At 38.9% G+C, this 63,332-nt stretch overlaps 1 protein-coding gene across 1 annotated transcript; it reads right to left on the minus strand.

Moving 5' to 3' along the window:
- Nucleotides 1-19,255: 19,255 nt before the first annotated feature.
- On the minus strand, nucleotides 19,256-53,245 carry scara3 (scavenger receptor class A, member 3). Its single transcript, XM_034698838.1, has 12 exons — nucleotides 52,794-53,245; nucleotides 37,689-37,724; nucleotides 36,167-36,208; nucleotides 34,983-35,102; nucleotides 32,182-32,262; nucleotides 30,219-30,337; nucleotides 28,161-28,405; nucleotides 26,032-26,251; nucleotides 24,830-24,918; nucleotides 23,064-23,256; nucleotides 22,633-22,810; nucleotides 19,256-22,408 (listed from the first exon to the last, which is right to left on the minus strand). The coding sequence occupies exons 1-12, from the start codon at nucleotides 52,798-52,800 to the stop codon at nucleotides 21,918-21,920; spliced, it is 1,821 nt and encodes a 606-aa protein (XP_034554729.1). The 5' UTR covers nucleotides 52,801-53,245; the 3' UTR covers nucleotides 19,256-21,917.
- Between the last annotated feature and the right edge of the window lie 10,087 nt (nucleotides 53,246-63,332).

Below are 63,332 nucleotides of genomic sequence, written 5' to 3' on the forward strand. Positions count from 1 at the left end.
CATATTTATTTTTTGTCATTTTTCCTTTGATGATGACTCCTTGGTGGGATATCCTCCATATTTCATATTTTATACTCTACTTTGTCCAACAGCTGCAAACATCAAATGATTTTAAACTTTGTTTTTGGTGTCATTAGTTCGAGTTATACTTGTAGAGTGTCAGTGTTGTGTGTGTGTGTGTAGGAAATACGTTGTCATCCTTTCCACAGTCCATCCTCAACCTCCAAGGACTCAGAGAGGACTTCTTTAAAAGAAAAGGGAACCAGTTTTTTTTCTGAAACAGTTAAATTACCCATGGTGCCACAGGGTCTGCACACAAAGCTTTTGTGTGCGCATGTATGTGTGTGTTTGAGTGTTTTTATGTGCTTGTGTCTATGTAAGTGTGGGTGTGTGCAGGAAGAGTCACTGAGTGACGTCTGTGGTGGTCTCAGTTAGCCATGTTGTTATATCTACAAGGCCTCCAGTCGCAATAACCTCTGCCACCCTTGTAGTGGTCATACACACACACACACACACATACACACACACACACACACACACACACACACACACACACACACACACACACACGCACACACACACTCATACACACACACAGATGGAAATCACGTATACCACCTCCGAGGTGGTCAACCAGACATCTGCTGGTGGTTGAAAATGATGGGAGAAGACCACACACACACACACACACACACACACCATGCCATCCATGCCATGTGAACAGGAAAGTGTAGTGAACCCTTTCAGTGTTTCACAGTGTCATGAAAAACACACACACACACACAAACACGCACGCACACGCACACACCGTAGACACTCACACACACAGGAATTCCATGGATACCACAAGCAATCCTGCATATATTGTCCCCACACTTCAAGAACATAATGTATTTCATTCCGACCCCATGTGTCGGCCATATTGACCGACCTCACACCAGAAAGTGTCATGTTAGCATATGGACACACACACACACACACACACACACACACACACACACACACACACACACACACACGAACACAAACACACACACATAGACCTATTACCAGACTTTTTTCAACAGCAGTGTTTGCTTTTTTGGATAATGAAACTGACGTGATTGCTTAAAGTGAGAGCATTTGTGTGTGTGTGTGCGTGTGTGTGTGTGTGTGTGTGTGTGTGTGTGTGTGTGCATACAGAAATGCTTCACAGTGCATTCAAACCAGTCACCCACGAGGAGACCAAAAGGTCAACTTTCATTTGTTGTAAACAGTTTGCAGGGCAGCTTGTAGAGTTTGTGTGCAGCTGCTGAAGACATCGTCCAAAAAATCAAGACAGAATTTTGTTTTGTAACTCCACAATATCAGATACATCACCTTGCAAAAAAGCCCACTGGATGGCACAAAGTATCATAACTGTATAGAAAATCGGGGCGCTGTTGTCCTAGCTGTGGTCCTCATTGCAGCAGTGGTGGGTTCGACTCCTGTCCTTGGCCATTTGATGCTCTCTGTTCCCCACATTTCCTGTCTCTCTTCAGCTTTCCTATTATATAAAAGCAAAAATGCCCAAATATATAACTTAAAAAATAACAATTTGTATAGAAAATTGCACCCAAGGGACAGTTTTCAAGAAAATACTAAGGAAATCAGCTACTGTATGTTCTTCAATCTGGGGATAAAGTCAGCCTATGCAGGGTACACACTGCAAGATAATGAAGCTGATTTTGGGTCTGATTCCCCTCTTCATAACATGCTCTCAAAAGTGAGCATTTTTTAACGGTATCCACCATATGCTCAGAGGAACATCATGTCTGCACAATTTATTTCGTACCAAACATGTTTGATATTTACAATCAGATCTTTTTGCGTTGCAGGAACCTGAAGGACAGCTAAGCATGCACTTTCTGGATTGTCACCCACTCTTTCTGCCAATTGTCAGCCATGATTGTTTACTCTAGAGTTGCATTTGACCGTGAGAGATTTTACTAGATTTAATTGTCAGGACTCTGGTTGTCTGTGAATGGAATCACCGTGTGTGTGGTTAGCTGTTTTGGCCGTATCCTTGCACTCCACACACTTTGGGAACAAAACGGTTAAATCTATCATGATTCTGAAATTTCCCTCAAATTTTCAACATCTGTTAATATTTAAAAAATCTTTCAGTGTGGGTCAACCTTTATCAGACCATCAACCATGGACAAAGGATTAAGTCCTGGATAAGGGATCCAAAGAATACGCTTTATCAGTCCAATAAGAGTAACTCAACTAGTACTTACTCCAAGAAAGTTTTAGCTTCTGTGTTTCCTCCCACAGTTTTCAGTCCACTTAGTATGCACAGGAGTGTTTTTCCTGCTGAGCCAGGTCACACTCCCTCCCTGCACACAGAGCTTAAAATGTGATGATGTCACTGATTTTTAAATTGTTTTCCTGGCACTGGAAGAGTCCAACAATAAAAAAGCCACTGTGAGTCAGAACTTTATGATATGAGGAGTCATGGTTTACCCTAGTTTACAGTTTTACAGTTCATGGTTTTACAGTCATCTCTGCTATAATGACTGTCAGACCACATGGGGATTTTAAACTGCATTACCTTGAATGACCACTGGGGGAAATTGGAAGGAAGAGTGGCGAGAGGCAGCAAAGTATTTATGGAGGTAACTTCCGGGTTAACTCTGGATTTTCCGTACTACGAATATGGTTCCCGTTTTACCTGGGTGGATCACCATGGTTACTCATGCTGAACTCCTAACCTGCCCTGCAGCAGGTTATGTTCAGGATCAGAGATCAGTTTGGAGAAAACTCCGCCCACTTACCAATCAGCCCACTGGATCACAGAGCTCTGTGAGCTGATCGCGAGGGGAGAGATTGTCAGGACACTTTGTCTACCTGTATGATTTTGTATATAAAATACTGATGACAGTTATTGATTATATTTCCTGACGTCACTCTTAACCAGAGTCTGAAGTCAGATTATTCAGATGAAATTGTTGTACTGCATTAAAACTGCACCTGCTTCTCTTTAAATCATGTTCTCATTTTTATTAGTCCTATAACCACAGCGCTCAGTTTGATACTGTCAGAGCTGCAGCTGAAATTCTACGTCTAAAACTGTCACACACGACACAAGATTAAATCAGAGAGAGAGAGATCACTGTCAGGGAATAAACAGAGTTATTATAGTAAAATCTATCAAGTATTAATGAAGGGAAATGAGACGTCATTTGTGCATTCAAACTGTGCTGTTATCTTATCTCTCAGTTCTTCCGTCATGTTTCAAACACAGCTGTGTTGAAGGTAATCTGGATTATGTGTTTAACTTCTTCATATTTTTCTAATATCAGTACAGTGTTTGAAAAACATGTCGATGTGCTGACGGCAGACTCTCCATGTCTGAGATTGGGCACATGTTGCCTTCTCCACCTCGTTCATGTGAATGTGCTCAGGGTAACTCCAGTTTGACTCATCATGTTGATGACCAGCTGCGTGTGACAGTTTAGCACGATCTCCTGAGATTTTGGCATACTATAGTTGAGTTAAGGATACATTTTTATTATCAAAGCAAGTATTTCAACTTTATTCGACACCAGTTGTTTGTCTGGGTCAGTGGTGTTCTTCTTTAATAGTTCAAGAGAAAATTTCCCTCCAGTTCATGACAGACTTCTTGTGAACTTGCAGCTAACACAAACCAGGTGATGTTTTGCAGTGACATCCTGTGAGATCTTTGCTTTTCTTTTCTCCTCACCATGTGCACTCCTGCTGTTCGATCTGGCAGTGGTTTGTGTTTGCATGTGTTTGTCTTCAGCATGCGTGACAATGCATAAAATGTTTGTGATTTTGTGGTTATTTAAAGTAAGCCTGCTGGAATACATAGGAGTGCTTTCATTCCCTATATACTTCATTCATAGTCGTATTAAGAAGGAATGTTTTCAGACTCCTTCTAGATTGTCACGGGGAACACTGAGAGTAAAATAACATGTTTTCCAACATGATTGATAAAACAAGGAAAAGCAGCAGGAATTCTTCATGTATAATGATTAATACAACGTGACGAACAGAAGTAAACAACTATAATCATACAACTGAAATGCATCAGGGTCTCTGAGGCCAAAATAATAAACAAAAGACCCACAATCTCAAATCTTTACTTCAACTAAAGACAATGCTAGGATCAATGGCTTACTTGAAAACATGAGGAAAAGTTTACACAAATGAAGATGAAGATAGCTTCCAATATTCTTTCAAATAATCAAAGAGTATTATTTAACAACTAAATATGTTCCAAAGCGAGTCATTTCCTGGTCTTTCAAACAGGAATTTTACAACATGGTTCCAACGAACTGACATGTCTGAATGTCAAAAAACACTCGGGAAAGAATTCAAAAATTGGGTACATCTTATTTATAACAGCTAAACACGGGATCACACCACAACACTGCATCTGCATGTTAACAGTGCCACATCAGTTAGCAGAGCAAGTCCATATTTCTGTGCTGGTTACACATTGCTCTGGTTGAGTGGTTATATGCAAATGTAAACATACATCATTCATTCATTCATTCATTCATTCATTCAATAAATCAATAAACCAATCAATAAATCAATCAATCAATCAATCAATCAATCAATCAATCAATCAATCAATCAATCAATCAATCAATCAATCAAGTAATGTAGTAATTCTGATGCTGACTAGCATATGTGCCAACGTTTATTTATTTAGTCAACTTAGTGAGCACATTCCTACCTTCTTTGCTAACTATTATGTTGCTTAGCTACTTTAGTATTTATTTAGTTATCAGTGTTAGGATTGATTTAGAATTTATTTAATTATTTATGGATGTTTTAAATTATGGAATTCAATTTAGAGCAGGGGTTTCCAAAGTGTGGGTCGGGACCCCCTGGGGTGTCACGAGAAACAAATAGGGGGTCGTGAGATGCCTGCCAGATTGCTTTTTAAAAAACAGTTATTCAAAAACAGTACATTTTACCCATTAAAGTAAAAAATATAGACAAAAATATTAGCTAAACTTGAAATAAAACCTTGAAAAGAGAAAATGTAATGAGTTTTCTGCCTTTCTTTGTTTCCATATGACTCCTAAGTTTAATGTTAGTGAACAGTTAATTATCAAAAGCATCAGTAGCAGTAGGTTAATCCATAAAAGCACAGGAAACAGCCACATGCTCATATACTGTAGGTAGGCTAATTTTCTGCAGACCAGCTAAATGAAGCCACATGAAATCACTTTGAGGGACAGTGGGGGTCGCGACTCTTTGGTACCTATATTTTGGGGATCACGGGCTGAAAAGTTTGGGAACCCGTGATTTAGAGGTTAGTACACAGACTCAGTGTTTTCCTCTTGCTGTTTCATATCCGTGGATACATGTTTTTTCTTTGTATATGCTAGTTAGTATTTCTCTGACATGATATGTAGGACATTCGATAACACAGTCAGTCTATCTTCTTGACAGCATGATAAAGCCTTTTAGGGTCAAGCAAGGGCTCCACACTCAACCAATCTCCTTTAAATCCCCTCGAACGATCAGTAGGAGTATGAGGAAGTGTCAGCACTTCATCGTGGCTCCTCAACACACTCCAGGGTAAACAACAGGCCTTCTCGATCAATCACAGATACAAGTATCTGAACTGTTTCCAAATGCTAATGGAAGCCAGGTCTGCTGAGGCCTGGCCTGACAGCGGAGAGGTTCCTGTGAGTCTGTAAGAGGAATGTTTGGACTGCTGGAAGTGGTTGTTTGAATATAAAGGAGGAGAATGTTGTTTGTGATGCAGTAGAGAGGAAGCATGAGCAGAAAACAACTCAGACAAAGTAGGGTTAGCATTAGCCTCCTGGTACAATAGATTTTAATCATCATTCTGAGGAATAAAAGGGTTATCTTCAGACAAATACTTTGAGCTCTTAAGACTCGAAGACTTAGGTCCAAATACCCTAAAAATCACATCAAAACAAGAGGGATTTACTGACATTCAGAGGACAGTCTTCTGTCTTTTCTTCCTGTTTTCATGAGGGAGTGCATCAGATTGTATTGTGTAGGTGGCCGTGTGCATAAATGTTTGTGTATTTTAGGTAATGACATAACAAACATCCCATAATTACCTCTGATTGCCTGATAGCCCCCCGACTTCTACAAACCCACAGTCCTACAGCTGCAGTAAGGACATTTGAGGCCTTGTCGCATTCACAGCTTCACCATAATCTGCTCCCCATGGACATAATTATGTGCTGTTTACATAACATGACTCTTGTTTGTCACATTTTAATACTGCTGTTTCCATTGGAAGTGTTTCTATGTACATTCTGAAGAAGGAAAGCTGTATGGAAAACAACAAAATTCAATAAAAGTACTAATTACACAAAAAGGGTTTCATGGTTACTTGAGGTTTGTTGTTGGAATTGTTTCTAAGGAGTTTAAGGGCTAAATGGGAATCGGAAAATATGTGTTCCGGCTTTAACATTTAACTGATCTACTCTTCAAACCAGAAGGTGACGGTAAAGGACCCAAGACCTGCCAACTGCCAGGATACAGCAAGTGAAGAAGAACAACGAAGCTGCAACCTGGAACAAACTGCAGTTCCCAAAGTGTCCACTTGAGGCTGGTTCTAAGTCAATGGAAACCACATTAGAGCCCATGTTAAGACAACCATTTTTACAGTAACATGTTATCAATCTCTTAATCTCTTTCTTTAATGTGTGACAACTGTACTTAGTACATTTTTATCTTATTCATCCATTATGAATATATTAGAGTTAAGAGTTATGCATAGTTAGTCATAACTAGGGGCGTGGCTAATGCGACTGGCACATAGTTGTTTGCGAGGTGGCGCTGCAATAGCCTTCAATGCTTGACTCCAGTTAGTTTGTTGCATTTCCAATATGGCGGCCTTTGGCCATCTTTGGGCTCCACCACAGCAACCAAGGAAACCAATGGGTGACATCACTGACACCATGTCCACATCATAGACTGCATAAAAGGAGAAAGTATCTGTGATGTCACCCATCTGTTCCTGAGCACTGTTTTAAAGCCAATCGACGGCGGCAGCCATATTGGAAATGCGGAACTCAATCAGGCATAGTGTGACGTAAATGGGTGGAGTTTGAGCCTCCTAGCCAACAGCTATGTGTTCCCGTCCGGGAGACAAGTCAGTCATGTCCTTATTTGGGCAAAAACTCAGAATCTTAATATCTTCTGAACCGTCGCCTTAGAAAAAAATTCACCCCCTGTACAGTGTATGCCGATAGAGAAATGAGCTTGAATTGGTGTGTATGTGGTTTCCGGTGTTTCTGCAGCCAGCCTCAAGTGGATTCTCGATGAACTGCAGTTTATAACACTTCCGCATGGGCTTCTTAGTTTGAGACCGGAGGTTGCCGCTTGGTCCATATTCTATAAGGTCTAGGACAACAACAAGAGTAAGAACAGAAGAACAAGATAAAGACAACAAGCACATAGAAGAAGCTTTTTAGAAAGCAGTTACGTTGCATGTGTGTATCTCTGTCAATATTTATGTTCTGTGTGTGTAGAAAAGGAAGTTGGAGAAACACAGATGTTGCATAACAGAGAGGAGGGGTCATTTAAATTTGTAATGACCAACATCCTTCCTCTGGCAGAGCTGCTGTTCACTATGGCACTGCTTTGCTTGAAATGAAACAGAGTAGAGAGAGAGAGAGTGAAAGAGCAGAGTGAAGGGTCTGAAAGGTGCAGTTTGCAGTGGAGCAGCTGCGCTCTGTTATTCTAAACACAGGGAGGGAAATGAGGAGAGGATTTTTTTTTACTGCAGCTCCTCCCAAAAAACATTGAAGAAGGTTAACCAAGGGTCTGACTGTGCGTCTGTACAGGGTCATGTGTTGGATGTACCTTTTAAAGAAGCACAGAACATAATGTTTGGAACATACAGCACAGCAGATAGTAATCTTACCTGTAAAGTTGTGTGCTGGTAAGAATACATAACACACAAATTAAAGGCTATGACACAAAACTGACAATTTTCATCAATCATTTCAAACAAGTTGCTTTAATATGTTCTGATTCAGCTAGGTACGCACACTGGACATGTTATGTAGGTTTTGGTTACTTATGTCATGGCAAATATCTTTGAGTTATGTTGAACAAGAGGCCATCCAAGGCTAAGTAGCCAGCTATCTACCTGTCGCAGAACGCTGCCAAATGGCTAAAATGATTTTGGTTAGGGTTAGGATTGTGATTAGGGTTAGGGGAAGGGTTAGGGTTATGATTAGGATTAGGGTAAAGATTAGGGTTAGGGTTATGATTAGGGTTATGATAAGGGTTAGGGTTATGATTAGGGTTAGGGTTATGGTTAGGTTTGGGTTTTGATTAGGGTTAGGGTTATGATTAGGGTTAGGGTTATGAAAAGGGTCAGGGTTATGATTAGGGTTAGGGTTATGGTTAGGTTTGGGTTATGATTAGGGTTAGGGTTATGATTAGGGTTAGGGTTATGGTTAGGTTTGGGTTATGATTAGGGTTTAGGTTAGGGTTATGATTAGGGTTAGGGTTATGGTTAGGTTTGGGTTTTGATTAGGGTTTAGGTTAGGGTTATGATTAGGGTTAGGGTTAGGGTTAGGGTTATGATTAGGGTTAGTGTTATGAGGGTTAGGGTTAGGGTTGGGGTTATTAATAGGGTTAGGGTTATGATTAGGGCCATTGTTGATCTAATTTATGGTCATACTTTTGAACTTTAAAAAGAGCCATATGCCTCTGTAGGGTCCACAGGCATTTTTGTCTTTACCTGTCAGCTCTGTTTTTGCAATGAATTGCCTATTAATCCATCCAGTATCCAGAGAGCAACATTAGCATCGATTTAGCCTCACATCTACTCCCTCTGAGGAATGTTGGAAGAAAACTCTACATTCTTTTAGATCTGTTTTTATAAAAAAAAACTTTGTGAACATCCATTCCTCGGGCAGCTGTGGGTTCTATAGCATCATCCAAGCAAGCAAGAGTGACTGAAAATGAGATAAGCTGAAAAACAGAACAATAACAGTAGATTTGCTGGTCCTAAAACTAAAACAATGCACTGACAGATACTAAATTGGTAAACAGAGCTCAGTGATTCTGTAGAAGTTGTAATATTTCTTTCTGGGATTTCAGACAACGAGCGACACCTTCACATTTTGCATAATCATTTCACCAACTCTTAGTGTAGAAATTCAAAGACACAAACATTAGTTGCATTACCTAAAAGATCACACTGATTTTCAAGCTCTTGCTGTGATTAATTTATAATCTGCTGTTCAATTAAATCAGTCAACAAAATATGGACCAGCATTAACAGTCTCATTGCTCAACATGGACTAACATGGTGATATACAGTTGTATCGTTTCTATAATAGTGAAACCTCTGATGTGTGGTAAATCTTTGCAAAATTGCTTTTGACTGTTCATTGATGAGTGCCAGAGTTTTCAAACTGTCAGAAGTATTTTATGAGTGGGATGATGAAGGTTTATAGAGGATGGCAAAGGAGAAGAGAAATATGTTCTTTCGTCAGTGAACAAATAGCTGGTTTTCAATGTTGAGAGACTGTCACGGCTCATCCTCTGGGTTACCACAGCTGTCTGCCATGTGGGCCCAACACGATTATGCCTGTTCTACCAAGCAAGGCAAGCAATGAGAGAAAAGCCACTAGCCCACAACAAGACCACCATCATGCTGCTGCTAAAGAGCACTGTTGATGTACAAGAACCAGAGCTTTAGCTTCTATATTTACATTGGTGGTCTGGCAAAGACAATGAACAAAGACGGATGTTGAATTGAGCTTACAAACGAAAAACCTGAGGAACAGAAGAGGGGATCAGGCAAACATCTTGAATCTTACCCTTCAACGAAATACCAGGATTTTCTTAACCTTACTAACAAAGACATATTTGACATTTAATTAAGTGGCAACTTCCTGTCTAAAAATATGAGTCCAATGGAAGTGTTAAAAACTGCAGTTCATCAAGGATCCGCTTGAGGCTGGATCCGGAGGTACCGGAAACCACATACACACCAATTCAAGGAAGACGATCTTTACAGCAGAAGTAAACATGTTTACAGCCTGGTACAAAAGATGAGTGTAGTCTGGATAGCTCATTTCTCGATCGGCACACACTGTAGGGGGGTGAATTTTTTTCTAACGCAGCAATTTCAAAGATATTAAGATTACAAGTCTTCGAATGAGAGGCACAGCTGACTTGATTGACAGGCGGGAACACTGTAGCTGTTGGCTAGGAGGCGCAAAGCCCTGCCTCTGTACGTCCCAATCGCTTGACGGCAGCAATATGGCCTCAAAACAGAGCTTAAGAAACAGATGGGTGGCGTCCATATTTTATACAGTCTATGCATTTAATCCATTAATGTATTTGCATAAATATCACATTGGCTTTGATATCCCACCCCCACCTCAAAAAAACATGCTTGTCCTTCAACATTTTGTCCTTTTTATGCCAGTACATGGCTAATATATAACTGTAATCTTGTAATCTTCAACACACTTGCTAGTCAGCACCAGAATTTGGACAAAATCTTTACACTTTTTTTATTTCAGCCCTGAAAACATGGTCATATATTATGTCTAACCTGCCACCCAGCACCTGCGGGGGCTATAGTTTCAGGATATGCTAATGCCACAATGCTGTACTGCTCTACTACCCAGATTAAACCAGCACAGAAGACAGATAGCATGTTGTGGCTCGGTGCTATTTAGCAGTATTTCGATCTAAAATGAAGTACAAGGTTTTGGTGAATTAATAACATTTGTATTACTGTAGGCCTGAAATGCCAGTCATACAGTATGATGTGTCTAAATTGTAACACAGCCAACCACCACTTGCAGGGCCTTTAGTTCAAGTTAATGGCTAATGCGATAATGCTTTATTGCTCTACTACCTGGATTAAACAAGCGCAGATGACTGATGGCATCTCGTAGCATTGCATGGTTTGTCTGTAGTCTGATCTAGAAAATGTATGTAGGCTGTGTCTGGTTAAACTGGCGTAAACCATCTGACTGGAGCAATGCATAACCAGCAAAGAAGATGTGGAAGTTAACCTGCAAGAAGGACAGAAGGCTACTGATGCTAGCTCTGCTATTGCTAGCCACATCTAGCAAACCAATGTGACATTAGTTGCTTTGGAGCATGCCAAGTACTTGCCTCTGCAGACCGGGAACACCCCACAAGAGCTGCAGGTTTTGAGACGCGCTGACCCAGTCATCTTGTCATCAACATTTGGCCCTCAGCAAAGTTTCCTCACACCCTTATGCTGGCCCATTTTGCCGGCAATCAATATGTCAATCTCATGGACATGTACCACCCATTGATGGTGCGATTGTATAGAGATGTCAAAGATACTCACTTTACCTGTCAGAGGTTGCAATGTTATGGCTGATCACTGTATGATACAACCTTGAACAATGAAGCATGACTTTCTAGGAGCCTCTTATACTCAGCACTGAACTTAACATTAGAGAAAAATGCCGCTGTGGGAGTATATTGAAATGTAGTTATTTTTTAGTTGTTCATAAAGAATTTTAATGGGATTTACAAGTTTCCTGCACATGTGTTACAATTTCTCGCCAGGATTCTATGTCCGGGAAAAGGTATTTTATTGGAATTAAATGACATTTTGAAAATAAAACCAGTTAATACACTTTGTTGGATAAATGTGCCAAAAATATAATGAAGGTAATTAATGAGCCAACGTTCTCCAGTCAGGAATGAAGACTAACCTTTTTCTTTTGGCTGCAGCGTCACTCCAAACTCCAAACACATGGTAATAATGATACACAAACTCAATTTCTCCCCTGCTGCCATACAAAGCAAACAAACATATAATACTTTAATTTAGTGTCTGTATTAAATGTTGGGTTACTTATTGAAATGTCTTGACTTCAGAGCAAAGAGAAAGCTTTTTTAGAGGGAAATTATTTTTCCTCTGGTGGAGGAAAACAGTCTTAGAGAGAGGATCACAGACCGGGCTGTTGCTCAAGGTAAACAGGTGTGTGACGTTAGAATAGAAACTCTGTATTTTCATGAGTATTTTAAGGTTTTCATTTAACAAGCTCTCAAACATAAGGCAATATCCTCTTGCCCAAATTGAGTCAGAGTTTCAGTCTGAGTCATCAGAGAAGAATCCAAATCAAGGCCTTGTTACCTAAACCTGAGTTCAGTCCTCATCATTAACACTATCAAGCCTTTATTACATTGTCCACAGCAGAGATTTACAGGAAGTGATATGATTGGCTGATAAAAGAAAGTAGGATGAATGTTTTCATAGAAAAACACGTCTCACTTTAGTAAAGGACAAATAAATAAAAAGTACCTCTACGTCCAAAGGAGACTCCAAAATCAAGGCCGACCAAAAGTGGATTACTGGAGCTTTAAGTAGAGTCTAAACATAAAGGTGACATATTATGCTCTTTTTCATCAAAATATATTGGTCTAAGAGGTCCCCAAAACATGTCTTTAAAGTTTATTGCTCAAAAAAACACTTTGAAATCAGATGTTGGCATGCCTGTAAACCCCTCTTTTTCAGCCCTGCTCAGAACAGGCTGTTTTCTGTGTCTGTGCCTTTAAATGAGAATGAGCTATCTGACCACGTCCCCTCAGGAAGTGGATGTGGCCTTTGCTGTCCAGCACGTTGATCTAATGTTTACATGTTGGCTGAATATAAATGGCTGCTCACAGACCCGCGTTACTTAAACCCCATGAATTTGATCCAGAATCTGATCCTGACAGAGAGGCGCCTGCAGCAGGACCTTTCTGAACCATTGGTCACAGATTTTGTGTTTCTTGTTGTGTGGGGGGGGGGGGGGGGGGGGGGGGGAGTTGAGTTGTGTTTTATACAGTCTATGGGATGAACAAGCTCCTAGCTCTGACTTCCGTTACAAACCGGATGTCGTTGTGACGTATGATAAACACAGAAAACGGCTCGTTTCAGCACACATTTACAGAAAGTTGTAGAAATCAGAGCAGGGGCAGAATGGATTTTTTTCATTTTCAGGGGGTTTGTAGACATGCCAGGGACACATATTTCAGGTAGAGAACCATTAAAAAGTTGATTTTGCATAATATGCCACCTTTAAGTTTGGCAGTTCTAATATACTTACCAAGAAAGAAAGATTGATTTGCCCCTCAAAAGGTTTTCTTAAGTGCTCATTTTAAAAGGATATAGAGCAAATGAACACAGATTAGCTCCCATCAAGCTCTAAAGCCAACTTGATGTCTTGCAAAGAAAGTGAAAAAGCATGTGTATTTAAAAAATGTTCAAGTATTTATTTTGTAACAAACAAATTGATGCATCCTCCTGTGAGATCATGTCGACTTTATACATCTGTTATCATTTAAAGAGGGGAAAGTTGTAAAAATACTTCAGCCAGAAGGACCAAGGTCAGGATTTAGAGCCTTTCATTGTCTGTCGTGACTCTGCAGACGCTCTTGTGCACTGACTGAACCCTCAGTCCTCCCACTCGCCTGACTCCAGCATTTGCCAACAAAAAAAAAAAAAGCGTCTCAAGCTGGATGATTTGAGTTCAGAAGGTCATGCAGACACTTTATTTTCTCTTCAGCGTCAGGGGATAGTCATACATGTGTGCAGCTCAACTCCTGCAGGGTGAACTATGCTGGTTGGTGCCTCCATCAATCTTTTTTTTGGGCACACTGCATCACATTCTGTTTCTTTCTTTTTCAATCATGGCACCAAAACGTTGTTTGTTTTCAGAGGTACCTGCTGACTCACTGCACACTTTGCAGCAGGTGTGAGCCTATCCTCTCGCTCTCTCTAACACACACACATATACAGAATAATTGTTACCTGAGCCACAGTGAAAGGCCAAGTGTGTTTTTACAGCTGTCTACGTAATGAGCTCTTTGGGGGCCTGTCAACTCGATGGTTAGCTAACGTCTAACTGTACATGGACATGTGTAAGTGTGTGTGTGTGTGTGTGTGTGTGTGTGTGTTTGTCCATGTTAGGTAATGTCTCTGTGTGCCACCTCACACTCTTGGCAGATTTAATGTTATAATGAGTGAAATTACACAGTCTGAGCTGGGAGTCAAGATGACAGGAGGGGTGAGAGAAAACGTGGCTTCTAAAAGGCAAATATAAGAGATTCAGTTATTCTGATCACACTTTCGTTCCCTACATGGAGACCAAGAGAAAAGCTGGAAATGTAATTTATTTGACATTGATCTGTATGGACACGGCAGAGGTGAAGGGCTCAGTTACACGTGCTTTCCATTTTAATGAATGTAAACGGTGAAAGACTTTTTTAAAAACACTTCCTTCTGAATGCATTACTGAGTCATGTAGCTTTGCAGCATGCTACATAAATTGAATTATCTATGAACAAGGAAGGAAATAACCTCAAAGTGACTCAAATGTTTGCTTTCTGTTGAACATGTGACTCAGCAGAATGTTGTATCTTAAATAATTCTGGACCATGTTTATGAGAAGGACAGATCTATGAAGTTTTGCTGCTACCACTATTACCAAATTTAATGTGCAGCTCTAAAAAACTTAACCAGCCCCTTGGTAATCTCAAGCTCCGCCTTCTTGTCCAAAAATGGTCTTTTCTGACCAGGGGGCGTGACCAGATCTTATTGATGCTGGTGGCTCAGCTGACTTATGCAGGAGAGGCCCACTGTCTCAAATGCACAAATATTAATCCTGTTGCAGCAACAGGGTTTAGCTGAGGGCAAGACTTAGCAAAGTATCAGTCACTGCCAAGCGGCAACCTCCAGTCTAAAAATATGAGTCCAATGCGGAAGTGCTAAAAACTGCAGTTCATCGAGGATCCGCTTGAGGCTGGCTCCAGAAGTACCGGAAACCACATACACACCAATTCAAAAAAGTCGATCTTTACAGCAGAAATAAACATGTTTACAGCCTGGTACAAAAGACAAGTGTAGCCTGGATAGCTTATTTCTTGATCGGCACACACTGTACAGGGGGTGATTAACGCAGCAATTTCAAAGATATTGAGATTACGAGTCTTCCAATGAGAGGCAAAGCTTACTTGATTGACAGGCGGGAACACTGTAGCTGTTGGCTAGGAGGCTCAAAGCCAGCCTCTTTACATCACAATCGCTCGACAGCAGCAATATGGCTCCAGCTGACGATCGGCCCTCAAAACAACGCTTCAGAAACAGATGGGTGACGTCACTGATACTACATCCATATTTTGTACAGTCTGTGGGTCTAACGCTGCTAATGCTATGACACATTTTGTAACAAGTGTTTTACATTTCCTTGTTAAAATGCCATTGAATAAGGGAAGCAACAGGGGTGGCCAACCAGTTTCAACAGGGGCCCATGCTACCCTTGCATTGGAATGCATTGGTTGAACCCAACTTTTCAAAAGAGGAGTCCAGTGTTTGTGTCCAATGTATTAACACAGACACATACACTTGTTTTCTGCTCTTATTTTACAGTTAACTTCCATTAAGTACATAACTTATTTCCCATATACATCATAACTAACATACGTAAAGGACCAACCATGAGTTTGTCTTTTACATCTTTGGCTGCATCTCAACAGTCATATATTATTTTTGTAGAACTGTCATGTATGGCATTTTGGGAGACATACACAATTGGCCTATGCTGTGGTTTATGTAAGAGGATATGAAGCATCTGAGCCGTGTGCAGGGATGACATCACCTCACAGAGTCAGCAGAAAGCTCGGATCCTGTGAGGCACATTAGGCAACAAACCATTTTCTCCCTTCCAGTACATCACAGCTACTTAATCCCCTTCACAGCCAACCAGCCCTGAAGTGTTCATGTTGAGAGAGCGAGAGAGGTGTTACATCCCGGTCATTAATGATGAATTATGTAAGTTAGAGCTTCCAGACCCTCACTAAGCCCACAGGGTGAGAACAATACACATATATGATGCAGTGAAATGAATTCCACCTGGGAAAGTCGGACCTGACGGAGCTTTCCAGAAAGCACATCTGGCTGCATAGTTTGTGCTGGCTCAGTTTGGTGTTTTTCACCAGAGCTACAGAGCTTCATGCCCCCTTCTCACACTTCTTATTTCACTTCCTTTGTCAAAGCAAAGAGCTGCTCTGTTTCTCTCTCTACATTCTCTAACACAACTTCATTCCGCTGCTGCACTTTTGGAACTCTTTGTACTTTTAGGTTAATGACACCTTTTAACGCAGGATGAATTCAAAGCAGTACGATAAGAACAATGACAAAACAATAATTAAGCTCCTCCAAAATAGCCCCTTCAGTGACCTCTGGCAGTTTGAAAAATCTCAAATATACTTTGCAAGTAAGCGAGTGGTTTACACGGCAAACCGAAATTAAAAAGTGACTGCCGCCAATCCAAACAGGCCTTTGTTACCTTATCCCTTTCTCTTCATACTGCAGTGTAGCAGAGTTGATCAGGGCTGACGCTGAATGACTGTCTGAAACATGAATCCCTGCATGTTAGCTGTGACTGAAACTGAAGACTGAATGAGGCTGAAACTAGAATATACATTTTAATATGACTTTATTTTGTCCTGTTTTCAATTATTATTATTTTTAAATATGCAACATCCGGTTGGTGACGCTTCCCAGTGTAACGCCGTAACTTGTTTAATCTCTTTGGAACTGTTAAACTTCAACAGTGTTAACTAGAAACTTAATTAATTATATCTGAGGACTGTAGGGAAGAAAGAGCAAGGGACAACTTCTGCTGTGCGTCGTGATGCCTTTAATGACTCTACAGCAACATAGGACAACAGCACATCAAACTCATGTGACACCTTCACTTCAACTCAAAATCATATCACTCTGAGCAGCCTTAAAGAGGCAGTGATATATGTGAAATAGAAGTTTTTTTAACTTCATCAGAGAACTCAATGATACAAATAATTTTAGAATTAAATAAGGACTACTTGGTGACACTTAGACCAAAATAAATCTCATCTTACACCAGTTTGCTCCTCTTGTTGGTTATTGCGGGTATTTGTTGGAAGCAGTCCAACCTAAATTGGTAATATCAGAAATGTTTGATAATAATGATCCTAGACAACTCAGTGAGGAGCAGCAAAACTGTCATATTGACACTGTTGTACCATGTAAAGGGGTATACAAGTAAATAAAACTCAAACATGATGCTTCCTTTCTGGCAGCTTCACCAGGGCTGTGATTGAAACCGCCTACTATACTAGCAGTACGTGCTGATTTGGCCAAAAGTCAGTTTGTAGTATGTGAACAAGTACGCCAAAACTACCTGGATGTTGTACTGATTTGGGAAACTGTCTCAGTATGCAGCCGACCAGTCTCCCTCAGGTACTGTTTCTGATGCAGACTGCACACTGCATTTATGGGTAGTATGTAGCAGGCGATTTCGGAAACAGCCCGGGGAAGGAAGCATCGTCGACGGGAGCTCTAACTTCTGGTCATGGCAGGCATGAGTAATCAATCATGAGATTACTAAACATGTAGATCACAGATTAAGAACTTCATTATAACATTTTAAGTTTTTTAAGTGTTTTCACCTCTTTTAAAGGACTATTTTTAGCACATATACACTACCGGTCAAAAGTTTGGTAAAACTTTCTCATTCAATGGTTTTTATTTATTTTAATTATTTTCAACATTGTAGTTTAATACTGAAGACATCAAAACTATGAAATAATATGGTTTTGCCATAATATGGATTACAACAGTAGTCAAATAGGGCTATCCATTGTGTACTAACCCTACCTCTGAACAACACAACTGATGATCTCAAACACATTAAGAAGGCAAGTCATTCTACAAATGAACTCTTGACAAGGCTCATGTTAATTAGAAACCATTCCAGGAGACCACTTCATGAAGCAGACTGAGAGAATACCAAAAGTGTGCAAAGCTTAAGGCAAAAGGGGGCTACTTTACAGAATGTTAAAATATAAAACATATTCTGGTTTGTTGAACACTTTTTTGTTAATTAAATAATTCCATATATGTTCTTCCATAGTTTTGATGTCTTTGGTATTAATGTGTTTCAAATAATTAAAATAAATAAGAACCCTTGAATGAGTAGTTGTTTCCAAACATTTGACTGATAGTGTAACTTTATACCTTTTCAGCAATTTTAACCTTTCATGAATTGTACAGTTATTACAGACATTTAAGAATAAATGTCCCTTCTTTGTCACCATAACTGTCTTTAACGTCCATGAACTTATTTATTTTGGATGTTATTTTAACAAAAAAATCTATCTATCACAACCCCCCACATTTGAGGATTACTTGAACTAAAAAATTGGTTTCATCAAACCTCAAGTCAGCCCTCCCACCAAGTCGGCGCACAGTCAAGTAACAAGAAGAGAAAACAACGAAACTGACCAAATAATAATCTGTGAATCACTGGCTATTGGACAACCCATATCCTTTCCTCTCATATAGTTTCCCTTTTCCTTTCTTCTGTTGTGTCTTTGCTTTCTCAGTATGTCTCTTTCTAGGCTGGATCTGGCGACATCTGTTCAACACTTTGCTGTGAAGCATCAGTCATAGTGATTAATGGTTTCTTATGTCAGGATAGTGGTCCACGAGACATCACCCTCCTCTCATGCCCAGACCAAAGAGTAAAGAAAATAAAGCTAGTGAAATTGACGGATATACAAAGTGAGAATAAATCAATAAGGAAAGGACAAGTCCTGGATTTTACCCCAGCTATATTTTACTGCTTGGCTGATCAGAGACAGCAGCCGTTTTAGGCTGTAGCTTGAGGTTTCTGGAGTGAAAATGCCGTGTGATTTAAAGCATATATTCCACATTTGTGACTAACAGTTATGGGGACTGCAGGAATAAGGGATTTGGGTGGATTCTTGGAGGAAGTTTTTGTTGGAGATCGGGTTCCTGACATCCCACAAGGCCTGTCATGTTCCAGCTCTGAGAAGGAGAGAGAAATGCTGTGAAAGTATCATCCAGCAGGAGAGCAGGGCTGAAGCTTTGGATGGCTGCTGCAAGGTTATCAGCTGTTTTATACCACAACACATACAAATGCCATCAAAGCAAATTTTTACAACTACTTTGAAACAATATATTAATCTATTTTTAAAGAGCTGCAAAATGTTAATTGTGTGGTTTATTTCTTGTTGGTGAAATATGTTAAAACAACAGTGTAAATCTAGACAATCGAAGAACTTGAACACAGTGGAAGCAGACCTCAAAAATGTAACGGGAGGGGTGACATGTGTTTTGAATTAATGTCCACTCCCTTTTCTTCACTGGGCAACAATAGGGCTCTGCTGTGGAAGTACAGTAGGACAGTAACAAAGAAAAGACGGTTAAAAAAAATCTTTATTGAAGTTCAACGCAAGCCAGTCGCATTTCATTACAACACTTTACAAAAATAGTACGTTCCCTTCTTGCAATTTTTTTTCCTGTGACAAAAAAGGTGATCTATGTGTTTCATAAGACTCAAAGTCCATAAGTCACGACTGGGTATAAGTCATTTTTGTGCCTCCACAACTTTTAATGGTAGAAACTGTTGAAAATGTGACATTAATGTTTGGATATAGCAAAAACCACAACTTGCATGGACCCGAGTTGCCCGGCGTGTGTGTGCACACTAACATAATTTCCTGATTTCAGAAACCAGGACAAGCCCTAGTCCTGATTTTCCTACCTGGAGAACTCTGAAAGAAATCAGGATACTATGGCATGTATACATATTACTCCTGAATACCTGCACAGGTGTGGCCTCAGCCAATGAGATGATATTAGTTATGGAAGGACAAAGAAACTGAGTTTTGTCTTTTGGTAATAATCAAGTCTGTGGGGAACAGATTTGAAACAGGGATACTCAAGTCCATGCAATCACACTTTTTACTATACATTATGGAATTGTGAGTTTCATGACCACAGCCATAACATTCACTTTCTTTCAAATACATTGATTAAAAGAATTATTCCACTTTATATGTACATTAGCCTAGCTTATCATAAAAACAAGTCGCAGCAGGATGAGCTCGCCTGACTCTCTTTGAGGCTAAAGAGTGTATCTGCTAGCTTCTCTGTTACTCACAATGTGTCTTTTTTGTGTGATCTGGTTTTGACATTGACATTAATGGGATAAACTGGTGTCTGGCAAGATATGGATACAGCATATAATTTCTACTAAACTATTTTCTTGTTGCTTTTAAACTTCTGTTTATGTACACAGAGTTGTATAAAAACATGGACAGCAAAACAGCTCCCCCAAAGTGAACCCAAAACTTTTAGAGCTCCCTCTGGTGACTGGCTGTAGCATACTTCACTATGTTTCTATGAACTACAATAGCTTATATAGTTCACATGCCGTGGCTTCAAAATACATCAGCACCTTAACACTAAGCGCCTATGGAGGCGGTGTCTGTGAAGGTTCTCAGTCATCAAGGTCATGGTAATCCAAAGCTTGATCCGTAAGGCAACTGGACTGGTAGAAATTCTTGAAGACGTTTCACCTCTCCTCCGAAAGGCTTCTTCAGTTCTGACCAGACTGGGGAAGAGCTCGAAGATATAAGCCCTAACAGTCGTGGGTGTGTCCAGGAGTCACAAAGGGTCCTAAGTGGGGTCGTTAGTCTAGTTCCTGACAGTCGTTCTGGACCTCCTGACAATCGTTAACCTAGTTCCTGACAGTCGTTAGGGTGATGGGTCAGCTGTGAGTCGGAGGCGGTATTTTGGCTTCACGTTTTTGTATGGTAGAAGATGGAGGCGCACAATCCATATCAATATACAGTCTATGATTTGAACACACAAAATACAACACTATGAAAAGTTAAGATAGTGTTTCCTTTTGCCTTCAGTATTTATGCTAAGCTAGGATAATCAACTCATCCCTCCTGCAAACAGATAATCCCTACGGTGGTCACAGTCTTCTTATTAGTCTCTCAGAAAGAAAACAAAAAGTGTATCTCCCAAAATGTTCTCATAAGAACACCCTCCTTAGTCAGCAAGAGAAGTTCTTGTGACTTTCTTTGTTTACAGTTTGATTAATTTTTTTAGAAACAATTTTTGAAAAAAAGGTGTGAACAAAAAAAAGGACAAATTCTGAGATTTAAAGATCATAAAATGACAGTTTTGCCCAAAGATGAAAGAGTCTACAGAGTACCTGCTCTGAAATGTCAAAGATAAGCAAACTGATTTTAAATTTTACAGAGACAACCAATAAAGTGCCATCCATTAGGATGTGTCAATGTGTTCAAAATGTTATAGCAAACACAAGATCCTTCAGTACCCATATAGTAGTGCATGGGAAAATTAACCCTTGAGTAGTCTAAACAGGAAAGACTACTACTTTAGTCCAAAATGTAACCCTCCTATTAATTATTGATCTATTAACCCTTGATGAGGTTTTGATGTTTGGACACCAATCTCAAACACAAACTTTTCTTCTTGTACATTCAAAGAGGGAAGACCTAGAATCCAACAATTGATGTGTATTCTCTTAATCTCTCGTCATCTCTTTGTCAAAGACAAATTGGTAATTCCAGTAAAAACTCATCCTACCAGTATATCATCCACAAATGCACCAGGTGATTTATGTAGGTATTGTTTGGCTTTCATGGGTGAGGAGACACTCATTGAAGAAGTGTAAGAGGGCAGTTGTCTCCAAGAAACCTCTGTACTGACTTGAAAATCTGTCCAAGCATAGTCTGAATCTGACTTTAGGTTCTCTTCTTTCTTGACAGTTTACCTTGTGGTGTCGGTTCTGTGGTCTGTTTTAGACCTCCCTCTTGGTTCCATTCATTCAACATTGACTCAGTATCAGGGAACAGTGCCTTTAAAGCCCAATTTCAAATTTTGATGGGTTGGATTTGTTCGTAGACTAAATTGTCTTGCATGATCCCAAAGAAATGGAAATTCTCATCTCCAGTCCCAATTGACGGTATTCCTCAGGTTCATATCTCCCTTAAGTTTCTTCATTCAAGACAAATCCTCCACAAAGTCCATGTCCATCCATCTACTGTCTCTTGGATCCAGTAGCAGGCGTCACAGCTCCCTGCTGGGTGTTGACTCTGTCATGGTGATATGGCAGGCCTGGAGGTCCAGGAGTTCCTGGTGGCCCCGGTGCGCCAACTGGTCCAGGTTTCCCTCGTGGTCCTGGTATCCCGATAATGCCTCGTTGACCTCCTATGCCATGCTCTCCTGCTGGCCCTGTGGGTCCTGGGCCACCACCTGCACCAGCGGGGCCCATATCACCCTTCTGGCCTCTTTCACCACGAGGTCCAGGAGTGCCAGGAGCCCCTTTAGCTCCTTTGATTCCTTGTGCCCCTCTATTGCCACTAATGCCTGTTTCACCTTGTACTCCTTTGGGCCCAAGAGAACCCTTCTCCCCAGCAAATCCACGAGTTCCTAAAGGGCCTCTGTCACCTTTGCTCCCAGTCAATCCCATTGGTCCTTTTGTGCCAGTCTCGCCACGGTTCCCTTTGGGCCCTGGTGGTCCAGGAATACCTGTCGAGAGGAGCTGATGAGTTAGAGTGCACAATGTTTACATATACTGCTTTTTAAATGTAACAACGCATACTAAAAGGGTGCTCAGTAAGAGAGTGGGTTGTCTTTAAAAGGTATGACTGACTCTGAGATACTGAACCCTCTTTGGCAAGAACCATGCACGTTGGTTTGATGCCATTGGAGTCTACGAATAAAAGAATGGGAGGCTAGTTGTGAGGCTGTACCTTTTACTATAGTGAAGTTCTTTATGAGCTGTGTGTGGTGAACATCCACAAGCTTCATCTCCTCCATGATCATGGAGAAGTTCCTGACATCCACATCCAGTTGGACATTCAACAACATGTTCTGCTGCCTCAGTGTGTCGGCTAAGTGGAGCAGCAACAGGACTGTGTTGTTTAGGTTCTGAAAAGAGGGAGAAGGTCATTGGTGGAAAGAAAAGACAGTAAATCAATCTTTTATGATTAAGCTCAGAAAGGTCTCCTTGATGGCTTGACAGACTTTCTGTGTCTAAAATAGTACAAATGAGCTTGGCTGACTTCAAGCTTAATACCAACCCCAAAAGAGGGAGTAGTAGCACAATAAGTTCCTCCAAATGCTATTAGTTCCTGGGGTGTTCCCGAGGTGAAAATAGAAATAACCGCTCAGAAGTTAGTACCTGTAGATCTTCTGTGTGTCTGCCCAGGCGACTCTGGCAAGATGAGCTCTCGATGTTGATGTACTTGTACATACTCTGGACGTGGCTTACGGTGGCGTTGATGCTGGAGGAGATCGTGTCAATCTCCATACTGATGGAGTTAAGACGACCATCTAATGCAGAGAAGCGCTCACCTGTCCGGTTCTCATAGTACCTAAAGTTTGAGGAGGAGAGTTACAGTGTGAGTTATTATCATAACTTCAAATCCCTCTTTTCAGATGATGAAGTTGATATCCTTTTCGTAGCTACTGCCCACAGCGTCAAAATTACTAGGGATGCACCGATCCGATCCTGGTATCAGATATCGGCTAGATCTGACTCAAAAAGCTGGATCGGATATCGGTGACAAGGGGCCGATATATAGTGCCGATCCATATGGCAGATCTATTCATCTCAGTTCTATGCTTTTCTGAGTTTACAATATCTGTTGGTTATGAAGATTAACTCACCAAACTGCTGCTACACATTTATAATCTCTTGAATAATGATGCTGTCAGTTTAAAAATCCATCCATCCATCCATTATCTTGACCACTTATGCCGTTGGGGGTCACGGGGGGCTGGAGCCTATCCCAGCCGGCTTCGGGCAGAAGGCAGGGTAGACCCTGGACAGGTCGCCAACCCATCACAGGGCTCAGTTTAAAAATGTTTACTTTATTTTGGTTTACAAAGTCAGAAAAGCCTGAAGTTGCCAAAACATGATTCTATCCTAGGAATAGAGATTGTTAAATCAATACCGGGATTGGATCGGCTAGTATCGGTATCGGCAGATACCACAGCCCAGGTATTGATATCGGTAACGGGACCTAAAAAGTAGGATTGGTGCATCCCTAAAAACTATTATCGAATGGTTTTCTAATCATGATACTACTGCGCTTGATTTGGCCAGCCAACCGCCCTGACCTGAACCTGTAGATAATCTGGGTAAGATAAGAAAAACCCACCAAAAAAAATGGGTGAGCTGAAGGACGCTATCAAAGCAACCTGGGCTCCAAAAACACACCAGCAGAACCACAGGCTGGTCGGTTGCCACCATGCCATGCCATACTGATGCAGTAACTCTTGGTTTAAGGAGCCCCAATAAAGTATTGAGTGTATGAACATGAACATACTGTTAAAAAAAATGGACATTTCTGAATTTCAAATCCTTTATTTGATTGATCTTTGGAAGTATTCTGCTAATTTGAGATATTGGACTTCCAATTTCCATAAGCTATAAACCCAAATTGCCAAAATAAAAACAAAAGAAGGCATCAAATATTTCTATTTTCATGATATTTTAATTTTTGAGCTGCACCTGTATCTACTTATTGGATTTTTTTTTCCTCTTATATGCATACCAGTCTTTGAAAGAGCAGAAAAAACACTATAACCTTAAACCACTCATTGATTTGAATACATTTAGTCTATTAAAAACGGACTACATTGATTAAAGGAAACAATCAAGGATTACATAAACCTATAATTTCACATAATCCCTGTGTTTAGCTGGATTGTGTTATGGACATGCCTGGTAATGCCATTATGCCTCTCTTCCTTCGCTTCTTCCTGCTTGTTGCTTTAATGTTTTTTAAGTGTAAAAAAAATTTAAATTTCCAGATTCCCTGGAGAAGCTGTTTGCCAAAGAATGGATAAATGCAATTTTAAAACAAAAAATTTCCAGTGAAGGGAAGACTTGATGTTATTCAACACAATGTCCTGGTATGTGTAGCAGTTCACGTGCAGTACCTGGAATGGTAGTGAAGGTCATGCATGTTCTCCTCGTGCTCGTCCATGAAGGTTGTCACATTGTCAAGCTGCATCTGCAGGTTCATCACCTGGAGGAAATAAAGGCATGTTGTACTCACTTTACCTCACTTTAAATTGTCACTTGTCAAACAGAACAAGCTTAGTCAGTGGCCCAATTGTTTAAATATGAAACTTCAGACACCCTTCACGTGTTGTTTCTGGATGCCGTCCTTCAACTCATGACTTTCACATGAAGGTCAGTAACGTCAAGTATGGTGCTTTAGTCCTGTTTCAGTGTACATACACTACCAGTCAAAAGTTTGGACAGACTTTCTCATTCAATGGTTTTTATTTATTTTAATTATTTTCAACATTGTAGATTAAAACTGAAGACGTCAAAACTATGAAATAATCTGGTTTTACCATAATATGGATTACAACAGTAGTCAAATAGGGCTATCCATTGTGTACTAACCCTACCTCTGAACAACACAACTGATGGTCTCAAACACATTAAGAAGGCAAGTCATTCTACAAATGAACCCTTGACAAGGTGTTAATGTTACTTAGAAACCATTCCAGGAGACCACTTCATGAAGCAGACTGAGAGAATACCAAGAGTGTGCAAAGCTGTCATGAAGGAAAAAGGGGGCTACTTTACAGAATCTAAAATATGAAACATATTCTGGTTTGTTTAACACTTCTTTGTTAATTAAATAATTCCATATATGTTCTTTCATAGTTTTGATGTCTTTGGTATATTAATGTACAGTGTTTCAAATAATTAAAATAAATAAAAACCCTTGAATGAGAAGGTGTTTCCAAACTTTTGACTGGTAGTGTACATTAGTATTTAAATTATATGAAACCAAACCACTCTGTTTCCAAAACCTGACCAAGTGGTTTTTCCTCTTAATATATCTGACCTTCGTCTGTGTTAGGGGTGTGTTTGTCATCAAAGAGTCATGAAACGTGAAAGAATCCAAACTAGAAGTCTAACTGGAAGTTTCATATTAAGCATGGCTAAACTGAACATATAGCGGCGTACTGACACATAGTATAAATTTGTCTGCCAGTCATTACTAAATGTCAGGTAGACACACACAAAAATAAATGTCTTCATTTCAAAGATGCTACAGCTCCTCTAACTTTTGCAATGACTTATTTCTCTCAAATAAACTTCACAAAAGCTTCACACAAACCTGCTGTGTGAGGTCGTAGTACACCTCAGCAGACATGGCGATTCTCTGGTGATCCGCTGCGATGTTGTTTTGGACGAACCTCATGTTTTGCGTGGTGGTGCTCGTGTTGGATTTGATGGCGGTCAGAACTCTGCTGTAGTTCTGCCAATCGCTGGTCAACTTCTGGAGGACCAGAGTCTCTTCATCTGCTTTCCTTTGCAGGGCGTCAATCCACATCGCGCTGGAGAGCAGAGGAAAAATACAGAAGAAGTGAGATGGGTGGGTAAAACATCAAGCAGTGTTTGCAATAACAGTTTCTTTAAATAGAGTTTGCTTAATTTTTCTTTTTACTAATGATTACTAAATAGCCCAAAAGTGTTTGATTAGCCTGTGATTTGTTAACACTTTAAACCATTCTTTCTTCTCCATAATGAACCTCCATGCCTTTTGTGTTTGTAAACAGGAAATAATTAACTCAGAAAAGATGGATGATAAACTCCATTGGTTACACTCTAGAGCAGATTTACATCAGCATAATGTTTAACAGCTGTGCCTTTCTCAAATGGGAGATCCCACTTTGTTATTCTTACTGTACTTTCCCTTCATGAATAATTAGACGGATTGTTGAGTAATTGCACTTGTGGCTACAACTCTGGCTTCTTTTCGGCTGTCAGTCACTGACTGAGTCTCTACTTGGTTAGTTCACTAAAAGGTCACCACATTCACAAGTATGCGTAGCAAACAAGACAGGATTATGTTGCAGCCTGGAGTTGTAAAATCCTATTACAAATTTAAAACCAATAATTTACCTTTTGGATTTCTTGATTAAATATATTTGCCAAAACGCTTATTATTCAAAGACACTGACGTTGACCAGAACAGCTGCCTTCTTTAAAAAATGACTTCTTATCCAACTCAATTAAATGAGTAACATTGAGTTCAGAAATACAACGCCAATTACAAAAGTTGGGACATGGTTTAAAATGTTGATAAAAACAACAATCAGCAATTTTTCGGAAAAAAAGTTCTGCCCGTAAACTTGCAAATAATTATTTGATTTCAGTATCTACAGTTTATTATGTCATTAAAGAATTCAAAAATCTGGACAAACCTTTGTAGCATCAACAAAAACAATATCAAATCCACAGAAACTACTGTGACTTTGGACAATCATCTTTATTTTGAGTCCTTAAGGAGTTCAGTTTAGCAGATTTAAATGTTGACACTCTGTCGAGTTACATTTTTAATGTTAACATTACAAATCTACAAAATTATAACATTTGTTAAATTATTTCATAAAAACAAGTTAAAGTAGATGTGAATATTGGAAGTAACCCTCCTAGGTTTGGGGTAAGCCCCTAATTTTTTCCACGCCTGGCCAACCCTTCAACAGTCAGTGCCCCAGTTTGGCCACCCAAGTCAAAACTGTGGAAATCGCTGCATGCACTCACATCAAACATTGGTTCCCAAACATTTACAGAGGGTTTAAAAAGAAGAGGTGATGCAACACAATGGTTAACATGCTCCTGTTCAAACTTTTTTGGAACATGTTGCTGACAGCAAATTTAAATTAAGCATATGATTTTTCAGTTTCAGCATTTGATATGTTGTTTTTATACTATTTTCAATTAAATTAAACCACTAAGGTGTGTCTTTATAATTTTACAGAGCATCCCAATTTTGTGGGATTGGTGCTGTTCAAACTCTCTCTCTCTCTATCTGTACCTCAAGATAAGAGAGGAGAATTTTAATCTGACTGGGTTATTTTTAACAAGTCACACATCCCAAATCTCTCTTTTTCTTGACTGAATGGTTGCATTTTGCACATTGTTATCCTTTTGCACCTTATCAAATCTACTATAAAACTATTCCAAAAACAAAAATAATTAAGTCACAATTACTTGTTGACTATCTTTGCTTAAGTTGTTTTGAGCCTCTGTCAACTAAGAATTAAAAAAAGTAAGAAGACCCAGGACTATATGTGATCAAAACTTAACATTTAACCTACACTGATGTGTTAAATGTTTTAGAATTTTTAGTTTTGTAACTGTACAGAACAGTAAATGTAGCTGTGCCATTGACTACAGGAAAAGGATAGTGAGTACAGTTAAGAGAATATCTGTGTCTCTCCCCTGCATCCCTTCATTCACCTGAGTGCCACTGTTACATTCACTTGCTGTGATGTAGCTTTGACGTCGTACTGATCCTCCGTCATAGTCTTAATTCTCTCTTGAGACTCCTCCACCACGTCCTTCCAGCCCTCCACGCGCTCCAGGTATCGTTCCAGAGACTGGTTGAGGAGTTTGATGGACATGAGGTGGTTTTGCATGTCAAGTGTTAGACGGTTGTTGGTGGCCTTGAGGGTGGTCTGTGTCTGGGAGGCCTGGTCCAGGACCTTGTGGGAATAGAAAGGAATCCAGTCTTAGGCACGTCTCTCTTTTCAAAAATTAGAATGTGAAGATTTTCTGCTTTTCTCTTTGTTATATCTATACACATGAAATATCTTTGGATTCTGGACTGCTGGTCTAAAAAAAATGCTTTAAACATGAAAACAGTCCTTGTGGAGAGCAAAAGGGGTTGAACAAAACCCGCTGTAACATAGCCCAGAAACCCAGTTGCAGTCATCTGACAGTGATTTAGTGTTAGGTAATGTCCATAAACTGACTCTGCATACAAGTGGAGCTAATAATCCCCACTTAGATCTTGTTTCGCAACACTAACTCCACTCTCCCTTCTCAAGTTCCAAATCTATCTGTAACCAATGGCATCACACAGAAATAAAAGCCTGGAAGCTTGAAGGTCTTTATTGCTACAGAAGCCAGAAACAGACACACAGAGTCAGCCATTGCTTCTGGAGGTTATATCATCAGATGAAAGCCAGTGGGTTCTAAGAGCAGAGGTGTCAAGTTACGAAGTACAAATACTTTGTTACCTTACTTCAGTACAAATTATCTATACTTTACTGGAGTAATTATTTCTCTGACAACTTTTTACTTCTACTCCTTACATTTTCACTCAATTATCTGTACTTTCTACTGCTTACATTTTAAAAATAGCCTTGTAAATGTACATTGACATTCAAAACATACTGTTCTCCTCTTCTCCCTTTCTGTTTGCATTGTGGGCTATAAGCCCAGACTAAAACTAGCTCTGCTGTCACACGCCTGTGGGCCCTTGGGGGCTTTTCGGTCAAAAGCTTGATTCTTCTTAACTGGAAAAAAGCCAGTATGCTTCATGAAGGACTCTTGGCTGGAGGATTACCTTGACCTGCTAAATATGGAGAGAGCTGCTAGTCTCTTAAAAGACTTTGACCAAGGTCTGAGTGGGCTCTGGGACATTGTCAGGAGAGGTCTGGGTTAAGAGCTTTGTACTATATTTATCTGTGTTCATGGCACTCTGCAAGGAGACTCTTCTGTATTGTCATCTACCTGCTGCTGTTATATCGCCTATTCAGCCTCCTAGATGTTTCGTTGTGTACCTGAGCTCACCCATCATGAATCATGTACCCGCCCCAAGTGTCATGTCCTGTGTTGTGGTGTCTCCTATTAAATTGTATCTTTTCTTTCCTATGTCTGTTATTGTTTTGTCTCTGTATACTTGCATTTTTGGAAAATCTAAATAATAATAAAAAATACATATATATATATATATATATTTTAAAAAAGACTTTCAAATAAAGGCTGTTGATAACATGCCTGTGAAGTTTGACTTTTGGCACCATTAAAATACTTAAAGGCAACTAGTCAACATATCTTCTGCTCCATGAAACACGTTAGCGCTCAGTAGTACACATATATGGTTCTTTAATGTATTTGCATTGTACTAAAATGTGTTCATTTTCAATGGGCATAACTGCAGCTGTAACAGGTGAAACCCAAATATTTCAACATTAAAATATTAATATAATATTATAGTCATTATGGCCTTTAGAAAAATGTTTATTTTCGGAGCTGGGGTAGTGCACTATTGGCCTCTGTGGCGCAGCCTAAGCTTTTGTCCTTAATGGCATTTTTTCCCCCTTACATTACTTTTACTTTTATACTTTAAGTAGTTTTGAAACCAACTTTTACAATTTTACTTACTGAAAATCTTGAGTTGATACTTCAACTTCTACAGAAGTCTTTTTAAACCCTAGTATCTGTACTTCTACTTGAGTAATGAATGTGTATACTTTTGACACCTCTGTCTGAGAGTGAAACATCCACTACCTCCTCCTGTCCAAATATCATTCTCTGGATGTCCTCAAACTCTCTCTTCAGTCTGGTGATCTCCTCGCTGTACAGAGTCACATCCAGACAGCCTGAACAATTCGAGGTGGAGCCGAGTTCTGAAATCAAAGAGAAAAAAGCTGAACGGTGAGTCATGATGGAAAAAACATAAACAAGTTATAATCTTATCACAACCATCTGTGTGTTTTATGAGGGAGAAAACAATCTTCTGACGTAACATTCAAGCATCACACTTCATGAATGGTTTCTTAAACGGCATGGATTCAGGGTCTAGGTGTTTGGGCGAGACAAGGATCATTCCCAGTTGGCTGTTCAGGAGCAGAATGAAACATTCTACATGTCAGTAAATGTTACTGTTCTAAACAGACCTTGACCTTGTGTTTGTGAGCTGCTGTTACCAAGGTCTAAAATAGAAATTAAGGAGCATTTCGGATAGGGTCAAAAGATAATCACAATTTATCAATTACATTTCTTTCTTACTTTAAAGGAATGTTGGAGGTCTCCTAACCCAAGCAGAGCTAGCACCACCAGCTTTCCGTCCTCCTTGCAGGTTTAAGTCCACTTCCCTGTGCTAGTCAACATTGCTCCAGTTGAGTTGTTACATATGGAGCGCCGTTAGTAAAGTTATGCACACTGAAAATAACACCAACAATTCTCCACACTTAGCTCCAAAACGTCAAAACAATGTAGAGGGAATTTTTAAATGTCACTTTTTTTTTTTATCACATTTAGAGGAACATTGGTGATCTTCTTCACATTTAATGTTCTTGTGAAAAATATATTAAGTTAAAAATGTGTTAAATCCAAATGCTAAATATAAATCTAAATGTTAAATCTAAATCTAAATGTTAAATCTAAATGTTAAATATAAATATAAACCTTAAATATAAATATAAATGTTACATGTTGCTCTGCGATCCTAAATATTTAGCTGATATGCAAATTCACACTGCCGCATATCAGCTAAATGTTCAACGATAAATCTAAATGTTAAATATAAATATAAATGTTAAATCTAAATGTTGACTCTAAATGTTAAATCTAAATGTTAACTCTAAATGTTAAATATAAATATACATCTAAATGTTAAATTTTAATTTTAAATCTAAATGTGAAATCTAAATGTTAAATGTTGCTCTGCGATCCTAAATATTTAGCTGATATGCAAATTCACACTGCAGCATATCAGCTGAATATTTAGGATCTCGGAGCAACATTTAACATTTAGATTTAACATTTAACATTTAGATTTATATCTAACATTTAGATCTATCGTTGAACATTTAGATTTATATTTAACATTTAGATTTAGCATTTGGATTTAACAATGGTTTTAACTTAATATATTTTTCACAACAAAATTAAATGTGAAGAAGATCACAAATATCCCTCTAAATGTGATAAAAAAAAGTGACTTTAAAATATTCCCTCTACATTTGTATGATGTTTTGGAGTTAAATGTGGAGAAATGTTGCTGTTATTTTCAGTGTGCACAACTTAGTCCCATAGTTACATGCCAGTTTAACTAGACACAGCTTATATACATCTACATTATCTGTGCATGTTTACATCCAGGTAGTAGAGCATTATTAAAGCATGATGGTAGTAGATATTAACCGGAGCTACAGCACCAGCTAAAGGCAGGTGGCTGTGCTACATATATAACCAGCATTTTAAGCCTACAGTAATACAGTATTCATTTGTTTTACTGACTAGTAATTCTGGTGCCGAATATCGAGGGGGACCATGTTTAATCATTTTTGTTCGACTCAAAGCGCACATCCCAAGTGCAGTTACACCCCTACAAAGAACCTTAAAAGAACTGTTTCCTAATTGCACCTGTCTTTTTTACATAGTCTTCCCATCATATTTAAGTTTATGTTCCTTAAATTACTTAATATAAAAGTACCATTCATATATCAGGTACTCTCTGCTAGTTTACCTTCTATTCCCTGTTGAACCCTGCTAATCTTCTTGCTGTAGATGGACTCCTCTTCAGTCAGGTTGTCAACCTTCTTGAACACTGGGAAGACAAGGAAGTTCAGTTAAACCAAAAAAATTCAAAGCTTCTGTAGGAGTGTACTGCTAGCTGCGAATAGCCATGTCAGGTTTTTATTACATAAATCAATGGGGATTTAAGGGTTACCTGTAAACATCAGAGAACTTTGCTAATACACATTTACTCATCTTGAAAAAAACATGGAGGACTGAATGAGGAGTAGATGTAGTGATGATTAAAACCAGCAGGTATTAAGTGTTAACAGGACATAGGAAGTATTTAACAGAGTAAAAACAGGAAGTTGTAATTAAACCCCTGACAACACAACACATGAAGTTTTCACTACCTAACAAATGTAACTAAAACGCTGATGAATGATAGCTTAGCCAGCTGGCTGAGGTCTTGCTCCTTTTACATATTTCCCAAGGGAGCTACAATAATTTAGTGGGTGTGGGTCTTTGCGTATATTTTCTTAAGTGTAAGTTTGTGTAGTGTGTGTTTGCAGACTTTCCAGCATCCAAGGCCCTGACTCAGGGGATTAACGCTGGTCTGTTCCACGGCGTGTTTACATATATTAATGCTTCCACATGTGCTCTACATACCACCTGCTCTACTGTATTAGCTGCTGTAACAGTGATGCTGAACATGGTCTGTTGCTAAATTTAAGACGTTGAATAACAGAATTTCATAAAACATCCATACAGAGTGTAAATCAGCCACATAAAATTCCTGCACATGCATTACCAGCAGTAAATGTTTTTATTGTTTTGAATGGGATGGCTTTGTAAAATGTTTTTCACCCCAAAATCCTTTTTTTTTTTTTTTAACATAACACAAGCTTTGATGAAACAGCTTTAAAAGGTTACTTCATTTCTTCATCGATGTTTTCAGCAGCATTTATTTTTTATATAACAGATGTTCAGCAGGGAACAGAAAATCAAAGGTTACTGTTTCTGTTTTTCCTTAAGCACATGCAAAGTTTGGAGTTCAAGCCAAGTTCAATATCTTTTGTGTTTATACTTTAGTTTTTAGGCTTTGGTGCTGCACAGCTGTGCTGGAAGTTGAAACAAACAAAGTTTTGTTTCTGTGTATAAAGCATTATAAAATAGCAGGGACGCTGTGAATGTGGTGTGCATATTTGTATTTATGTTGGCGCATATTTTGGGTACAAACCAGGGCAAATAAGCAACAATAAATACCTTATCTTTGTGCAGTGAAGCATATCATGCTGTTAACATGTAAAAGATGTTCTAATAGCTGGCATCATATTCATAACAAAACTTGTAGGAATAAGGTCGGGCAGAGTGAAGTTAATCTGAGAGGCAATATTCAGGGTTGAAGGCTCTGACACATTAGCTGCTAATATTGCTTATTACTATAAGCTCAAAGAAGAAGAAGATTTAGGTCATTGTATTTAACATTTCAAATTTAGATGTTGTGCCTTACATATGCAAAAAAAGGTTGAGAAAAATGTCAATTTAGAAAACTTAGGATGCATAAAAGAGCCAACAACAAACTGTGCAATGTTAACACTGTTAGAATTTCCAACAGTGTCAACATTTTAGAGTCAGGCAGCTAGCTTAGTCTAATGGCTAGCTTAGTTAGCCTTCAACTAAAAGAAGGTAATTCAAAATCTCCCATCGCAAACAAAATTACAGAGAAACCATACAGGCTTTATATTAAATAATGATATTAAAGCTAGGGTTGGTTTTAGCATTTCCTCGGGACTCCGTCTGCTTGTCAGAGCCCCCGTGGTGAGAGCTTTTTAGACTCTGATCCGGACTACAGTCCTGAGCAAAGCACCTCATCGGGTCAGAGAGGACAGGCCCGAGGTCGAGCGAGAGGGGCAGTAAATAGAGTCAGGGGAAGCAGAGGCAGGGGACGGGGAGTGAACGCCGGGGAGATGTAGGCGCAGGAGGCGGGCAGAACGACAGGACAGGGTTTCATTGGTTTCGTAAAATTGGACCCTGGTGGCAGGGATTGGTTGGTGTTTTCCCAGGTTTACCTCGGCTGTAGATAACAGCTTTTTCCGCTCTTTTAAAGAATACATTGTATATTGCTTGCCATCCGGACATAAAGATCATTTTAACCAGTATAACAAAAAGCGTATCTGAATCTGACTACCAACCTCAGCTTTAAGTGGTGGACATAATAACTTTGTTGGTTGCAGAAGATGAAGTTTAGTAATCAGTATGTCTACTTTTCAGTAGAAGTGACTTAATGAGACATCCAAACACACTCACATCATAACAGTTCTTTTTGTACCTGAATAAAAACTTGAATGTGTGTTGTATCATTGCACACCACTGTACCATGCCTCACCCTCTCTACTCCCTGAGACTCTGAACTGTTGTAAAAGACAAAAATTTACAGCTTTCAAGCCCAATAAAATGCAATGTTAATTTGAAAACCATCTGTTGATGCTGAGCAGCTGTCAGGTAAAATGCAGCACACAAGACCCAGGAACACATTTATTGGATTTTTGGGAGTTAAATAGGCCATGTTTCACTTAGAAACTCACATCCATAGCAGAGTAGAAAGTATTTCTCACTCTCCTCCTGCTTAGAGCCAACATTAACGAGTGGAATTACATAACCAATCCCAAGGCAGTCGAGGCTGTTAACTTCAGTCTTCTGCCTCTCAACATTCATCAACTCTAACTTGACTGTACAGAGCTAAACAACAGATTCAGTTACACAATCAAACACTGAGACAGCAGAATTTAAAAGCTAAACAGAACTCACCAAGTGATGCCAGCACTGCCACAGTGATGATGAGGAAAGCAACAAATCCATAAAGGACTTTGACAGCCAGCTGTAGAGACTGGCTCTGCTGGCACCTTATACAGCCACCTCTGCTACGACCTGAAGGAACAATGTGCAAATACACATGTACATTTATTTTGGGGAGTTTCTTACTTTAATGAAATTTACCTTAAAAAAAGCTAACTGAAATGTATTTGATGCATTTATTCCACGTTGTAAAGATTCAAACAATCAGAGAGGTCATTTGTGAGCCTGTACAATAAAAGTCTCTGCCTTATTTTAACACTTAAATGTCACTATCACTATCACAACATATTTATACAATATCACTCATCGTAAATATTTTTTCCATGGAAAATGCGAAATAAGGCTGTTGTTGTAGCATGCAGTTTGTCTCAGTTTGACTGACAACCATAGACTGTATAAAATATGGGCGTAGTATCCGTGATGTCACCATCTGTTCCTGAGCACTGTTTGTGTGCCGATAGAGAAATTAGCTAAGTAGAGCCAAGGCGTTTTTTGAACCAGGCTGTAAACATGTTTATTAATGCTGCAAAAATCGTCTTTTTTGAATTGGTGTCTATGTGGTTTCTGGTGTTTCTGCAGCCAGCCTCAAGCGGATTCTCGATGAATTGCAGTTTATAACACTTCTGCATGGGCTTCATCGTTTGAGACCGGGGGTTGCCACTTGCTGACAACTACACCCTGCGTCAGTGTCATCACTGATAGTCTTATCTGCTTTTGTTGTTCATAATAAGCCATCTGTGTAAATTTTAGCCTGTTTTGTAATTAGGTTAAAACCAAGCAGAAACCTCCGGTCTCAAACTATGCCGTCGATTGGCTTCAAAACAGCGCTGAGGAACAGACGGGTGACGTCACGGATACTACGTCCATTATTTATACAGTGTATTGTTAAAACTCCTTAGAGGAGCTTTAAGCTTAAGTATCAATGCAGTTATATTAAAAAGAACATTTATTGAATTGTATTCAGTAAAGTACACTCTTGAATTCAAACTAAGCCATTCACATACAAGTCATGTACAGTATATCAACACATTTTATGCATTAATTGTTACATTCATTGGTTAAAAACAAAAAAACAAACACGTTATGCAGACGACACCATAACCTTTGTTAGTTTGTGTTCATGCGTGCGGCCTTACCTCGGAATGACGGCACTTCCTCCTCTCCAGTAAAATCCTCCTCTGAGAAACAAGGACAGGAAATGCAGTTTTATGAATATATTCTACAACTGAACATGTAAAGAAACCAGTTTTGATGTTTATGTATTTATTGTCATGTCGTAGAGGAAAACAAGTTAGCTCCAAACAATAACTTAAATTCAAGTTCTGAAGTTATTTTTAAGACAAAGGCGACACCAACTAAACCAAACTGGTTTGATTATGACGTTTAAACAGTACATTGTAAATGCGTACCAAGAATAATTTAACATTTAAAAAAGAAACACCTACTTCGCCGCTGAAAGTAAGACTTTCATTTTGAACTATTTTATATATGTTACTTTGAAACAAAGCTAGACCCAGGAGTCATTTAAATTAGCTCAGCATAGAGACAGAAAACAGTAGTAAGCAATTAGCTGGTTGCCTCGGCTGTCTCCAAAGTTTGACGGATATTTCGCATTCCTCTTTAAAAAAAAAAAAGTTTTTCTAGCAGTTGTCTTCTATCATTTTAATTTTAAGTTAGGTTGATTGTATTAAGAAGCACAGGATTCAACATGTGATGACATTAGCCTGGTAACTGGTGTATGCACGTTTCAACCGGCTAGGTTATATAGTTGGTGTTAAATTAAGCTAATCACTGCAATGTCATGATTTTGTAATATATCAAACTAATTACTATTATTATTATTATTATTAGTCTTATTATTGATTGATTATTATAATTAGTAGTAGTATTAGAAGTATTATATATATTTATTTATATTTATCAAATTTCCCACATACCCACTGAACTATTTTCCCTTTTTTTAATGTATAAAATATATATATATATATATATATATATATATATATATATATGTATATAATTATTATTATTATTATTATTATTTTTATTTTTATTTTTTAAATTAATTTAACTTGTATGTGACAGTTGTTGGTGGTAGTAATGGTGGTAGTGATTATAATTGTTTTTATCACTCGTGATGATTATGGTTATTGTTATTAGTAGTAGAAATATTTATATTTAACTTTCTCAATGCTTCATTCTACATTACATTGTTTGTTCCTGCTAGTCACTGTTCTGTCTCCGAAATGTTCACTTGTTGCCTTGTCTTTCTCTTTGTTTTGACTATTGTGTACGGTATTGTCATGTCTCTCACCCGTCTTGTCTCGTTATGCAATACTTAACAAGCTAATCATGTTTTACCAATATAACTGTAACTCTGAAAGCATGGACATAAAGGAGGCCTACATAATTACAAAAAGCCCTGGAAAAAAGGCAAAACATTTTTCCCTTTCTTTTAAGATATACAATAGGCCTACCCTCTGAAGCAAGAATCTAACAAGTAAGAGCAACTAAAACCTAGCCTAAGCATAAGATTGTGAAGTACCAAAGGTCTAATCCAGCATCACTTCTCCTATAAACTGCAGATCTTAAATTTAGATGACAGTACCATGTGATTGAAAAGAATAAAGTATCATGTTATTTAGCTAAGGACAATACCTTTAAAAAGCTGGTTCTCGTATCCTCCATAGTTGTCTGCAGAGGAGAGAGAAAGAGAAACACAAAACTGTTTTAAAAAATGAAGCTGACAGACATGAATTCTACTGGAGCCACAGACAAATTTTATCAGTCTGCTCATAAATCATACAAAACAGCTGCCTTACAGTTCCCCTCCAGTTCCCCCTGAAGTATTTGAGTTGTTCTGGGCATGTTTAGTGTGAGGATACCATTTCAGTGAAATAAAAAGGGAGGACTTCGGTTCTTCTTAACAGTTTTTTCTGCACTTTTACCCACATATGATAAAAAATACACATTTTGGAAAATACAAGAACTATTGTTTGTTTTGTGCACTAGTGGGAGTATTTTATTGCGTTATGTGTAGGAGTCTATTATTGCACATTGAGTATGGGCTTGACTTCTGCACAATGTTACCAAAGAGCAGTTTCCATTTCCCAAATTCAACATCATGTTCTCGTTATTGTGTTTTGAAGCAGTGGACCTTGTGCAAAACACCAATAACTGTACACAACACAAACCAGAACCCAACCCATCATTTAAAGTGCTGCAGGTGTGGTCCATGATGTTCAGGACCACTCAGTGGAGGGCTGTTTTTGTAGGAGACACTCTTAGACATGCACTCAAACTTAACCTTTATTTAACCTCACTGAGACTAATAGTAACTTTTTTACGAGTGTCCTGACCAAGACAAACAAACAATGAGCAGCCAAACATAAAAACACAACCCAAGATCCATGAGTTTAATAAATTAAAAAACATGAAACAACAAGTTAAATGTTAAATATTTGTCAAGATCAACCACAATCATAAATCTATCAGGAAGAGCATCTACAGCCAGATGTGTCTCTGCCTCAAAGTTGTTTTAAATCAACTTAAAATAACGAGGCCGTTTTATTCAGTTTAAGGTCTTTTTATCATTCGTTCCAAGAAGAGGGGGCAGCAAACTTTAAAGCCAGTCTCCCCAGTTTAGTTCTGTGATACATTATGTCTTGGTGTTGCACCACAAAAATAACATGTGGTTACAGTTTAGTTGGGCCTAGACACCAAAACTTGTGATACATTTGGTGCATAAGACTGGAAGGCACTTTAGAAACCTCTTTAAATATATAAAAAAAGTTGTCTGCATTCTAAACACCAATTCAATCAATGTACCAATTTAAAAAACAGGGGGGGGGGGCATTTCATTCTGTTGCTGCAATATGCATGGAAGATGGCGCTATAAGGGGCAAGCAGCTGCTCAAAGGGTGCTTGTGAAGCTGGTGAAACAATATTGAACAGTTTTTTTCCCCTCAATAGGTCCCAATTATGCATCTAAAGAAATTGGTGTTATACTATTCACTTGATAAACCTCGTGGAGTGCTGGTTTGATTAAAAGCACTCAAACAGGATGATAAATTGTAGAAAATTGTCATGCTTGCTATAGTGGATTTACAGAAGTTGCTTATTTATCAGCAATGCTACAACCTGACTAAAATTCAATTATGTTGTATATTTATAATCATGGGCATTCATACCTCAAAGATGCACATGTTCAAATCAAGGTTCAAATCTGTAAGATGTTACAAGTTCCACCTACCAGTACAACACTGTTACCCGGGGCATATTCAATTATCCAAAAGTGACAGAACCCAAAAATCTTTTTTTTTTTAATCTAATTTTTAACTCCATTACTAAACATTTTAATCAAGATTCAGTCCATTGGTGTTCTTTAATTCTCACAGATCATGGTTCAATGAGGATAACTCACTCGTTTTTCATCCAAATTAATGTTAAAACTTTTTTAATGCACATTGGAAAGATCTAAATATAAATAAAATAGTTTTACATGACATAGATTTTTGTTTATTTTTCATTTTACATTTTGAATTTTTTTTTTTAATGAAGTGATGTTGATAAATTAACACGACATCTCTTCTTTATGCTGCATTTAGCTGCATTTATTAAAGTGTAAAGTTGTCAAAGGAAAATATTCACTACTGTCTGAACACACACCAACATTTTTAGGACAACTTCCAGGTTTAATGGTGGCCAACAGTTTCTGGCATCTCACATGGTTCTGTGTGATTTGGACAGCTACAAGCTCCGCCCCCTAGCCTGTTACACATTCCGCCCCTCTCTTGCAGCCGGCAGACAAAGCTCTCTCTCACACCAGAAAAAGTCTTGACATCTGTCAGCACCACTGTGCAACCATAACTACGACCCCTTTGAGTTTTATGGAAGTGATAACTTGGTGTCATGTAAACATTGACTCAGTTATAAAACGTCTCCTGAGATATTTCAAAATATCTTATATGTGTCGACTCTTATTCCATTTCTCAGGCCAAGACAAAATGTTGCAAAAGTTCTGAACCCAGTGTTTCTTCTTCTGTGGATCAATCTCTGTGGTTAACCACATAATCAACATAACATGAAGACAAATGTGGTCTGTCATAGAAAAGGAACAAGAGAAGAAGAAACCACAATGTCATAAAAAACTGTATTTTAAACATTTAGAAACCTTCTCCCCTTGTAGAACTTTTCTTGAGCAATTCATGACCAGAGAACTCAAGGGAGAAACAGTTAACCTTCAGCCACTGTCTACAAGGAGCAGAAGAGTCTGAGTGCAGCATTGTGGGATAGGTGATGACATGAACAGGGGGAAACTCTGATGTTTGGTTACCCACAAATTAACTTATTGTTTCAATTTGGCTCCAACCAAATTGCACCTCTCAGACGCCATGATGAGGTGAGTGTTTATGTCAGCCGGTGGTGGAACAGCTGAGGTCAGGTCTGGGTGGAGGAGTCACAACACACTGACGCTGACATAATGATGGAGGGGAGAGAGTGGGGGAGGAAAGAAGGAGGAGGTCTGAAAGACACTCAAAAATCTCTGTTGTTACTCTGCAGTTCCAACAACATCTCAAGGATAAGAAAAGGCCGACAAATATCTATACCTAGAGTTCTTCATACAGTACCTAAACATAAGTAACACCACATATGGAGCTACTTATTTAATCTGACCAAAATGCAAGACACATATGAACATGTCTCAAAGTTTTACTGATGCCCTCAGATGAGGTCATCTTTATTTTTACAACCCACAGCTGCAAGACTGTTTCAAACTGTGTGATAGCTATGACAAATGTTTGGAGGAGGTGGAATACAAACAGTAATCCTTGGTGTGAAAGTTACTGCTCATTTCAAAAGTCAGTATCTTTATTCTAACCATCGATCATATGATGATCTGTGGTCTCAAATAGGGATGCATCGATCTGATCCTGGTATCCGATATCGGCTAGATCAGACTCAAAAGGCTAGATCGGATATTGGTGACAAAGGGCCAATATATAGTGCCGATCCATATGGCAGATCTATTCATCTTAGTTCTATGCTTTACTGTGTTTACAACAGCCATGTGCGTCTCCTACGTCATCAATGCGGCCTGTCTGTGCATTTTTGCCCGGTGGAGCATGGTGGAGGATAACTACAGAGACTCCAAGGTTTAGGTGCATGTCACGCTTCTTTTGCTAACAACTCTGACAGAAACTTGCAACATGTGCAGCGCTAACGTTTCTATGGATGGCAGTCGCGCTGAAAAATATAATGGGAGCCCAAATAAGGAAGTTTACGTCAGCTGTAGCCGACTGCAAAATAATTTTCATTTTATTTTGGTTTACAAAGTCAGAAAAGCCTGAAGTTGCCAAAACATGATTCTATCCTCACATTTAGGAATAGAGATTGTTAAATCAATACCGGGATCGGATCGGCTAGTATCGGTATCAGCAGATACCAAAGCCCAGGTATTGATATTGGTGTCAGGACCTAAAAAGTAGGATCCCTAGTCTCAAAGATGTTGTGTGCCCTGATAAAACTAGAAAAGATTTATCAAAAATCCTCTTTTCCTGTGAGTTTCATGAAACAGTGTAGAAGAAGTCAAGATCAAGACTCAAAATCAGACTTGGTCTAAGGACAAGGGTTGTGAAAATGTTAAATACTTTGATGTTTGTCCTTACCATGTGCTTTAAAATTATACAGTGTCCGTTATTTTCATGTTCCATGGTATGGAAAGGCACCAAAGCTTGTAAGAAAAGAGATATTTACACTCTTTTTTTCAACTTGAACACCTCTGCCCAAAAAGATTTTGTTAGTTTGCTGCTGACATCACACTTCGTCCTGCCTGCTGTGTGTCTCTCTGCTCTGCCCTCTGTCACAGCCACTACACCACTAACTGCTCTCACCCACTGGTCGGAAGAGACCAACAATCGGTTGGGTTATCATGTACGTGTGGTAAAAACACACAACCTTAATTCTGTCTTTCTACAACAGAGAGAGAGAGAGACAGCCAATGATGTCACCTGGTCCCTACATGTTTTCTATTAGTCCTGGCCTGGGGATGTAGACAGGGACCTTCACAACACTGCACAATGACTAATGCCCATAAAATGACCACATTAGTAAAAAAATGAGAATCAACAAAATCTGTTGTTCAAAAAGAAGGTCACGTTGAACCGTTTTTCTCAGCATACTGACAAAGTAGAGCAACGACTGTGGAGCAAACACTGCAAAAAAAGAAGAAGCTGAAGAGGCAACAAAGAACTAAAAAGAGTGGGACTTGTACTTTAAAGGGACAGACGGATATAAACAGATTGTTATTGCTGCTCTTTCCTGTCCTTGTATACAAGCAGGCTATCGTTTACCAGAATGTTAGGGAACTCAAATGATGATAAAAGGCACATTTATTTAGAAGCAGATGATGCATATATATATATAATGATCAATTGACCAAAAGTACCCAAATGCTTTAAAATTTAAAGACTGAAACTAAATGTCAATTTTTGGGGAGAAATTAATTACAATTTAAGTTAATTATCTTATAATACATACATTTTACAATCATCACACAAACTGTGATATTATCTTTTGTTTTAGTGGAGTTTTTCCTACACAGGCCTGAGTCCTCTTTCAGACTCTCTCACCCTGACTCGTAAACATCTCCAAGTGCAAACTGAATTCTTGTCATTTTTTGGACTTCTGTGGTTTGGAAAAATGTCCAGCTTTAAATGTCTGAATGTCAGCACATCCTTTTGCTATTGGAGGCTGAAATTTAGCAGAAACACAAATCAGTTGCCCACCCATTGAATATCTGCATGCTCCTCAGTCATGTTTCTCCTTCTTCCTCTCTCCCTCTCTCCTTTTACTCTTCTCATGTTTTCCTACTCACTGTGGAAAAAACCCTCACGTCTGTCTCGTTAGTGAGGAAGTGGACCGGTCCAACACACACAGAGCAGAACTGAGTCAATCTGACAGCAGCACAACACGGCCCTAACAGGTCACACCTTAACAGCCAGGCAATAGCAAAACACTGAAGCTACTGAAAAGTGCTGGGGAAGTTAAAATCAGACAAAGGCTGTTTATTTGTCAGACATGTACTTTTACATGATTATGATGTGAAGATTAAAGTGATTAGCTCTTTATCAACAAACGCATTTGTTGGATATTTGTGCAGCAAAACCCTCGTAGTGAAAACAAACATGGAGCATCCGCAACCCCCCTTTCTTTCCTGAGTGGGATCAGATGACTCCAAACAACCAAAACAACAAAATGTCAGTCCAAATAGTTAGGAATACTGTGTCCTTCTTGCTCTAAACAAAGTACATAAAAAGAGGAAAACACCCTTGAGGTTTGAAACGATTGCTGATTTGCATTACACTACAAAAACTCAAACTTTAACCTGGAGGTCTCCACCTTTAAAAAGGCTGTAACGTCATTAAGAAGTTAGAAAAACCTACATCTCTGCCTTGACTTGTTCCATTTTTGCTTTTATCCTTGTTTAGTACTTTACCCATTATCTCCAGATCATCTCAAAGCTGGGGTTGGTAGTCAGATTTAGAAACACTTTTTGTTATACTGGTTAAAATGATCTTTATGTCCCGATGGTAATCAATACATAATGTGTTCTTTAAGAAGAGCGAATAAAAGCTGCAATCTACAGCTGGGGTAAACCTGGGAAAACATCAACCAATCCCTGCCATCAGGAGCCAAAATATGAAACCAATGAAACCCCGTCCTGCCGTTCTGCCCGTCTCCTGCGCGTACATTTCATGTTTGTTTGTGTTTTTAACTTTCACCATGATAATGTTTTGGGGTTTTCTTACCACTGAGTGAGACATGAGTTGACGTATTGCAAAATACAAACAATGTGCTGAGGACCGGTTTTGAATCAGTAACGACATGTGGTCGCGAAGCAGCGGCGCTTGTGAATGTGAGCGGGGGCGTTGTTTTGGAGGAGCTCCGAGCAGAGGGGAGGAGGGGATGGATGGCGTCCTGAGGAAATGCTACTTTCAAATTCATGATAGTTTTCCATAACTACCAACCCTAGCTTTAAGTACTGGTCATGATCAGAAGGTGTTGAGGCCTACTAGTTTTAGGATGAAAAGTAATGTTGAATCGCTACACTGGAGGAATTGCAACCCTTGCAAATCACAACATTGAATCACCACTCTAGAATCATGACAGTACCAAACTGGCATATAAATGTAACGCCGGAACATTATTTATACAGTCTATGGTGCCGCCCCAGCCCTAATAACTAAGAAACATATACAACCAATAAGAGAAACTCTGACTTTAATGGTATCTGCATATGGCAGCTACATAATGTCTAAGGTTAGGAAAGATAATGGCTAAGGCTAATAAAGGAGAGTAGCTTTAGTCAATTGTGTGTCAGCAGGATTATAAAAAACTACCAGCCCAAGTTTCATCAAATTTTGCAGCAGGGGCCAACGATAAACCTAGTGAAATTTAGAACAGATCAAGTGTGGACTTTTACAGAAGTAAAATATACCAAACTGTTGACCTTTGCAGAAGTCTGTGAATTATGGTTGATATTTAAGAAAAGGATTGCAAAGAGAAAGTGGTTAGGTAAGCTAATGTAACCACATAATTCTGGTAGACAGCAGTCAGTAGTGCAACACGCCCATCCAGCACCCTCATACAGACCCGTAATAATAGTTGTCTCATTACATAGGGCCTCCACTTACTGCATTCAAACTAAATGTTAGCACCCAATATAAAACTTAAGGCGTGGATCCACGCAATACAAATGAAACAAGAAGGACTGGGAGGGTAACACCGTGACTGGATGTCTAAATCATAAAGTAAATGTTATGACATTAGCTAAAGGTTGGTATAAGTTACATAAGGAGTGTTTTAGTTGTAAATTTCCACAACTTGAGCACAATCTGAACTCTTCTTCTACAGTTTATTGGGGTAGAAGAGCAATAAGAAACTTAAAAAGTTTTACATAGCGCTTTTCAAGAACTCAAAGATGCTTTACAAGAGAGACAATGAATAAATAAATAAAATAAAATAAAGACATATAAGACAAGCAGACGACAAGGGAAGAGGTGGAATAATTAATGTGGAATGGGGAATGCCTGTTTGAAAAGGTACGTTTTTAACTGTTTCTTAAATGAATGAAGTGAGTCAGAAGCACGGATGTGTGGGGGGAGAGAGTTCCAGAGGGTGGGGGCGGCTATGGCAAAGGCCCGGTCCCCCAAGGTACGGTGCTTGGATTTAGTAATGGGATTGAGGAGGTTGGAGTCAGAGGATCGGAGGCGGTGGGAGGGGTGGTAGTACTGGAGAAGGTCAGTGAGGTATGGGGGGGCCAGGTTATTGAGGGATTTGTACGTGGTGAGCAGGATCTTGAAATGGATGCGCCGTTTTAATAAGTTGTGGGAATATTAAAGCTTGGTCAATAACAAACTCAGAAATGCATTGTTTTTAAAAGTCTGTTCTGCAGCTTCTCTGAAGAATTAAATAAAACTTGGATCATTTGCCGTGTAAAGTGTTACAAAACAAAACCCAACAAGGCATGTCTTCATGGTTGTTGATGCAGACAGTGAGGCAGACTGAAGATGGAAAAGTTAATTTGTGGTGTGAATACACACTGAGAGCACAGCAAGTGTGCCCTTTTCACTTTGAGAGGAAGAGAACACACTCTAAGGTTGTGTGAGCTGCATTGAGATACTTTAAAAAGTGTGGGAAATAAAATCAGACAGAACTAAACGTTTCCACACGATGGAACAAGGAACAGCGGATAACTCAATAAAATCACTACAAGGTCAGGAAAGAAACGATGGATCCATAATCTGCCAAGAATACATTTGTTTCAAGTTGTATTACAAGGTTATGCAATATTATTTAGACACCTGGTTCCTTGGTTTTTTAATAAACCTGTGAAGCAGCTGCTTTATTGAGGTCATACTGAGCTGAAAATAATATTGCTGCTGGCTACAAAAATATACTATAACATTTTTGATTGAAGGTTCTGGTTAAAATAAACTTGCACTTGGCTCAGACTACACAACATGTACAAACCTTGATTTAAGACCAAGTAATGTGATGGTTGAACATCTCAATCTAAACTATGATCATCAGTCTGCAACTGTTATGGTCTTTATCTTCCCTAATCTTCTTATCTCCAGGTTTTACATTGAATTTTGGTCCAGATGTTGGCAAATTGGGCCGCAGTCACTATCTGCATTCCTTTATAGTGTTGGGTTGGGTTGAGATTAGGGGTTTGTGAGGCCCAAATTTTGGACTTAGCTTTGTACTGGATGGCACACTGTCTTGAGGCTTAATTTTCATCTTGTGAGCAACTTAGCTATTTTTTAGGTCTGGTAACACATTGGGCATACATCAGGCTTGATATAGAAGCTCCCTTTCACCAGAAGCTAGAATACGTTTTTTGGCACTAGAGGCATACTCCCTTGTTAACAGGAGGCATCCAACTTACTATATATACTATAAGTTGAATTAGTGCAGGTTATGAGTTTGATGAATCCAACTTGGAATGCTTGTAAAGTAAATCTATCCATCCATAATCCATGATGCTTATCCCATTTAGGGTCACGGGGAGCTGAAGCCAAAACAACCATTCACACCTTCTGGCAACTGAGAGTCACTACTTCATCTAACAAGCATGTCTTTGGAATAAGGGAGGAAGCCAGAGTAAACGAAGGAAACACAAGCACAAGGAGAAGACACAAACTTGAAGAAAAGGAAGGAACCTGCCAGGAACCTTCTTACTAAGGCGTTTTTCCACGGTAGGAACTTTACCCCTGAACTATGTGCGTTCCGACCGGAGGAACCAGGGTCTAAATTTAGTTCAGGGGTAGATAATCTTCCCCCTAAAAAGCCCCTGCTTGGGGGGGTAGTACTTTTCAAAGGTCCTGGGACTTTCGGTTGAACGTAAGGGTGTTTGCGGAGTTTACACAGTTGTTGAAACACAGAGGGAGTTCCTGGGAATGCATACTAGTTTAGTTTTTTATTAAGATTTCAAAATATTATTGAATATAATTTTTTCTCTCCATACGTCACTGGCCTGATTTGCACAATCTACCCGGGGCCTAAAAGACCCCAGAACTCTTGGTCGAAATGCACCTTATGAGGCTATAGTAATGAACATAAATTTATTAAGACAGGCTGCTAGTTTAGAATTACACAAATATTGTATGTCAGAAGATACATATGCCACAGGCTAGTTTGAAAGTGTTAAGCATACACATTATAAGGATACATGTATAGATCATAGATTATATAAGAGCAGATGTAGCCATGAGTCCAGACCCCACTTGTCTGGTTGTCTGGGAAGTACTGGCTCAAGTTTCATATTTTTACAATTGCTGTCTTGAGCTGGAAGTGAGTGAATTAGGATGACTGGATAGCGAATGCCTAAGTTGACTAAGACTTCCAAAATGATACATCAATCCTTGTTGAAGAGGACTTTTGACTTGCCATTGAGACAATATAGTCAGTAAGAACATATTTTACTGGTGTAAGAGGTTGACAGGCAGGGTAATGATCTCATCTGGTTAATTGAGGTCAGGTTCCTTCTGGAACCAGTTCATTCACCCCCTGCTGGCCTTTTGAGGGAGTGCAAATTACAGCACTTCCACACTAGCGTGACTTTTAAAATCAAGAAGCTTAACCACTTCAGTTATACAGTCTAAAGTACAAGGGGATGTGGGTATCAGTTAGAAATTACCCACAGGCAAGTGGGGGCAGGGTTACAAGACAAACATCTTACTGTATAATAATAAATCAGGAATTGTCTTCATCTAACTTGGAGTCAATCAGCCCTCCATCCTCCCCCCCTTAGGCCTTAGCTTCGAAGTCAGTTAACTATCAGCATGACCTCATGTTTGTGGTTCCTCTGAGGTTGTTCCACCCCAGGGATTTTGGACTTTCTGACCCCTTCCCCTCAGCCACACCCTCCTTTTATTCCCTCTTTGGACTATACTCTCTTCCATGTCATGTATTCTTCCTGCATCACTCCTTGATTGGATTTAACATGCTAATAAAAATGCCCTCTCCACATAAACATATCGTGCTTTTCCGTGTTCCTCTTCATCATGTCTTGGTTTGAGTTAATGTGACCAGAAAATTGCCCTCAAGAGCCTCAGAGAATCCTAGCTTTAAGTGAAACCAGTAGTCACGGGATGGGCCCTGCTCCAAATCGGAGTGGAGGTCTTGACCACATCTCGTAAAGCCAAATGAGCCCCTCTCCAAACCTCTGTCGACATCCAAGTCATTTAGGTGCCTTCTGACAGGAATGTGCGGTCTCCTCGAAACATCTATAAACACCAGGAATGTGTTGCTGCAGCCTGTGATGCTCCTTTATTGTGGTTTTGGCAGTGAAACAGGAGATCTTCAGAGTCACGATCCCATAACGCATCATGATTTCTCAGGAGTAAACAGCTTTGGACAGTTGGGCTGAGTGAAGAAGACAAGCCTGGTTTGGTTTAAAGTAGCGTGTGCAGTATTCACCCATGCTTTATTTACAGGCCATTTTATTTGCCCTTTAAATTTCACGTGATAACCATCTTTCCGGAACTTTCTAGACACAGACTAAGGGGATAAAGCTTTACAAAGATAGGTTAAAATATACGACCTGAAGTACATGCATGGACCCACAAATAGGAGTTTGGACATACATTCATAAATGAGTGGAACCCTCTTGTTGATGCTTTCTTTAACATCCATCCAAACATAAAGGATGCTTGGGAGTATGTGGGTAATGAGAGTTCACATTTGTATCTACTTTCATACATAACCGAAGCATAAATGTGTTGTGAGTATATAACTCTCATTGCTTAAACTCTATTTGTTTTGGAAGCTATATTACAGCTTTAAACGCTACAGTAACTTTCTATTTACGTGTTTTTTTTTTGTTATTACACAGAGCTACAGATCCTTCTCGGTTCTATCTTAACCCCCCTGTTATGTTCCGGGTCAGATTGACCCATTTCAAAGTAAAAAAATAAATAAAAAATGTTAAAAGTATATTTTTGGTGAAACTTCTTCTGTTTGGCTTAATTAGCACGAACAACATATAAAATAAAAATGGTTCATTTAACATATTTGCAACCCCCCCTGCATGTTTATATTACAAAGATACTGTTCGTGGGTCAACTTGACCCGGCAGTCAAAGTGGAGGCTAAAAGGGGTCAGAAGTGTCAAAAGGTGCATTTTGACCAAGAGTTCCGGGGTCTTTTAGCCCCCAGAACTACTTCTCCAGGAACTAAAAGGTTTCTGTGCCCCCATTGTTGTCTGCGTTTCGACCGCGGGCTGAAGTCCCGGGTAGATTGTGCAAATCAGGCCAGTGACGTATGGAGAAAAAAAAATATATTAAATAATATTTTGAAATCTTAATAAAAACTAAACTAGTATGCATTCCCAGGAACTCCCTCTGTGTTTCAACAACTGTGTAAACTCCACAAACACCGTTACGTTCAACCGGAAGTCCCAGGACCTTTGAAAAGTACTACCCCCCAAGCAGGGGCTTTTCAGGGGGGAGATTATCTACCCCTGAACTGAATTTAGACCCTGGTTCCTCCGGTCAGAACGCACGTAGTTCAGGATTAAAGTACCTAGTTCCGAAATAAAGTTCCTGCGGTTGAAAAACGTCTAAATACTAATTGTTTCTTTGCAACTGTGTGACATAGTTCACCCCAATCACAAACACACATGAAAAACGAGTGAGTTATCCTCATTGAACCATGATCTGTGAGAATTAAAAAACACCATTGCACTAAATATTGATTTAAATGGTTGGTAATGGATTTATAATGAGATATAATGAGCAATTGTATCCGTGCAATAACTTACCTTACTATCTATTTATCAGATAGAATTGTACATAGTGTGTATACATCTGTAATAGTTGCCATATTTTAAATTAATAAAATTTTCTATTTTATTTAATTTTATTCTATTTTACCTTTATCATTACTATTATTTTTGTTATTCTATTTTTAACTATGTTAGTACATTGTTGTATTCCTCTGTCCCGTGTTGTAAGCTGCTGTAACAAAAGAATTTCCCCCAATGATAGACCAATAAAGTATATCTTATCTTATCTTAAAATCATATAAAAAAGCAGAATTTAAAGTAGTGAACACAGAATCACTTGGATGGTTGGATTTCCTTGAAAAAAAGCACATGAAAAAACTTGTAAAAATAAAGAGCTACTTCTATTAGCCAAGTTATAACAAATTCCCCCTCTTAATTAAGTATCTGGTTTCAGCACATTCTTTTTTTCAGCATGACGCTACAGTATTAATAAAAACATGAAGAAGTCCAACTAAAACATTCAGGTAATTAATCCAAGTGGTCATAAATAAATGAAAAGGTTCACATTTCAAACAGAGAGAACAAGTCAACACAAAATGTGGCTATTACTACGTCCCCTTGTTCTCTGTCGGTCCAAACTCAAGATGTTTTGACTGTACATGAATAAAGCTGCCACAGCACTGAAGTCAAGAAAATCTGACTCCCTCATTTTCTCACTCTTTCCTTCTCCTTTGCCAGCCTTACACCTGTGTAACATCCTCCCCCTCCCCTCACCTCCTCTGACTCTGTTAGGAATGTATGAGGCAGCATGTTTTGTTCTGTTCGAGCAGAGCTAGACCCAGTCTCAGCAAGACTGGAAACCACATTAACAGACCTCCTGTACTGTTTGGCTTAGAGAAGAACTGTAAATGTTTGCAGGGTGAATTTGCTGTATCGTCTTGTGGTGCAGAACTGTTTCTCTTCCTGAGGTTCAGCAGGAGAAAAGAGTCTGAGCTCAAGCTTTTATTTTCCTCAAATGATTGTATGTTCAATCATACTGTGACTACCAACCCTAGCTTTAAGCTTGCATTATTGAAACAATGCACTAATACTTCTTAGTGTTTCAGTTAATTTTGGTTTCAGATGGTCCCAGCTGAGAAGTCAGACCCTTTACAAGCTAAAGCCAACTTTTTCAGGCTGCTACTGAGCTGATTAGCCTACTTAACATAAGGTGTCACTCTTCCGAAACAGTTTTGATGATGAGTAAGGCTTTTTTGGAAGTCATGATATTTTAGTTACGATTGCTTACACCTCGATTTCACTTTGTGTACAAAAGCGAGGCAACCAGAAGTCAATCCCTTCCTATGGGAATCTCCCTGATTCTGATGTTCTTGCATAACTTCTCTCCTCAGTATTATGGTCCAGAATCTCACCTGGTTAAACTCAAAGAATTTAAGTTCTGTTGTGGATTATGGAGAGAGAAAATAACCGTGTGCTAGCTTAGCTAACATGCTGCCTACTAGCTAACAGGCAATTTACTTAGATTCAGTTGCCGATGTTAATTGTAAAGAGATTTGGTGATTCAAATAAACATGTTTGTCTAATTCTAACACATCTTGAGTCTGAGTAATGCTATTCTGGTTTAAATATTTGTATATATCATAGTCAGATTGTCTTTCTGTTTTAGTTTAGTTTATTTTAATTTATTGTGTCATGCACTGAAAAGGTGCAAAACACGTATGGACTTAAGACACTACAAAAACAAAACAAAATAGGAGCAACAACATAAGAAGAAGAATAAAAGAACAGAGTAGTTACAATACTGCACATGTCCAGCAATGACCGAAAGAGAGTAAAAAAACACAGTGGTACACTCTAAACTAAATCCGACATAAAGTGTCTTCCTATGCTGCTGAGCTGCATTAACACAATGAGTTTGATGTAAAATATAGCCAGGTTTCTTTGTTTGAGCTTCAGAGTGTAAACCATACTACTGCATGGCATAAACCAGATAATATTAGCCTCTTCCTTATGGATACAGTTAGTTTCTATCAGGTTTCTATCCATCTATACAGAAATGCACTACCTTGTGTTGGACACTAGAGGCATCATCCGTATATTTACAGATCTATGGACACCGGTCACTTACGTAAGTGGTGAAGAGGAGTAAGTTTTTATTAGACAGCTGTTTAAATGAAGGTTTTTGCAAAAGATTCATTTAAATTTTACCACAAAAGAGAATTAATTGTGATTAAGACAAAGCCAAAGACAAGAAATACTATAAGGTTTTTGTTTAAAACATTTAAAACGTTGAAAAAATCCATCATCTGCCAGTTAGAGTTGGAAATGAAAGTGTCAGCACCTCTTTACATCTTTTCAAGCTGCTGCCCCACATGTGGAACTATTTCCCGCTCCCTCTCACTCCCCCCCTCTGTTATCCTCTGTTTCCCACTGTACCCGCCCCCCTCTGTAAGCCTTTCACCTCTCACACTGTACGTCTGGGAGACATGCCCTCTTTAAAGCTGGTGGCAGCTCTCCTTTCATGTCCTGTCGTGAAAAAGCTCAAATTCAAATGTTATGTTTTCACTCGCCCTCCTTTAAAGGGGATATTAAGTCAATCTGCAGAAGATTGGCTAGGCTGCAGAACATTTTATGTTTTATGAAATGTGGGCTGTGGTTTGCATGCACCCACATATAGAGATTTAATGCTGACTGATCAAAGTCTGACGTCCAAGAGCAACAAACCAGCACTTTCTCAGGATCCACATTGCTTAGTTTTACAGCAGATGAGAGGCACATGTGGTTACGGGTGCGCTGTGCAGGTGTATGTATGCATGCCAAAATGACATATATGGTTACTTTTTACATTTTTAAGTGAGTTTTTCTGCAGAAGATGCACAGAAGTATTGGTAAGACATTTGTTCCTGTAGGACAAGGTTGTAGGAAAATGAAGTGGAAGAGAGAAGCAGAAGAAATCAGAATCAAATGCTCTACCTTTCATGATTCCTCTCTCAAGATTTCTTTTCAGATGACTTGCTTTTCAACTTGGTGGTGATGCTTCAGTCCTCCTCAACTTTTTCCACAAAAAAGCCAGGAATAGTAAGAGAAGTCAGCAATGTTCTTTTGCTACTTACTTTAAAACATTTTCCTGTATGCAGTAAAAAAGTATAATGCCATAAAGTCCCCAAAATGTCTTAAGTCCAAGCAAAACAAGCAAAAACTTCAGGATTTATAGTCATCGAAATGCTGCTCCAAGTAGACAAAACCATGCAACTCTGCAACCCTAAAACAAGTCTGATTTCTAAATCACAGTCTTGCAAATGTTCTTCCAAGTAAATCAAGAAGGAGATTTAAAGCTGCTCCATGCTCCCATTAGGTTTTGAACATGTGTGCTCGCCTGCAGCTCTCTGGTATCATCCCTCCCCAATCCAGAGCCTGAGGAAACTAAACCTCCTCTGACAGAAACCATGTGCAACTTAAGAGAGGGAGGGAGGGAGGAAATGGATTGAGAGGGGATGAGGAGAAAGGAGGGGGGAGAAGAACGACAGAGAAAGAAAGAGAGAGATGGGAGGGGAACAAAGAAACTGGAAAGTGAAGGAGGGAGGGACTGGGAAAAGGGACAGGGTGAAAAAAATGAAAACAGAGAGGCAGGGAGGGAGGGTCCATGTGTTCTGTTAAAAGTTGGTTTTGTGGCCGAGGCTAATTGCTTACAAATGTTTGAACACTGTGGACTGAGCACCTTGAATATTCAAGGCCTTGGTATGTAAGTTTCTGTGAACACACACCTTTACACTCTTTCACACACACTAACACACACAATCATGTCAAAGCCATAATCCCTTCCTGGCACCAGCTTTCGTCCTCTCAGCTTGCTCCAGCTAACCTCGACTACCACCACTGAGTAAGACTAACAGCAGGTGTAATTCCCTCACCAACACACACATCCGGCCATCCAGCTGACAAGGCGGCTCCATTGGCTGTCTGCGGTGTGGTTTCTCAGCACCTCTATAGTCTCTTCTACCCTCACTTTATTACTGTGGTCCTGAAGGACAAAACAAATTTACAAAAGATTAAACACTTTTACAAAGTTGGAGACAAATTTACATTTTGGAAAACATTGTTACATTTTATAAAACAAAATTACATCAGCAAAACACTTTTACTAAGACCAAAACAAATTTACATTTAAAGAAACAAATTTACAAAAGATGAAACACTTTTACAAAGCTGGAGACAATTTTACAAACGACAGAACATGTTTACCGTTAAGTCTGACTCCCTTTAGCCTGACTCCGTTTATCCTGAGGCTATGTGGTCTGAGGCCGTTTCATCTGAATTCTGACACATGATGAAGGTTTTGCCGAGATATGACGGAGCTTTTCCGGAGACATGATGCTTTTTCATCTGAGGTCTGACACCTCTCTCTGAAACCCTAGGATGTCCTAATATAAACCATGTCCATCTCTGTTTGGTTCTCTCCATCAAAACAAACTAAATGACCCCTCGCTCGATCACCTCAGGATCACTTCAAAAGTTGCAAAAGTTTTGTAATACTAAAATAAAACACCTGGAGAAACGTCTCCAAGGAATCAGGTTAATTTGTAACAGGTAAGTAATTTAACTTGGTATAAAAAGGGCATTCCAGAGAGGCTGAGTCTCCCAGAAGTAAGGATGGGAAGAGGTTAACCACTCGTTGAGAAACTGCGTGAGCAAATAGTTCAACAATTTCAGAATATTGTTTGGTGACATAAAATAGCAAATTGTTTCTACACTACCTAAAATCATTAAAATACTCTGAGAATCTGGAGAAACCTCAGTACAAAAGGGACTAGGCTGAAAACCAATACTGGATAGCTATGATCTTTGGGCCTCAGGTGCCCCTGTATCAAAAACAGATATGACTCTGTGGTGGAATTCACTGCATGGGCTCAAAATCACTTCCGAAAACCACTGTCTGTGAACACAGTTCACCACTACATTCACACATGTAGGTTAAACTGTACCATGCAAAGAGAGAAAACATGCTCCAGAAACGCTCGTGACTTTTCTGCATGAAATATGTTGTCAAACTAATCTAGACAAAAAAAATACTCAAAACCAGGGGTTCCCGACCTTCTCAGACTGCGACACCCAAAATAAAGGTGCCAAAGACCCACATCCCCCACTGTCCCTCAAAGTGATTTAATGTGTCTTCATTTAGCTGGTCTGCAGAAAGTTAGCCTACCTATATGAGCATGTGTCTGTGTTTCCTGTGCTGTTATGAATTAACCTACTGCTACTGATGCTTTTGATAATTCATTGTTCACTAACCCTAAATTTAGGAGTCATCTTGCAAAAAGAAAGGCAGAAAACTCATTACATATTCTATTTTCAAGACTTTATTTCAAGTTTAGCTACTGTTACTGTCAATATTTTTTTACTATGAATGGATAAAATTTACTATTTTTAGATAACTTGTCATTCAACTTTTTTATTGCATTTTTTTCTGTATTTCCTTGTTCACCACAAATTAAGAAATTATATATAAGTAACACAAAACCAACAAAGAGAAGAAAAAATAAATACATACAAAAAAATACAAAAATAATGATAATAATAAACAAATATTAATTAACAGTACAAACAAAAAGGAAGATCAACATAAGAAAACAAGGTACATAAACAAAAATAAATAATAATAATAATAACCACCCTCTATTTGTGTCTCGCGACCCCCCAGGGGGTCCCGACCCACACTTTGGGAACCCCTGCTCTAGACTACCTCTGTTTTCAATTAACCAGGCAAAGTTGCAGTCCAAATTCAAAATATACTGTACTTCAAAAGTAACAAAACCAAGTACTTTGAAGGGCATTCCTTTCAATGATTTGTTCTGCAGATAAAGTTATCACAGCGTTTCACCACCTCAACCAGAATCAGGGATTGATCCTTTGAGGATTTCTTTTACCTTCCTCAATAGCTTTGCAGCCACATTCATCTCTTGCCCTTTATGAGTTATTATGGGCCTGGATGTTACAGCTTGTAAAAATGAGGTTATAATGGCTAGCATCAGTCAGCTTGGCTTTGATCACAAAGCCAAACCTTTGATTGGAACGGAAAGACATGATCAACTTGGTTCATGTGCACATTCCAACACACTTATACTTATCCATCCATTCACACAGACACAGAAACACCAATTCTTCTTAGATTGAAACCAGAATTGTACCGATGTTTGAAGTTTATCTGCTGTGTGTCAGCCAAGGGTCGTTATGTACCACCAATGGATCCAATTAAACCTGTTGGTAATGATGTTTTGTGTTAAAAAACCAGCAGAGCGGCGTAATCAGAGCCTACTTCTTTTCTCTGTGTTGAAATGTTGAAATCCATGGCACCAGATTGATTTGCTGTAATGCTCCAAACTCACTACTTGGAATAATCTTAAACTGAATTTTACACTGGAAGAGACTGGCACACGATACACAAACAGAGATGCAAAGTGGAACAAAACAGTTGTATCATGCAACAGCTAATTAGCTTAGTCACAGCGGATCTGCTGCTGGTAAACTGTCAACACTGAGCAACACACACTGAACACAGCTCAAGGGCAGAAAGTCTTAGCTCCACATGTACACAGATGGTCTGTGTGAAATCTAGCCAGTGTATCTTGTTGTCATGTAGCTTTTTCAGGGCACATATGTTGTTGTCTGACTGGGGACTACTGGAACAAAAGAAGAAACAATTCTTGGTAACTCACATCATGGATACTGCTGGAGCCAAAGCTGATGTAGACTTCAGATTTAAGATTAAGAAGAAAATCTGATTTAGGGCCTGTGTTCACTGACAACAACAGGCGTTTTTCCACCACAGGAACTTTGCCACGGAAATAGGGACTTTACCTCTGAACTAAGTAACTAAGTGCGTTTCGACCGAAGGAACCAGGGTCTAAATTTAGTTCAGGGGTAGATAATCACCCCCCTGAAAAGCCCCTATTTGGGGAGTAGTACTTTTCAATGGTCCTGGGACTTTCGGTTGAACGTAACGGTGTTTGTGGAGTTTACACAGTTGTTGAAACACAGAGGGAGTTTTTTTATTAAGATTTCAAAATATTATTTAATATATTTTTTTTTTCTTCATACGTCACTGGCCTGATTTGCACAATCTAACCGGGACTTCAGCCTGCGTTCTAAACGCAGACAACAATGGGGGCACAGGAACCTTTTAGTTCCGGGGGAAAGACATTCTGGGGGCTAAACTCTTGGTCAAAATGCACCTAAAATCTTCAATTCAGAGCACCTCTCACTGTTTTTAGATCACAAACACTGTGTCATGGTCCCTGTATTTTTTTTAAATTGTTCTTTGAGAGTAGTATTTCCTTCTCTTTTAGGAAAATATTCAAAGAAAATGTTAAATCAATTCAAAGGAACTGTGTTCTGGCATTAGCAATAGGAGCCTGGTAAGTTCTCTTCTACCATTGTGTCAACAAAGCTGATATCAGGAGTCCTGTCCCCCTTCTTGAGTTTGATTGTTCCAAAGTGGCCTTGACTAGCATGGCGCATGGCGGTGTTCCAAAATATTACCTTTTTTCAGTTGGAAGAACTGAGAAAAAAATCAGCTGAAACTGATTAAGTTTAGTTAAGACAATAGACACTGCCGGCATAATCTAAATACTGTCCATGCTTCAAAAGTTCATTTGTAACATGATACAGAATAATTGACAATGAGCCAACATTTATCAGGAAATCCAACCCTCCAACAATAAAAAAGATAATCTAGGGAAAAGTTCCTGATATATATTTGTGAAAATACAAGTGATACATAGGGTAAAATATATCACTATCAAGTAAAAAAAACTAGAACTTACGGTAATAATACATACCCATATTTATTTATTTATTGCTTAATCTGTCATTACCAACCATAATCACACCATGTCTACCTGTCACTACTGAAACACTTTTAATACTGCCTGTAATTACTGCTATTTAATCTAAATTCCATCTGTAACATTGTATATATCTAAACTGTATTCTATCTTTATTTATCTATTTTTATTTTTACTTATTTTATTTTACTTATTGAAACTTCTTCTTGATTGTACTTATGTCTGGGTTGCTGTAACAACTGAATTTACCCCCCGGGGGATCAATAAAGTAATATCTTCTCTAATCTTATTTTTTTTTAAAAACAGACAATGAGAAACATCATTCTATTACAGATCAGTTTCTAGCCACCAAAGTCAAATATCTCTTTCATTTGGCTCTGTTTTGGTCTCCATCATCTTTAAAGGAAACATCTGGGTCTAAATATCTACCCCACATAACCTCAGAAACCCAGCTTGTTCTAAAACTCTGAAATAACTCAAAGACTTGCTGATCATCTGTCTTTTTGGCTGAGTAAGAAGTGTGGGGGGAAAAAAACGTTTATTACAGTTTAAAAATGCTTTCATCATGATAACACCAATGTTTAAAAAGGGTCTTACCCAATCATCCTCTAAATCTGTTGGACAAAAATAAACCATGCATGTGTTGTGCAGACCTGTTTACCAGAAACTGTGCTCCTCTTGTTGCTAAATTCCAGTAAACTTAGTTGATATCAGCACTAATGTTTCCAAGCAGACGATGATGGTATATGTTTCATATGCATGAATGTGATTAGCAGCATTAGTAGGGAACTTTCCACGCTATCAGTGTGTGACTCAACTTGGTAAGGTGAGAAGGATTAACAGTGCAAGGTGCTCTGTGAATCCCATTGTCTCTCCTGCTGACTTGCTTCAGCGTGATCTTAATTTGCGACAGCTCCCATCTTGATTTGATGAAGCTCCATCCGGTGTATGTCGTGGATCAAATAAGCATCCATAAATAGAGACAGCCAGAGAGGCAAAGACAGAAACGAAGTGAACATCTGGCCCTGAATGCAGGATAATATGTTCCCATTGTCACTCGTCACTAACATTGTTGCTGTGACATAAACTCACATTTCAGTGCCATGTACTGAAGGATTTTATCTTTATTTAATGGATAAAACCAACTTATGGTTTGCCAACAGCTGAGCTGTCACAAAATGAATGATGTTGTGTCACTGCTGGCAGGAGTTTCACATGAGGGGGCCATGTTGGACAGAGTATAAGGATGACAGTTTCTTCAGTGTCTCACTCTTATTTTCACAAAGATGTTGTCGTCTTTGTTATTAAAATAAGCGCCAGTTAAATATTGTTACCAGACTTGAACTGACAGATGAAGAACAATGAAATGTTTCTGTCAGCCAGAAAAAGACAGCTATTGACAAGACAGTGATTAAATACCCACAGCAAAATGCATCTGAAAATGTTAACAACTTATTATCAACTATCCGTTTTAATTAAGCTGTTTTTTCACCCATCGAAAACTGTGTTGTAACTAAGTAAGGCCAAGAAAGTCACTACAGTAGTTTTACCTAACTAATGGACTGTATTGATAGATGACTGTCGTGACTGCTCCCCTAAAGTGAAGCCGAAACATTTGGAGCTCCCCCTCATGACTGGTCTCAGAGCCTGCCTCCTCCATGTTAACAGATGGAGCATGGGTCAAACTCAAGCCACAACCTCTGGTCTAAAAATATGGGTCCAATGCAGAAGTGCTAAAAGCTGCAGTTCATCGAGGATCCGCTTGAGGCTGGCTCCGGAAGTAAAACACAAAACACAAAACACAGGCAGACAAAATCAAGACTAACAAATCACAGGCAGACAAAATCAAGACTAACAAAAAACAGCCAGATAAAATCAAGACTAACAAATCACAGCCAGATAAAATCAAGACTAACAAATCACAGCCAGATAAAATCAAGACTAACAAATCACAGCCAGATAAAATCAAGACTAACAAATCACAGGCAGACAAAATCAAGACTAACAAATCACAGCCAGATAAAATCAAGACTAACAAATCACAGGCAGACAAAATCAAGACTAACAAATCACAGGCAGACAAAATCAAGACTAGCAAAACACAGGCACCTTCTGTCCTGCACGTTCTTCACCTTTATACACAGTCAGTGTAGCTTACATAGACATTTTCAGACAGTTTAAAGTTCTATCCTATTTGGCAGGATGATCTGAAAATTGAGATTCATTAGAGGACTTAATTGATTCTTCGTCTCCTCTCTCATCACAACCCACCGCAAAATCATCCTGGGCCCAAGGCCAATCCTTGCACCAGAGAGCAGAGTCATTCAGCCAAAGAACGAACTGAATGTGACTGTTCCAAATAATGAAGGAATAATGTTGCATCAATCTTTCTACCTTGTATGAATACATTTATAACATTTAATTTATGACCTAATGTTTTTTAGTCACTTGCATTGTTGTATGGACTGATCTTATCCTAGAAAAACAAATCAACAGAACTTCATACCTTCAATGACATTCCCATTTGGGGCAGTGATGATGATAATGGTGATGATAGAAATCCAAACTGTTGACTGCCATAGATAACAGGTAGATGGTAGTTATGTTCAGGGCCATGTGCCAAATGTCTTTAAGTCAACATGGATTTCAGGATTAATCTTTAAGTCAATCAAATACATACAACCTGTCTTTGAGTCAAATCTCAAAGTAATATTTAAGTAAATTCGGCCAAGGAACAGACATATCTCCTCATGAATAATTAAGGACACACAGCAGGTGCGATTCCAGGATCGTATGTTTAGGGGTGCTGAGCACCCAGAGAGCTGCCCAGCCAGGCAAGATAAATTTCACTGTTTTGTACATTTTAATGCAATTTCATTCCCACATTTGTGAAAGAAAAGTATAACACTTTTAGGGAAAGTCTGTGACTAAACCATCAAATCTGATAAAGGTCAGGAGCCACAGCAAAAGAAGGATGGATTGGAATCATAAATGAAACATATGGTAACCCTAATTTCTGAGGAAAGACAACTCATTTTGATACAGCAGCTCCTCAACATATACATAAACAGTATGTATGTTTCTGGAGTAAACCATCCCCCTATAGTGAGTACCAAAAAAAACAAAAAATGACATTAGAGTTACAACATGTAAAATACATTAACAGAAATTGACTTTTTCGGGGCGCTGGTGGCCTAGCAGTCTAAGCGGCCCACATACAGAGGCTACAGTCCTCGTTGCAGGGGTTGCCGGTTCGATTCCCTGCCGGTCGACCATTTCCTGCATGTCTTTCTCCACTCTCTACTCCCCACATTTCCTGTCTCTCTTCAGCTGTCCTATACAACAAAGGCAAAAAAGGCCAAAATATAACTTAAAAAAAACCCCAAGTACTATATGGTTTTGAAACTTTTCTAGCTGGTTAAAAAGGACATACAGTAAAAAAAAATGAATCTCTCAAATTTTAGGGGTGCTAAGATTCAATTTAGGGGTGCATCAGCACCCCCAAAAACGGACTAGAAACGCCTATGACACAGTCAAATGCATTGTGTATATAGTGTTGGGATCTCAAGGAGAGAAGATAGGCAGTAGGCCATGGAGTGTCTGCCACCTAGTGTCATGTTTAGCTGCTGCACTGACTGACGTGCTTTAACAGGATCAAACCTTTGTTTTTAGTGAAATTAGAGAAATGAGTTCTGTGAAGTTCTGAATGAGCCTCAGCTGCAACAAAGGACAAAAAAATGTGGCATAATATGTTAAAGCTTTGTGTAATTTGTAAAAAATGTATTGCAATGCAGCACAATCCATGATAATAGAAGTGTGCTTTGTTTTAAAGCAAGCTTGGTGGCTACAAGTTTCTTTTAATATAATGGTTGTGTGTTATGTAATGTTATACATGTTGTGCTTTTTGACACTGTGCATACATTTTGAAGAAATTTTACTTTTGGGAGACCTTAAAAATGACCATACTCTGGTGAAAAAGTTGAACCTGAGATGTTGATGAAGTGTTTTTGGTTATGTAACAGCAGTTTGGATGATCGATGGACTCCTGTGCTCAGCTGTATGTTGCTGAAGAGAAATAAAAAAAGTCTAAAAAGTGTTAAATGGATACAGTAAAACATCTGCTGGTGATCTATTAAACAGCAGTTCATAACTCTGCAGAGAGATGACAGCTGCTGACACAGAGCTAAGGAATCTGTGTGTGTGTGTGTGTGCTTTTGCAGGATTACGGGAATATCCATCACCTAAAATAACACAGTCTCTGCTTGTTGCTTGTTTGGATTAAAAGATTACAGTTCTGTGTAAAGATCCTTAACATAATAATAGCTGAGTTGACAGGCGCTTGGTTAGGAACCCGAATGCTTTTGTGCCCCTACTTTGTCGTTTAAAATTCCAAAAAGCATCTTCATACTTACGGAAAGTAAGAGGACATGTTAGCGGATGATGAATGTCTACCAAAACAATCTCTGTAGGCCTGAGTCATCAGTACTCTCTGACCTGTTTGGATGACTGAGAAAATGTATGAAAACCATGTTCCTCTAAATATCAACTTTGTAGTTAAGGCCTGTTGACAACAACTTGTTTTAACACTTAAACATAGAAGGGCTTTGATAATTATGTTGTAATGTTGTAGCAATTCAATTCAATTCAATTTGCTTTATTGGCATGAACAAAGATATTTTGTTGCCAAAGCACATAAGATTCATACACATACATTACATATTCATTACATATTATATATATTACATATTTTACACGCATTAATGAACGATGGTGTCACCCATACAGCATATCTCAATGTCCCCACTTGATGCGGTATGCTCATAAAACCTTCACCTAAAAATCAAATATTATGGGATGGTGCGTCCCTCAGGCTGTGACAGGCAGACACATATTTAGCAACTAGAGGAGCTGCTAAATATGCAAAAACATAAACATAGCACCTGTGTTTCACTGCTTTGACACCAAACACTACTATCAGTGATGTAGTTATGTAACTCTGTTAAACACTGCAAAATGCAAATATTTAAACAAAATTGCAAGGCTACATTTAATGAAGTCCATGCATGTGGTAAAAGTTCAGCTTTGTGCACATAAATATGAGTACAAGGACAGAAAAAATATCATCCATTTTTATTTTCACGGTTTGCTTGCTATCAATTTTGCAACTTCATTTTTATCTGTACCATGAATACAATAGTATCAGTAGTTTATTTAGCCAATCCTATTATTAGTCCATACAGCACTCAATGGTTCAGCTCCCCAGTACATCTCTGACTTGCTCACAGTGTACAACCCGACCAGGATCCTTAGGTCAGCAGGTGGAAGTCTTTTAAATGTACCCAGAGTCAAATCAAAGTCCAGTGAAGGGGCCTCTAGTTACTGTGGTCCATCTTTTTTGGAACAAACTGCCTGCTGACCTCAGGTCCATAACAACCGCCTCCACTTTTAGAAAAAGACTGAAAACATATTTATTGTCTCAAGCGTATGAATGATATAATGAATGTTGTGACGGGATGCATGTGCAGCAACAATTGCTGTTTGTTTAGTTGCTGTGTCTGATGTATGTTGGGTGTATCTATTGTTTTTCAGTTTCAATTTATTCCATTTGGAGAAATGTTTTTATGTTTTTAATTCTCCATGTAAAGCACATTGAAGTTACCTGTAATGAAAT

The sequence above is a fragment of the Notolabrus celidotus genome, chromosome 13 (assembly GCF_009762535.1).
Source record: "Notolabrus celidotus isolate fNotCel1 chromosome 13, fNotCel1.pri, whole genome shotgun sequence".
Lineage (NCBI taxonomy): Eukaryota > Metazoa > Chordata > Actinopteri > Labriformes > Labridae > Notolabrus > Notolabrus celidotus.

What these genes read in the sequence shown, in the direction of transcription:
- scara3 (XM_034698838.1), bottom strand. An exon ending in CGAGAACCAGCTTTTTAAAG is followed by an intron (nt 36,209 to 37,688) that starts GTATTGTCCTTA and finishes CTTGTTTCTCAG; the next exon opens with AGGAGGATTTTACTGGAGAG. An exon ending in GAACTTCACTATAGTAAAAG is followed by an intron (nt 22,409 to 22,632) that starts GTACAGCCTCAC and finishes TCCTCTCGACAG; the next exon opens with GTATTCCTGGACCACCAGGG.